This window comes from Mytilus galloprovincialis, chromosome 9 (genome assembly GCF_965363235.1).
Source record: "Mytilus galloprovincialis chromosome 9, xbMytGall1.hap1.1, whole genome shotgun sequence".
Lineage (NCBI taxonomy): Eukaryota > Metazoa > Mollusca > Bivalvia > Mytilida > Mytilidae > Mytilus > Mytilus galloprovincialis.
Window position 1 is genome coordinate 50,126,286 of NC_134846.1, and position 72,089 is coordinate 50,198,374.

Here is a 72,089-nt window from a genome sequence, read left to right on the forward strand (position 1 = left end):
CTAGTCTGTTATAGCAGCAATTACAGAAGAGGGCTGTACCATAGTTTAAGGACCAAATTGCAGTGGCCAAAATATATATGATTTAATATCCAGTAATAAACAGCAGATTGAATATATTTATACGATACCAATAGCAACAATAGAAAGACAATCATACTGCATACTAATATATAAACATGCTATTTTTGTATATAAAATAAAAAAATATATTTTTCAATGTGTCAAATTTTATTGCTCTACCTAAATATCTAATATTTCATTTGAAACATGACCTTAGGGAAAATAATGAAAGCATGAATTATTAGCTTATGAGCCAATAACATTAAAACTTACATTTTATGCAGGTCTAGATTGATTGATCAGTGTTCAATGCTCCTCTCAGCAGTTTTGTGGTATTTCGTAACAGTTAGTTTTTATTGGTGGAAGAAAGCCAGAGAGCCTAGAGAACCATATACCATTAGTAGGAAAACATACAACTCCCAAGTCATTTAAGATTGGAGTCGTGCGGAAGTCGGTTAGTGTCAGGGTGGAGTTTTATATTTAAGTCGTTATAACGACTTCACTAACTTGCTATAACGACTTAGCTAAGTTGTTTAACAACTTAGCATATATAACAACTTATCATATTTATCTTTTTTTCAAATGAAAATATATCAATTATAAACACAGGGATACATACTTCTGCATGTAAGGAACTGCAGGTTGTATAAATATTCTTCTTTCACAAGTCTACAGGGTTGATTGGAGTATAAAAATACAATCACCTCCAAGAGGCGGGTTATTGGGATTATGAGACCGGGATTCGGGCCTCCCTTGTGGAGCTTTTTATGTGTGGTTAATGCACATACTTTTCATGTTGCACTCTTACTAAGGGACCTCCTCTTTCAAAATACTGACTTTGCACGTGTCTGCCTATCAGTTTTGCCTATGGTGGGGTTTGTAAATATACGCCATCACGTAACTTTAATTTTGATTCCTCTTACTTGGAGCGGGCATCATATTTTTTTATGAAGAGAAAACTATCTGCATAGGCGGATTTAGGGGAGGGGGGGGGGCAGGCCCCCCCCCCTTTTTGGGAAAAAAATTGGTTGCTTATATAGGGAATCACTGAAGCGTGACGGGAGCGGGCCCCCTCTTAGGTCAGTCAGTGGGCCCCACTTATGAAAATTTCTGGATCCGCCACTGATCTGTTTTTATCTTGAATAGACATAAAATGTATTGCAATAGGACGTGAAGCAAGCAAAAGAGTCGGTCAAACTCACTGATTTGCTCTACAACATCACATTTCAACTTTTTCGTGACCTGCGCTGGATATTGACTGTATATTTGGGTCCTGTTTTGTAATAGAACTCTTCTCTGACTTGTTGTTGAACGAAACATATTTGGCTTTGGGCGTTTCCGAAGGTAATCATAGAAAAACGCTTCGGACACATACAATTAATACAGTGTAGTCTTTATTCATTTCCACTAAATACGATTTTTTAAAATACTAGTTCACGTGATAACAGTTTACAGGTACGTAATGTTCTACCCGAGTTTTTTAGTCGAGCCTGCTACTTTTGTCGCAGAAAGCTGGACTTCGGAGTAATGATCAGGTGGTGGGTGTGTCGGTGGCAACTAACTTACTTCTTAAAAGCTTAATATATTAGAAGATACAAGACGGATGCTTCATACTTTGTATATTGTATGTAATGTTATTAAGTTTCCATATGTCACATTTTCATTGTCCTTGGCCTCATTTTCATAATTCAGTAACAGCTACTACTTGAAAAGTGCAGATTTTTTAAAATGTTTATTTCTCTACAATTATGAATAATATGATATATAAAAAAGAAGATGTGGTATGATTGCCAATGAGACAACTGTCCACAAGAGACCAAAATGACCCATACATTAACAACTATAGGTCACCGTACGGCCTTCAACAATGAACAAAGCCCATACCACTTTGATAACTGTATTAAATTTTGGTACATTTGTATGTGCGTACTTTGCAAGGTCCTCGTGTCTGTCAGACAGTTTTCACTTGACCTCGACCTAATATCACGGATCAGTGTACAAGATAAAGTTTTTATGCTCCAGTCCGTATCTAAGATACTATATGCAACATGTCTACTATATTAGGTATATTGAATGATTGTACGTTGTACATGTCCAAATGGTAGATGTCATCTGACAGTGGTGTATTTTCCTTGTTCTGTGGTTAAAATAAGTTTTCTTTTTTGGTTTTTCTAATACTTATATGCAACAGGTCAATACGGAAATAATTCTGTACATTAACAATTGTAAATACATACACGATTTCTGTATATTATATGTTATTCAGGTCTCAGACAGGGTATATACTGTGACATTCCCGGCTTAGAGTTTATATCCCCTGAGCCGAAGGCGAAGGGGATATAAGCCCTAAGCCGGGAATGTCACAGTATATACCCTTTCTGAGACCTGAATTACACATATATTACGGATTACCCCTGACTTAATGTTATTTTCCAGTGCAGGTATTTGTTGACAACACATATATATTGAAAAACCCAACCTGATATGTTCGGCATACGTGAAGGATTTTCTAATTTGCTGTGAACATAATTTTATCGGGTATGTAATAATTTATAATAACACTTTTAACATTAAATTTAAGTATTAAAAGTGTAAAATGCGTGATTTTGTATCAAAAATGTATCATTGACTGAAGCACGTCATTATTTTCCCTCTGTGAGCCTCTGACAGTCTGATAGCTTTTGACTACGTCACATAGTAACCGGTGTTATGATGACGTTTTTGAGGTTCCAATTGGGGATAAAAAACGTCGTATATACCCCGGCAGTTTCCTGAATATATACTGACATCTCTGTGTTGTTATCCAATCACAAACCTCGACACATTTGTAATCCGTAATATAACATTATACGTTATGAAATAGACCCTAAGACAGACATATGTTTTTACACTGATACTGCCCTATATTTATTTCTAAAGTGTCGGACAAATGGGTTGTCGGATTAATGGGCTGTCGGACTTTTGGGTTGTCGGAGCAATGGGCTGTCAGAACAATGGGTTGTCGGATTAATGAGGTGTCGGACTAATGGGCTGTCGGAATAATGGCGTACTGTAACCAAAGTCTTTTGTATCAAATAAACTTAACATTACCACACTCGAGAAAATGAGGTCAAGGTCAAATTAACACTACCAAAGAGACTACAATGCATACAACAAACATACTCACTTTTAGTACAGGAAAACAGGAATCTGATGTTCAGTAGTTGTTGTTTCGAAAAAGCGAGACATAGCGATCCTACATTCCGTCGGCGTCGGCGTCGGCGTCGTCGTCGTCGGCGTCCACAAATATTCACTCTGTGGTTAAAGTTTTTGAAATTTTAATAACTTTCTTAAACTATCCTTGAATTGTACGAAACTTGGACAGAAGCTTGTTTATGTTCATAAGATAGTATCCAGAAGTAAATTTTGTAAAACTAAAATTCCACTTTTTCTGTATTTTACTTATAAATGGACTTAGTTTTTTTCTGCCAGGAAACATTACATTCACTCTGTGGTTAAAGTTTTTAAAATTTTAATAACTTTCTTAAACTATCCTGGAAATGTACAAAACTTGGCCAGAAGCTTGTTTATGATCAGGAGATAGTATTCAGAAGTAAATTTTGTAAAAATAAAATTCCATTTTTTCCGTATTTTACTTATAAACAGTGGCGGATCTAGAAATTTTCATAAGAGGGGGCCCACTGACTGCATAAGGGGGGCCCGATTCCGTCACGCTTCAGTGATTCCCTATATAACCAACCAAAATTTTTCTGAAAAAGGGGGGGACCCGGGCGCCCTGGGCCCCCCCTAAATCCGCCTCTGATAAATGGACTTAGTTTTTTCTGCCAGGAAACATTACATTCACTCTGTGGTTAAAGTTTTTTAAATTTTAATAACTTTCTTAAACTATCCTGGAATTGTAAGAAACTTGGCCAGAAGCTTCTTTATGATCAGAAGATAGTATCCAGAAGTAAATTTTGTAAAAATAAAATTCCATTTTTCCCGTATTTTACTTATAAATGGACTTAGTTTTTCTTCCAGTTAACATTACATACAGTCTACAGTTAAAGTATTTAAAACATTTTTAAGATTCTTAAACTAGCCTGGATTTTTACCAAACTTGGACAGAAGCTTCTGACAATCAAAAGATAGTATCGAGAGGAATAATTTTATTGATTTTTTTCATCATTTTTGATGAGTGTGTGATTAAGAGCAAAAGTAGGCGAGACACTGGGTTCTGCGGAACCCTTACAAATTTTTTTAATATAGATAAGACTGTTGGTTTTCCCGTTTGGTTTTTCATTAATAATTTTTTTGGGCCCTTTATAACTTGCTGTTCTGTGTGAGCCAAGCTCTGTGTTGAAGACCGTACCTTGAATTATAATGGTTTCCTTTTATGAATTGTGACTTGGATGTAGAATTGTCTCATTGGCACTCATACCACATCTTCCTACATCTACTAACCACTGAAAATAACACTTTACTTGATCAATAAACATGAAGACAACAAATCCATTGAATTGAGTCATTCAAAACACCAACTTCAGTTAATCCATAATTGGTTATAGCTACCATATAAAAAGGTTTTTGAAGAATGTCAGTTTAAAAAACAACCAAAAAAATATCTAATAAAATTAATAATAATAACTTTGTTGTTTATTACAGATTTGAAACCTATATAATACAGGAATGAGTTCCGAATCAGATTGACAAACACTTACTGATTACGAATTCATTACAATCAATATGCAATGTTTAGAAGACTCAATGAAAAAATGTGATTATTATTACAAATCTTAAACAAAAAAATCAAAAATAAAATTACAGCTACAATCAATTCTAATAAGGATTAAGAGAAGTTTTAGTAACAAAATTGAAACGTTCAAAAAGCAATGACAAAGCCTACAATCTGCTTCGGGATATCCCCAAATCTAATGATAGTACAATCTTAAAAGTTGACACCTTTGTCTTATATGACCAAGATTCTGAGAAAGTTTTGTTAAGTCTGATAAAGGATTAGGAAGAGTTGCCATAGTGCGTGTAATAATTGTCATGTGATTCAGTAACAGTTACAGGTACAAAAGGAAGAGGTCAGAAAGAATCAAAGAAGAAAAAAGTAAGATCACAAAAATACTGAACTTAAAGGAAAATCAATTCGGAAAGTCCATAATCACATGGCAAAATCAAATAACAAAACGCATCAAAAATGAATGGACAAGAACTGCTGTCATATTCCTGACTTGGTACAGGCATTTTCAAATGTAGAAAATGGTGGATTAAACCTGGTTTTATAGCGCTAACCCTCTCACTTTCATGACAGTCTCATCAAATTCCGTTATATTTACATTGATGCGTAATCTAAACAGACACAATAAATAAAACAGTCAAAATATGGGTACATCAGTCATCATCGTATAACAATTTTAAAATTGATGGAATCCACTATTACTATATACTAGGGATGTCAACGAGTACTCAAGTATTGCTCAGTAGTACGGAGTTTAAAATACCAAAATGATACGACTAAGTATTTCTCTGTTAGAATGTTGTTGCTTTCTCAAGCTTAAACTCCAATGTATTTTTATTGAGAGCGCCTTCTGGGAAAATAAATATTTATCAAATTTAATACAAAACTAAAATATGACTCTAATGTTTGCATTTAACTGTCATTTAAAATTCCTCCAAACAGAGCTCCAGATAGGCTATGAACAAGAGCACTTTTACTAGGCTTACATTTTCAGTTAACGTTAGTCATTCCCCCACTTCTGTTCTGCAAGACCATATATTTTCATCAGAAGAACTGTTAGTTACCTAACAAAGTTCAGAAATCACCTCGTCCTAGAAAAGTTGACAAGATATTTTTTTTAAATAATACCAAATTCATTTCACCCTGTGTCAACTCTTAGAAAATGATTAAAGGCTTAATAAGTTATAATCATCACCTCTTTGTTGATTATTTAATGTGTTTTTACGGTTCCCAAATACATGTACTGTTGTTTGAGTTATCATTTTTCTACTGATATTAATTAATTACTGGATTTGATTATCGTCAGTTTGCATATTTAGTAAATGTATTAAATGAGCTATTAATTATGGTACAAAATTCCTTAATCTATTATCAAGTCCTATGCAATAATATTGAGGGTTTTACATTCATATAAAGACAACAACCCACAATACATAAAATGGGTGTTAGTGTTTCCATTTTATAAACATTTTACTGAGCGAGTACTCTGGTATCACTTGGTAAATCCAACGAGTACTTGATTAGTAGATCTTTATCGAGTTGACATCCCTACTATATAACACCCATACACGCTTCTGAACTCAAGGAGTATAATGAGTAAAACCAAACAAATTAATCAAAATTCATTTTTTATTTTTTGTATTCATTTTACTTTATAATTTTATTTTATCAGATTTCATTTACGGAATATCCAATGTTTTATTCTAATATTCGTCACACAGCTTTCAACACTTCTGATAAATTTCCTAGTCTTTTAGAAATATGTTTAGATTTCTTTTTAGTGTCTGCTTCTTTTTTCCTTGAATATTCAATGTCCTCTTTAAATATCTCAGTCAATGGCTCAATCATGTCATTCAATACTTCACCATCATTTATTTTAACCTGAAAATAGTAAAATATTATAAACATACATATCGTTATTGAATTAATGTGGTTCTGTTAATTGATACATGGTCAGATGATTCAATTTGATTTTTGGTGTTTTAACGCCACTTTTAAGCACCTGTTTTGGGCTATTATCGGGGCAGCCACTTTTTATTGGTGGAGGAAGCCAGAGAGGCTGGAGTAAACCACTGACTTAAGATAGAAAAGCTGACAATCCTAGTCAATTAAGATTGGAGTTCAGTGCACCCACACGAGCAGGGTTTGAACTTACAACTTCAGTGTTGACTGGCTAGTAATTACAGTAGTAACTACATAAAAAGATTAGCCATCGAGGCTCCAGCATGGTCAGATGAAGTTTTTAGGTTTTAGACAAATCTCTGTAACATTATTAAAGATACATTATATGTGAACATATATTTTACATCCATATGCCTATTGCATTTTGTAATATTCTACATGGTGAAACTATTAAAACACCTTTAAGTTTCATCAAATATGATGACATAAATACTGAATTAAGATAAGTGAATATGTGTATCCAATTATTTGTTTTCATTACAAATTTATATATAGATTCTTACATTGATACCAGTGGAATATCAAGATTCAACATTCTGTTCTCATCTTATAATGAGGTCAACTTTTGGTGGTTTAATATGATAATCTCCTAATTTATAGTAATTTTTTATACTGCTTTACCTTCATAAAGTCATATGCCAACCCAAACTTCTTATGGAACTCTTTGTGTTCAACTAGTGGTATTCTTTTGTATCTCTGACTAAAATGGGTCAACATCTGAAACTTTGCTTGCATTTGAGTCCCAACCTCTATTGCTTGTTTGACAGTGCTAAATAAACAATAATTATATTAAAGATTAATAGTTCAACATGGCAAGTAGAATCTTAAACACTGGAAGGAAATGAAGATAATATTTACAGTAGTCCCCTCTAGATCTTTTTAGGTTCCTATCAAAAAGGTTATCTATAATGATTATACATACAAACATTTTCTTGGTTAAATAATTTTAAAACTGACGAGCAAATTAAAGACAATCCATACTATGCACTCTGTTTCCTTTACAAAGGGAACAGTCATGGCTTTCTCCACCAATTCATTCTTTAATATAAATAAGGCCGTTAGTTTTCTTGTTTGAATTGTTTTACATTGCCTTATCTGGGCCTTTTATAGGTGACTATGCAGTATGGGCTTTGCTCATTGTTGAAGGCTGTACAGTGACCTATAGTTGTTAATGTCTGTGTCATTTTGGTCTCTTGTGGACAGTTGTCTCATTGGCAATCATACCACATCTTCTTTTTTATAGTCAAGATGATTAAAAAAAACACAGCTAGTAAGGAGCTCAATATTTTCTTAAAAGGGCTCTACCTGACAAAGTTAGGGTTACAGCAAAATTTTCATTCTTTTCATGGGATTTTCCAAAAATCTTGAGTAATATTGGTATCACAATCCAAAATTCCTATAGATTGTTCTCATTATTGAAGGCTATACAGTGACTTATAGCTGACAGACAACTATCGACATTAACAGGCTGTCAACGTCTATATCATTTGAGGCCAAAAAAAAATATATGTCTGTTTCCTGTTTCCCGACCGACCCTGACTCAAACCCCCAGACCCTAGATCTTTTTATTCAAATCCGGAAAAAAATCGTTTCCGGTCCAGAAAAATTCATTTCCAGTCCGATCCAGATCCATATTTTACTATGCCCAAACAATCAAAATGGCTGCTCCCAGCACAAATGTGCTACAATTAAGGTTTAAAAAATGTCAGCACTGGGAGGATTATTCAATTAAAGCTTCTTTAAAGGGATTAAATCATTTTGGGGTACAGGACCCTAACCAAACATGACATTTAACCGACTGCAAATCTGACAGGGAGTGCAAAAAAAAAAAAAAACAAAAAAAAAAAAAAAACAATCCCGACCTACCGACCCTGATTTATTTGCCTTGGAAGCAGGAAACAGACATATATTTTTTTTGGCCTGATCTCTGGTGGAGAGTTGTTTCATTAGCAATCATAACACATCCTCTTATTTTTATACATACTATGTACCACATAATTACCTATGTCGTTTTTTTGCAGCATCAGCCACCATATCAGACTGTAGGGTAGCTTCATGGATTAATAAATCACAATCTTTACCTAAAAAAGTTGTTTTACGGTTTAAAGTTTATATAATGAATATGGTTTTCCATAAAAAATAACAATACAACCTGTCATTTTTAAATGTAACTTATAACAACAGTGATACAAATGAACTCTATAGTTATTATGAAAGAACATGACATTAATGTATTATCACAAAGTTTATAATTGTGAACTGATTTGTAGTCATTCATCATTGTTCAATGTTCTGTGTAATACAAGCTGAATAGTACTTTAAACTAACCTGTTTCAATAAGAGCTTTACATGGCATGGTATCACCAGAGTAAACAATCTTCCAGCCTGACTTATGTGTGATGACTAGTCCACAAGCATGCTTACTATGTAGAACAGGCACTGGTAAGAACTAAAAAAATGACACAATATTGGATATTGTTTATTAAGCATGATATCATGTAATATTTTCAATGAGAATAACCGGATGAAATAAATAGAGAGTGATCTTGATCTGTGATTGGTGGTAATAAGAATTGTTTAAAATATCCCAATATTTGGTTGAAGCAAAATAAAGCAAGATTGCAACAACTGCCAATTTGACAATTTTTCTATCTATAAAGGGACCTATCTGGAGAACAGTGAAAGTGACACTACTCAAATTCAAACTTGATTTATATTTCATGATATTAAGTATTGTGTACCGTATACATTTCATTATTTTGGTTGAAGTAAACTAAATTTACAGAATGGAAAATAGTTTAAGGATGTATGGACAGACAAACTTACATATGAATTGATGGACAGACATGAAAGGGTAGAACTTAATGATTCCTCCCCTGCTACAAGGGAATAAAAAAGTGAGTTTCCAAGAACAAATTGATAGAAATTCAGGGTTTTCATAAGTGAAACCAACTCAATGTCATTCACAAGAAAACATTATATTATTATTTCATAAACACATTTTGTATATATTGTCTATATTGTGACATCCAGTTTTAGGTGAACTAACTAGAGTGCTAGGAGAGAACCACAGATCTTCACCAGGAAAAAGGGACTAGTATTCTAGTCAATTTAGATAAGGGTTGAAAGCACCTGCTAAAACCTGAATTCAAACTGAAAACATCAGTGTTGACAGTTTATTAATACAGTAATTACACCCCTATGTCACCAAGGCCCTGGATTCTTTTAAACATTTCCATTTGTAAAAGTTAAGCAAATTTACCATTGCATTATCATTACAGATTAATGTACCAGTATGTGTCTCTTTATAGTTTTTAAAACCACCTAGAATACAATACTATTAATTAAATAATCAAATTTCTTATTTGCCGTGTATAACCTGTTCTACGTGTATACATACTTGGCAATTGAACCACATCTCTCCTTTTGTTTTACATGTATTGTTGTCTCAGTGAATACCATACCCCATATCCTTAGTTGTGTACTATTTCCTGTATAACAAACTTACATCTGTACAATTCAATTTAGATTTTACTACTTCCAGCAAAGATGGGTCCTTTTCATTCTTAATAGGAACAGTGTATGGTTCTCTCATCAAATTCTGACTATATACTAATCTGAAAAATACAACATAAGTAAAATTATCAAATGGTATAAAACTGCTGAATAACTTGTTTTGAGGAAGTTCTGATGAAATTATTGGATGTTCTGCAAAAAGAGGTATGTATTCAAAAGGAGTAGGTCCAGTAAGACCCCTTTTTGGCCCCAAAATACAAAATGTATAGCAATTTTACAAAATTGTTAAAATGTAAATTTTTAGTTATTTATTGGAAAGTGGAATGCTTCTGCTACATAAATATGGGCTGTTTTTGACAATACAGTGCACAGATATTTGGTACTAGCATCATTAAGTCATGCTAAATTACTGAAATCACAATATTAGCATTTTAGTTAAATTTTAGACCGTCTTTAATGAACGTGGCCGCATTCATGTTCATTCTTAATATCGAAATATAAGTTATATTTGATGATAATACATTACATATATAAATGTTGAGGATGAACACGGATGCGGCCACTCTGCTTGAATCAGAGCGTTTTTATGACTAAATCAGTTACAATCTTTCACATTAACTAATTAAATCGACTGAAATAGACACTAGAGTATTTAAAAAGTTTTCCAAATCTTTCGTTAGATGAACCTGAAATTTGAGGCCAAAATCGGCCTTACCGGACCTACTCCTTTGACAAATTGATCAAAAATTCAGAGGACAGAAATGAATAAGACAAAAGAAGGAACATGACTAAGGATTTGATTCCCATTTTGTGTGTTTTAACGCCTCTTTTAAGCAATGCTTTTGGGCTATTTCATGGTGGACAGTTTATATTGGTGGAGCAACCACCGACCTTCAATAGGAAAACTGACAATTTAGATTGGAGTTCATGACTTAGATAAATGATTTATTATTGTACATACTTATCTAAATAAACATAGTTATACATACAATGTCTTCCATAGACTTCTTGGACATATCAAAGCAACAACAGCCAAATGCAAATTTTCCTTAACTTTTATTTACAGATCAAACCAGAAAAGAGGAACCTTTTGTTAACATAAATATAAATTGAATATAAAAATAATATCTGATAATGAAATTCCAATTAAATTTTACAGCAGTTTTAATATATAACATACATAAAGAATACAACTCTGAAATCAAGAGCCAAAAAAATTGTATTATATATATACAAAGAAATTAAAACTAAAGAAATCTTTTATCATAGTGTATATATAACTAACTGTACATAAGTCGAATGTATTCTGATCATATAACTTACTGCAGAACTTCTTTGAGACTATTTACACGGAACTGTTCCTCATTAGTTCTAAGCCAGCTAATGATCTGTACTGGAGCTATCAGGAGGATTGGAGTTATTTCCATTCCAGCTCGGGCTAATGCTGCTTTCCTTTCAAAAACTAAACCTGACATACCCTACAAACATGACAAAAGTAAGTATTTAGTAACTTGTAAAAATTTATTCATGGTTGCATATTTTTTCTTGTCATTCTGTAATTATCTAAACCTCTATAAATGCTTTAAATACTCAAAATTTTGTTGATGTATAAATAAATATGAGACAATTTAAATTTGTGAAACTGCTCATTTTATTGACTGGATTCATATAAATAATCTATTCAAAATAGCATTTGACCTTAGACATGTTAGAAAAAATGCAACAGAATTTTTCTTTTCCCCATCCTTTAGCTTAGGGAAATGACATAAATTGAACATACCAAAAGTCTACAAAAATTAACCCATGGGAAAACCCATTTTAATGAAATACAAGAGTGCACACGCTGAAATGTCTCGCCTTCTATACTAATCATTGATATTATGTTGATAGTCCTAAGTATAAACTGTCACAAAAACTTAACATTAACCAAGATAACTAAACAAAGACCAAAAAACCTTGAAAATGAGGTCAAGGTCAGAGAACCATGCCAGGCAGACATGTACAGCTAACAATGCTTCTATACAACATATATAGTTGACTCATTACTTATAGTTAAAGAAAAATAGACCAAAACACAAAAACTTAACACTGTGCAATGAACCGTGAAAATGAGGTCACGGTCAAATAAAACCTGCGCGACTGACATAAAGATTATAAAATATTTCCATACACCAAATATAGTTGACCTATGGCATATAGTATTAGATAAAAAGACCAAAACTCAAAAACTTAACTTTGACCACTGAACCATAAAAATGAGGTCAAGGTCACATGACATCTGCGCGCTAGACATGTACACCTTACAATCATTCCATACAACAAATATAGTAGACCTATTGCATATAGTATGAGAAAAACAGACCAAAACACAAAAATTTAACTATAACCACTGAACCATGAAAATGAGGTCAAGGTCAGATGACACCTGCCAGTTGGACATGTACACCTTACAGTCCTTCCATACACTGAATATACTAGCCCTATTGCTTATAATATCTGAGATATGGACTTGACCACCAAAACTTAACCTTGTTCACTGATCCATGAAATGAGGTCGAGGTCAAGTGAAAACTGTCTGACAGACATGAGGACCTTGCAAGGTACGCACATATCAAATATAGTTATTCTATTACTTATAATAAGAGAGAATTCAACATTACAAAAAAATTGAACTTTTTTTTCAAGTGGTCACTGAACCATGAAAATGAGGTCAAGGACATTGGACATGTGACTGACGGAAACTTCGTAACATGAAGCATCTATATACAAAGTATGAAGCATCCAGGTCTTCCACCCTCTAAAATATAAAGTTTTTAAGAAGTGAGCTAACGCCGCCGCCGCCGTAGCCGCCGCCAGATCACTATCCCTATGTCGAGCTTTCTGCAACAAAAGTTGCAGGCTCGACAAAAACCATGCAATTTTCACAGATTTTTACGTTACAGATGGGATGCCATACACAGAAGATTTATTAAAGGGATACATACAATATAAGTTCATTCATGCTATATGCATTCAAATATAAGAATAAATAGATAATGTAATTTTATGAATTTGTTGAGTATCTATGACATTAAATTGAGAATGAAAATGGGGAATGCCTCAAAGAGACAACAACCCGACCATAGAAGAACAGACAACAGCAGAAGGTCACCAACAGGTCTTCAATGCAGTGAAAAATTCCGGCACCCGGAGGCGTCCTTCAGCTGGCCCCTTAACAATATATATGTAACACTCAGAAACGTGTCCTTCCCCTCAAACGTGTCCGATTCCCCCAAACGTGTCCATATCGACGTCACTGAAGTGCAAAACATGTTTAGTTATAAAACAGCACCAAAGCTTGTCACGTGTCCATTTTTAAAAAACACTCAAACGTGTCCAATCCCCAAAATGTGTCCATAGTTTTTTTTACTGGAATTATCATTCATGTCAATATCATAAATACGTGAAGATATTAAATCAGACACATCGTGTAATGAAAATGTCCCATTCTCTGATCGTTTCTTACTGGTCATAAAAAAATCGGTTTTTACTAATTTTTTTAGATAAAAATCCAAACTAGTGTTAAATCCAAATAACCGTTATAATTTAGGTCCAATCTTGAATTCCCGGTATGATAAAATAACCTATCTACAGTATAAATAAGATGTGGTATGATTGCAAATGACACAGAAATTACAGCTACTAGTATAGGTCACTGTATGGCAATCAACAATGAGCAATTTATGAGTATTTATTGCTAACTAGATATCTTTCAAATAATGCATTAAATATTTGGCACTGGACGTTATGTCTCTTGTTCTTGTGTCTTTAGTGATGTTCGAAACTTAAAAGTTATTGAAAACCAGTTTATGATTTTAAGAGCTTTTAAAATATCAGAACTGTTGGAAGAAAGGAAGTCAATTCTGCTAGTGAAAAAGTGCACTATTTGGATTAATATAAAAGGCATCACCGGAGTTTACTAGTACAAAATGATTTACATATTAAACGATTAATTCGCCAGTACAAGAATTTTATGTATGTTCGCTCTAAATGAGCATGAAATACTTGCAACTGGACAATAATCAATTTCAGTGAAAAGTCAATTCATATATTACAGATCAAATTTGCAATATTTTTAATGTAATCATTAACAACTGGCATTGCACAAACTAATGCTTATAAATTACCACTTCATCAACTGTGTCCCCTATCACAGAATTGCCGTAAACGTTATTGATTTGGGACATTCGTGTATTAGCGCTAAAAGACGTGAGACGTTTGGCGTATAACAGTGGACATGTTTCGGTGAATAATAAAAAAATAATTAAATCGGACATGTTTGGGCAAAATTGAATATTGCGGACACATTTTGGGGGAATAGACACGTTTGGGGGAATCGGACACGCTTTGGAGGAAGGACACGTTTGGGAGTGTTACATATATACTAGTTCAGTGATAATGAACGCCATACTAAACTCCAAATTGTACACAAGAAACTAAAATTAAAAATAATACAAGACTAAAAAAGGCCAGAGGCTCCTGACTTGGGACAGGCACAAAAATGCGGCAGGGTTAAACATTTTTATGAGATCTCAATCCTCCCCCTATACCTCTAGCCAATTAAAAAGTAAACGCATAACAATACGCACATTAAAATTCAATTCAAGAGAAGTCTGAGTCTGATGTCAGAAGGTGTAACCAAAGAAAATTTAAACAAAATGACAATAATACATAAATAACAACAGACTACAATTAAACTGATTGAAAGATTATGTCTTCATCATATGAATATTAGGTACAATCCTTCCCGTTAGGGGTTTAGTATCATACCATCATAACATAAATGAGAAGAACATAACCCGTGTCATGCCAACAACTGGCAATGAATGTGTTTAGTTCCGATGCAGAGACCCTATAAGTGAATCAATATTAAAGCCAAAATATGAAATCTTAAATGACCTGCCAACAGTATCGTAACTATATCCCTTCTTAAGTCTATTTAAAGGTATTGTTAGCTTCTGAGGTGAATACTGACATTTTTGTGCTTTATAAAGAATATTTTCATAAAAAATTGGATGTGAAATACCTGAACGTATAAGAAGTCTGCATGTTGAGCTATATTTACGAATGATAGTCTTATACCGATGATAAAATTTAGTAAATGTCTTGACTAGTTTGTGATATCGAAAACCCTGGTGTAATAATTTTTCAGTAATACATAAATTTCTCTTGTTAAAATCAAAAACATTGTTACATACATGAGCGAATCGTACAAGTTGAGATATAAACACTGTAAGAAGGTGACAAGGGAACATCACCATCTAAGAATGGATAATTAACGATAGGAAATGAAAAATCATCTTTTTTATCATCAATTTTAGTATTAAGCTTTCCATTAATGATATAGATATCAAGATAGAGGAAAGGGCAGTGGTCATTGTTAGTATTAGCTTTATTTAAAGTAAGTTCAACAGGATAAATTTCTTTAGTATGAATACAATCTATTATATATATATATATATATATATATAATTTTTTTCTAAAGATAGTGAACAAAAGATCTCTAGTAGTTATTTTGTCGTCTGCTATGGCTGGAAAATATGATCATAGATACAAACAATTGGAGTTACTTCCTCTTTTTTGTACTTTTGGAAATACTTAAAATCAGCTCGAAAAAAGTTTGTACGCGTTATGACCTGAGATTTTATTCTTCAATGCTGGTCATGACTTGCATTTTCATTGTCACAGGTTGACAGGTATGCATAGGATGTGAAATTAATATCTATGGAACAATAGTCCATTTGCCAATTACCGATTTGATTCTGCTATTACACACCTTTTTAAGCACATTACTTCCCTTTGTCAATCGTAGACTGGTTCCATACCGTACAAAATTGGCTTTTGCCAATGCAAAGAATGATGAATTGAAAGTGATGTATCTGCGGTTTAACTGATTTTTCATGAAAAACAATTTCTAATGTCAAAAGAATTAAGCAAAACAACAAATTAATGTAATTAAAAGATTTTTAAACCTTATAGATTACTCACATTACGCTCAGGTAAATTTGCTCTTTCTGCTAGCTCTCCATTGTAAATAAAAGTTAATGTCCCTCATAAGGGAGACAACTAAACAGGGATCTCTAATTACAGGGTCAATTACGGGAATTGGCAAATAGCCTATTATATGAAACACTTCTGACTACATCCACTTGAATTTATTTTGAAAAATGAAATGACTATATGATAATTGTGTTACAAATATCATTTGGTTCAATAATTTAGTCTTGCTTTTATTCTACATAAGATCAGGGAACATTAAATGTTCTGCTTTTACCAAATAACCATTAACATTTTTAATTACTTCATGTACTTACGAGATGATGATCTGCATGTAAGTGAGATATAAATATAGCTTTTAGTTTGATTAAAACTTCGTCTGTTTTATCACCATACAACATTAACAGCTGACTTAAACTTCCTTCTCCACAGTCCATTAATAAATTGGTATCTTCACTGAAAAAAGAAACATGATTTTAGTATGACATATTGTGGATTTTTGGGGTACTATTTTTTCTTGAATTTCAAGGGTATAGGAAACCACTTATTCAAATGTTCTACTAAGTTTAATTTTTCATTAGGCTTGTATGGACTTTAAGAAAACCATACAATCAAATCAAACTAGATGTCCGTTGGAAGTTTTACTGTCGCAAATATCTGTTTACCTGTCTTTGTATGTGTCCCCAGGTAAATTCAATTTATGACAGTGTAACTACAGATGGATGTCTGCAAAATTTCAAATATTATACAGTTATCTCATAATTATCCATAGTATATAACAAGATTAAACTTACTCCATATGAAGTAGAATACTTGTACAATTTCTAAAGGCTCCTGGTACACTTGAAGCTGTACCTAAAAAAACAACCTCTGGGAAATCAGACCCTGAAAAAAATTAATCAAGAAATTTATTTTAAGAATTCCATTTATATCATTCTGGAAAAGGCTATCTGGGTCAGGATCCCTAATAGACCTTGAGATGAGGAACTCAGATGACGTAATTAAAAAAAATATTAGTCCGCCATACAATTGTGGATGCTGTGATTTTAAAAATGGACATAAATGAACAATAAGAACTGTTTTATAGAGCTGGTGTGATGAGAAAAGAAAGATGTAGATTTGACCTGAAATAAATTATTAGAAAGGACAATTTTTTTATTGAATTTTATGATCAGAATTTTGGGATTATTTCATGAGGAGAGTGACATTTTTCACCATCTTCCGGGGTCCATCAATTTGCGAAAAAAGTAATCTCACTTGCCACCCCGAAAATTTAACCAGACATGTATAAATGTATCAGCTTCGATATGAGCCATCATACATGTTCAAGTAAACGATATGGACTGAGCAACGGAGGAAAACGTTACCATTACGGCCTATGGAGAATTAATTGTAAATGTATACCCAAATTAGAAGCTTAATTCCAGAAGTTTTCAGGCTGATTTATGGATGATTTCACCTTGTACACCACCGAAAATGATGGTTAGTAGTTTTTTATTTATACATAGTTATTATAAATGGTTTAAGATAAATATTATTGATAAAGATCAGCAAAAACTCAATGAAACTTTGCTTTTAAAATGCATTACTGGCACGGGGCTGAACACTTTTTTTAGGCACAATCATAACTTTGTTTACTTCCGAGAGATCCGAAAGGAATTTGTTTACTATATTGAAAAAGGCAAGAAACAACTTTTAAATATTATTTAATTGTAAGTAAACATGACACAACATAGTCTTTGTTATGTAATTATCACTTCGGTCTACAGGAATACCTGATAATCAAGGGAGATAACACACTTCATACGAGTAAAGTGAGATACATCATCGCATGTGCTTTTATCCAATGATTTGACCCCTGGTCAGTAGATATCATATGCAAAAAAACAGAAAAAACATGTACATGTTTTAAGAAAATCATGAACTAATATTTTTAATGCACTTGAGCAAAACAATAGATATTGTCATTTCTCAGTGAAAAAGGGGGAGGGTCAAACCTTTTTGAAAACAATATTTCTGCACCTATTCAACTATTAAGCTAGTTAGCTACTACCCATTGCTTCTAAAATAAAAGGTTTAAATGAAGGTGACTAAGCCACAAGGGAGAAGCATTTGTCTTTCTTTGTGATTAAACTTTCAAGAATTAGATTTTTCTCTCTCAATAGTACTTCTGTATTTAAATCAAATGATAACACAGCCTGAGTATTTTTTTTGTCTTATTTCAGTTCCAGACATATCATTACTTTTTAACCTGAGATGGCAAACTAGAGGTTTTAAAAAGTCCTGAATAACTGGTAAGCATTTTGCTTTATTAGGCAAGCTCTAAATTGTTTATTTATGGTATTTATGCAATTGAAATTACAGTCGGTATGTTAAAAATATGCAAATATGAAAACTGTTGCTATGGTCTTGGTATTAAATGAAAAGGCTTAGTTACAGATCGTTTCGACTCAATATTTCGAGTTAAATCTTGCGGCAACTGTTTCTCACGTAACACTGCAAACTATATTTAGCTCTATTTTGATCTGTCGTTATTTAATGACGCCATAATACATGTGATGTCACAATGTTTCCTTTAAAACCTCATGTGGATTTCTCACTAATAAAAGGTTTTCACTGAAATACATGTTAAAAACATTTTTTCTCAAATAGAATTATGTGAAAGGACAAGTTTTGAAAATTTGCACTGTATTGCACTCTAATTATATGATAAGGATGACTTTCCAAGTAGTTAAGAGTGCTTTCCACAGTTTTAAATACCATATTTCCACTAGTAAGAATAATTATTTTGGTGTTGGTTTTTTTTTATAAAATCTTCATTTTTGCATAATTTCTCTGTCAAAATGCACTTTAAGGCACAAGAAAATTTTATAGAATGCTTTAACAGGGTCTGTGTATTGTAATTAAAGGTTATAATCAGAAGTTTTGTCCATGTTTTGACTAGTGAAGGTATTCTGGAAGAAATTAATTATACAAACACATTGTATTCAAAATAAATGAATATAGCGACGAAAGTGTCATTGCCGTATAGTGCTAAAACAACTTTATTTTTTTTCAGAAATGGACAAAAATACACAGATTTATTCAGAATGTTATACCGATGAAGATCACATAAAAATATTTGGAAAAATCAGAAGTATGAATTTCAATATGGGTCAGGATCCCTAATAGACCTTGAGATGAGGAACTCAGATGACGTAATTAAAAAAAATATTAGTCCGCCATACAATTGTGGATGCTGTGATTTTAAAAATGGACATAAATGAACAATAAGAACTGTTTTATAGAGCTGGTGTGATGAGAAAAGAAAGATGTAGATTTGACCTGAAATAAATTATTAGAAAGGACAATTTTTTTATTGAATTTTATGATCAGAATTTTGGGATTATTTCATGAGGAGAGTGACATTTTTCACCATCTTCCGGGGTCCATCAATTTGCGAAAAAAGTAATCTCACTTGCCACCCCGAAAATTTAACCAGACATGTATAAATGTATCAGCTTCGATATGCACCATCATACATGTTCAAGTAAACGATATGGACTGAGCAACGGAGGAAAACGTTACCATTACGGCCTATGGAGAATTAATTGTAAATGTATACCCATCTATTGTTTATAGTCAAATTATATTGTCAAGACAATAGGTGAAAGGTTATACATAAATACCTTGTCCACTCTTCCGATAAAATATTACTTATCTTCTACTTGTTATTAGCCATTAAATGTATAATTATAGGAGATTATATAGTATAACTGATCAACTGATGATAATCCTGTGTGAAAAGAATCTGCATATATAATACCTGTAGTTATACCCCAAAATATTATTAAATTTTTAAGCACATTTTAAAGAGAGAGAGAGAGAGAGAGTGTGTGTTACATTGTGCATTATGTATTCTGACATACATGTACATATGGTTCTTTACAAAATTATCAAATTATCGTAGTTGTTTTTTAAAAATGAGAATAAATAATGAATGGATTTTTACCGAAATGAATGCATGACAGTCCTTAGAATATCCTTGCACTTTTAATTTAAATTATGTGAATTTTTATCTTCTGCTTTTGTAATTTCAGTTGTTAAGTTGTAAGAGCAAAATATATCTTTTTTAACTTGAAACTTCTTAAAATGGTGCAAAATATTACCAAAACTAACCTTTATCTTTGGATGTGGACTGTTTGGATGAAATCAATTCTTTATAATCTGTTACAGTTTTCATAGTGTTACTGTCACTAGCAAACTGATCTCTTGTCTTGCATTCAAAATCTTCTGGTAAACAATCTTCACTACAAGATATAATTCACTTTCATTAAAATATACTGCAGATTCATTAATATTCATTGGATATCATTTTTCTTGGATTTTTGTGGGAACAGGGGAACCAATAACAATATTGTTCAACATATTACAAATTTTCTAAAGGAATGAATGGCAGACTTTGGCAATACCACGAAATTAAATATCAACAAATACAGGGATCTCCATGGATGAAAATTGAACGATGGAGGAACTTTCACCATCATAAACCATATTTTACGCCGTACAGTGTAGCGCGATAGAAAGTATTTCATCCCTCCACATAAGGATAGGTGAACATGCTAATTCAATGCTTATTTAAATTATATTTACATGTATTTGAATTTTCATTATAAATACTATATAGAAGTATATATATTTTCAATAATTGCCATTTGTAACCCTTCACAGGCCAAGCCCTCATGCCCCTCCATTTCCCTTAGTTGAGAATGACCAATAGCTATCACGAAGGTCCCCATGTAGTTTTCTTGCTATTTTTGGTAATTGTTATGGGGGTTAAAAATCTTGTGGAGCTTATTTTTCACGGACACTGTCAAATTTAGAAGTCATGAACCATTTACCGGTATGGCTGGTTTGCAGCAACGACAAAACGAGTCGAACGGGTTATGTAAAAGGTTAAAAAGATTTGTAAAGCAAGCGTTGTCAAATGAAAAGGTTTTTAATGACTTTATCTAGCAAATCGATGCAATGCAACATGCATCTTTCGAGTATGAATAGAAACCGGAAACGCGGATGTATCAATTTGATTGTAAACTACGAAATAAATTCGGAACTACGATACGATTTTTCTTTACAGGAAATATTAAAAGTTTTTACTTTTTAACTTTTAAGGTAATTCTATATTATCGTTACAATACAGCAGTACTCGAGTTATTTGCGACGAAATAATAATTACTGTTTTACGTCTTCTGTTGTACTTATTAAAAAGGGGGATGCTGATTGCGTAAGTCATAATAAAAGCATGTGTTCGACTTTTTAAACTTTGTAACTGGATTATTAATTTATTTATTTAATCTGAATTATCATAAGCATTTGCGGACACTGAGTTAAATAATTCGACAAATGAATCGTCTATCTTCAGATAATATTCTCCTGTCTGGTTTGTTGATCTACCTGTACAAGCTCAGGTACAATTGATTAGCGATCTTAATCCGGATATCCCTCAGGCGTTATAACTGTATTGGATTATACTTTAAAAAAAGCCTGAGGGTTATGCAATTACATGCATTTAATTATAATTGCTAAAAAAAATGGTGTCAGGTTATAAAAACGATCACAGTTTTGAACAATGGCGGAAGACAATTGAACGATGGCGCGAGTCATTTGACCATGGCCGAAGACATTTGAACGATGGCAGGGCGCCATCGTTAAACAGGCCATGGAGATCCCTGAAATATGCAAGTTTTCCTCAAACTATGAAAATTGGTCCATGTATCCACGAAAAGAAATGAATCCACAGCAATTGTGACAACATCAAATATAGTTGACCTTTTACTTATAGGCCTAATATTGACCACTGAAACATGATAGTGAGGTCAAGGGCAGATGAACCCTGTCCCTAAACATTACAATTATTCTGTACACAGAATTAACTTGACCTATTGTTTCAATTATCTGAGAAACACACCTAAACAGGAAAACTTAAATTTGAGCATAAACCATGAAAATAGGGTAAGGCCTGGTTTATTCTAACTTAAAAGACATGGTTGCCTTGCAATGATTCAATGTATCAAATATAGCTATTCTTAAACTCATAATAACCAATCAAGTCATATTTTAAAAGCACAGTGTAGTTTTTTAGTGGTCATTGAAGCATGATAGCAACTTCAAACATTAATGCATTTGTAAACAAATATGAATTATTCAGCATCTACCAACTGAAATATAAACTTTGAAGGCTTTCACAAAAAGCTTACACACATTTGTCTTGCATTCTGGAACATGTGTAGCAGATGAGAAAAAATAATCTGTGATAAAAATTGATATTCTTGGTGATTCATTCCATAAGAATACTTTTAGCGTTCAGACATGTTGACATATCAATGTTTACACTAGAGTCCTAAAAAGAACTCTCAAGTTAAAAAAACTGGTGTTAGATGTTGTTGGCAAGAGACAGCCATCTATTTAACAAACTTAAGAAAGGGAATGACTATTGAAATGACTGTATATGGTACTTACTGGGTGTAGAAAAAAAACATCTCAAAAATATGAAAGAAATTTCAATTCTGAAAGAGGACACCAAAGGGATGATTTTTGCCAACCTTAGTTTGAACTGATCCAAAGAATGAGATTTTAAACTGAATAATTGATGAACGTCATATATCAAATTCAATGGATACTTACAATGATACTATTTTTTTCGGTCTATAAGAATATTTCATAAAAGGTTTGGCTAGTATATGATTTTCACTTTTATAATCTTCAATCTGTTGTTTTGGCATATGTAATTGTGGAAATATTGTTGAATTCAGCATATTCAGGCTGCTTTGAAGTTCTAACACTGAAGGTAATGATAACGTACTGGTCTTCTCATGTAGGAACATATGTCGGGTTGAACTGGAAAATCTGAAATGTTTTAATTGTTTATTAATATAAAGAGAGATATCATTACTGTTAACAAAATAGTATGTAGCTACTGTCTTAATATATTTGTCTTAAAACTCAGTTACTTTTAAATGTAAGGGGACAGATTGCACTCAACTTTACTCATTATATTATGTGAAAGGTATGGGCATCTCATAACACTTCAAATTAGCTGATAAATATATTATTATTTGCCTCTCTCAATAATTTCTTTTGTGATGATCTAGGTGTCAATTTTAGTTTTGTACCAGTGCCACTGAGTGTTTTGTCAGGTAACTATAAATAACAGCATTTGCAATTTTTTTCCTGGTTGTTAATGCACTTATCAACAACTCCTGCACAGTATAAAACCTGTTAATACAGAGTCCATGTAATGTAAATCAAAAACTTAACAGTAGTTGACATCACTTATTCCAGAAAAACATCTGCAAGCAACTGTCAAGATGAAGAACAGCAATGTCAACAGTTTTCTTTATATTCACACTAAGTTACCTCTGTATAAACTGTTTATATATTGCAATTGATTAAGTTACCTTTGTATAAATTGTTGGTATTGTGGATTATTGACCATGTTATATGAGGACATGTGTACTACTAATTCAGCTGAGTTGTCGTTGTCACCTTGACATTCTGATAACTTCTCTGATCTTAATAAACTGTACAAATAGTCTTCACTTGGACATTCAACAACTGTAAACAAATACACAGAAGGTTTATCATTATGCCTCACATGTTTTCAAATACTGATAACAAAACAATTCTTATGGTTAGGTTTTTTCCTTTTGAGTCGTATCTAGTTGATTTAGCAGCTGCCATTAACATTTTAGCTTTTCTTCCTTTGATGATGTATTCATATTAATTTGACAGTTGTGTCAAAATATATTCACATTACTTTTCTTATTGCATAAGTCATACATTTACTCCAGAGCAATTTGATCTGTTTAAAGGTCTATTGGCTTTTTAAACTTAAATATCTAGGAATTCAGTCTTGACCTCGAATAAGTTGATTTGTTTTTGGCATTTTTCCATGTGTGTTGTCAGTCATTTAAGGAAATATCTATGTTACAATTCTGATACAACTAACACTTCCAAAGGCAATGTTAAAACTGATGATGATTTTATCAAACATTGCTGAGATCAAAAGAGTCTGACTCCAATACTCCCTTGATTCCAGTGATATATTATGTCTGGACTTAGTGATACGATCCTGATGTAAAATAAAATTTTATACTTTAACATTTCAAAGAAAGATAATCTTTTCAATACATCACAATTTGATTCATTGCAATTTTCTCTTTTGTTTCCAGTTAAATGTCAAACCTGAAACGCCACCAAAATGAAACAGACTCACAATATTTGGTTTCGACAGGTTTCACTCTATATGGTTAACATTTCACAGAACAAATTGCATTCTAAAATTAACGCACAAACACAGATCAAGAAGCTTCAATTAGCAAAGAATTGTATGTGCCAGGAAGGCAATAAAACTACATTATTGATTAAAACAAGAGTGCACACACTGAAATGTCTCGCCTTCTTTACTAATCACTGATATTATGTTGATACTCCTAAATATAAAGCTTTATTACGACTGTCACATAAACTTAACATTAACCAAGAAAACTAAAAATTGATCAATGAACCATGAAAATGAGGTCAAGGTCAGATGAACCATATGCCAGGCAGACATGTACAGCTAACAATGCTTCAATACAACAAATATAGTTGACCTATTGCTTATAGTTTAAGAAAATAGACCAAACACAAAAACTTAATACTGAGCAATGAACCGTAAAAACCAGGTCAAGATCAAATAAAACCTGCACAACTGACATATAGATCATAAAATATTTCCATACACCAAATATGGTTGACCTATGACATATAGTATTAGATAAAAAGACCAAAACTCAAAAACTTAACTTTGATCACTGAACCATGAAAATGAGGTCAAGGTCAGATGACATCTGCCCACTAGACATGTACACCTTACAATCATTCCATACAACAAATATAGTAAACCTATTGCATAAAGTATGAGAAAAACAGACCAAAAACACAAAAACTTAACTATAACCACTGAACCATGAAAATGAGGTCAAGGTCAGATGACACCTGCCAGTTGGACATGTACACCTTACAGTCCTTCCATACACCGAATATACTAGACCTATTGCTTATAGTATCTGAGATATGGACTTGACCACCAAAACTTAACCTTGTTCACTGATCCATGAAATGAGGTCGAGGTCAAGTGAAAACTGTCTGACAGGCATGAGGACCTTGCAAGGTACGCACATACCAAATATAGTTATCCTATAACTTATAGTAAGAGAGAATTTAACATTACAAAAAATCTGAACTTTTTTTTCAAGTGGTCACTGAACCATGAAAATGAGGTCAAGGACAATGGACATGTGACTGACGGAAACTTCGTAACATGAGGCATCTATATACAAAATATGAAGCATCCAGGTCTTCCACCTTCTAAAATATATAGCTTTTAAGAAGTGAGCTAACACCGCCGCAGCCGCCGCCAGATCACTATCCCTATGTTGAGCTTTCTGCAACAAAAGTTGCAGGCTCGACAAAAACCTAAAGTTCTCTTTGACTTTGTTGGTAGGGGACTAATAAATCACATGCTTCCTCACTTACCTAGAATAGGTTTTGGGTTTTCTTTTGGCATCAACACTTGGTCTGGATGAATCTGAAAAAGATCTATTAATGTATTATCTTATATTTGTTCATCCTCACTTTTATATAGTCATAAAATGATAACAGCTATGGATAAGTTTAATGTATATATGGTAAGTTTTACTTGTAATGAAAAAGAAAGTAAATATGGCAATTAATAACATCAATCATAATAGCAATCAGTATATAAATATAAGTTATAACTTCCTACAAGGTCATTTGTGGTGGTTGGGGGTGTTTAATTTCCTACAAAATTTTCAATTAATTATGTCTTTCACCTTTAACAAAGTAATATATTTCAAAAATTATATTTACTTATGATGAGTCCATTGTTAATAATAATAAAAACAATATGTCTAGTGACAGAGTGTTGAAGATCTTACCACTGTTTCATCTGGTAGGGTCACACTTTCTTCATTTTTTAACTTTCCAATTAGAGGACCACTAAAAATTAAACAAACAACAGACAAATCAAAATCCATGTATATTTAACACGTACTATTCATTTTATTCATTTGCTGCTATAAAATAATGAGTAACATATTTCTGTGATTGTCACATAAAGTATCTTCTGAGTATCAACACTTTGAACTTTTTGTTTTCAATGTTCCTTATATTAATCAAACTAAACAATTTCAATTAATATATTATAGTGTGTCTTTCTCATGTTTCTATGGTGTGATGTTACACTGTTGTTGCAGGTAGGGGTGAAGGTTGGTACCTATTAAAATGTTTAAAGCTGCTGCATTTGTTTGCACCTGTCTTAATTCAGGAACCTGATGATCAGTAATTGTTGTTTGTTGATGTGCTTAGGTGTTTCTCCTTTCTTATTTTTTATATACAGACTGTTGGTTTTCCAGTTTGAATGATTTTACACATCATTTTGGGGCCCTTTATAGCTTGATGTTTGGTGCTAGCCAAGGCTCCTTGCTGAAGACCTTACCATGGCCTATAATCATGATAATTATTTACTTTTACAAATTGTGAGTTGGATGGAGAGTTGCCTCATTGGCACTTATACCACATCTTATCATACAAAAAATTCCAATATTATTTTGGAAATTTTTAGTAAATTTTTAGATATAAATATACTTACGGTTTTAATCCTAAACTTTGACATCTACTTAAATCAACACTTCTTGGACGTGGATGTGGCTGAAAAACAGAATATACTGAGTTATCTCTGTATGACATTATTTTATTTACTTTTTAATTTCAGAAAACAGTACTACACAACCTATCATATGATAATTTTTTAAATTTGAATCAGTCAGGCGAAAACACAGAAAAAAACCAGTGCAACATATCAATAAGCCTCTGTAAATTAAAAGACACTCAACTTTTGAAATGTAAAGTTTTATTTATAATGTTTTTTTTTTTTATTTGCATGAGTTGAAAAAAATTCTAATGTAAAAATTAGTGTATTATAGTTTATGAGGGGATGATATTATTTTGAAAAAGATGCTTCTCAGGTAACAAGCTAAAGAAATATGTTCAGATTTTATAAAGATCTAATAAATTTACAAAAAGTTACAATTAAATGTACTCATGATCAAACTTGACAAATTTTGAATGATTTTGTTTGGTATTGGTTGTATAAAAGCAAAGTCACAGTTGTAATAATCTTCTGAGTTTTGAGTGACTTTGTTTTTGTTGAACCGAATCTTAAGCTATCCTGAGACATTCTTGCGCAGGAGACTGGACATCAGTGTCCTATATTAGAGACTTCTTGAATAGCCAATTACTGTGGATTCATTTATTTTCATGGGTATCAATTTTCATGGATAGAGAAAAAAAGATGTTTTGTGGTATACGTAAATTCGTGGATCACTGATTACAACAACAAAAAATTAGATACGTAATTCGTGGATTTTTTTTGATTTAGGAGAACATATAACCTCCTTGGTTTGATCAATAATAAAACAAAACAAAAAAGAAGGAATTCATTGAAAAAGTTTTGAATTGTCAAAATCCTTGCTTGGTCATTCTAGGTTAAAGTGTTCATTGATAACTTCGATTACAATAATGGACAGAGACAACTAATTATTTGTTTGTTTTACAATTTATAAATTCTTGTCTGAATTCTATAAGGCATTTAAAACTTTATGATTGAAAGCTCATTTCCCTAATCACGATATAATAAACAGTGATATAAGTAAAAGGTATGAAAATAAATGTTCCTGTCATAAACAATATTACCTATGGGCAATATCCCCGTACTTAATCCTATTGATTTTTAATCACTGATAAACCAAACTATGACACTGTAATTAACAACTTGCAGTTATTTTCCATGAACAGTTTTAATCAATTTTAAAAAGTAAATTATCACTGATATTCGATATATTTATTATAGATTTAATCAAAATACTTGTATCTTCTTTCAATAAAAAACATGTGTTATGTTACAATGTTTATCGCTAGTCAGCACTATACTAGAACTGCATAACATAACCGGAAATAAACATCCGACTCCATACACATTTCTCTGGATTATTCTTCGTTGAATTCTTAAATTTCTGGTTCACTGTGACCCACAAAAATTGGTATACCACGAATAAAAATGAATCCACAGTAACGAACATTTTATGATTTTGAGACAAATTCAGAGGCAGATTTAGAGGGTTTTACAGGGAAAATATTTGGTTGATTATATAGCTGGAATCATTGAAGCATGACTGGAGTGGACCCCTTCTTAGGCAGTCAGTGGGCCCCCTCTTATGAAAATTTCTGGATCTGCCACTGAAATTGATATTTCTCTGGTCCAAGGTCGACAATTTACATGATGTAAAAGTCATGTAACATATTACAAATGCATTTTTAGGTTAAATATCACTTATGTGTGATATAGTTTATATAGGTAAGTAATGTTGCTTCACCATGTTCACTTTCTAAGAAATATCTAGTAAGACATTTATAATTGAGAATAATTACCACAATAAAACAAACAAATTCTATCACTGTTCAACCTTACTCTCATTTACCTTAATAATGTATGCATAAGTACAATCTGGATCTGTTAATGGCATATACACTGATAATTTCTTCTTTTTGGTTGGTGGACTGGATGGTTCTGAAATTATTCAACATTTTAGCAATTAAGTAAATTAAAATATATCTTTTAACTTTAAATAAAGCTATGCAATTACTTTCTACTGGCCTGTTTGAAAATTAAGATATTTATGTTTATATTGTAATGAATTGGCAGAACAACCAAAATATATTTTATTTTTCATTTCAATACCGTCAAGTTGTATTTATCTGATTTTGGTAATCGATTTGAGTTGGGTTTCTCTCTCGTTAAAGTCCATTTTTAATCTCCTATATTCATGTTAATTTTACTAGTTGTCATTAGATCTTTTCTAATATATAAAGCATTATCATTGTTTTCTGCAAGTTATGGTTTTTGTGTCCATGAAGTTTAAATATAATATACCCAGTATGTAGTTAAAAATTAAGGTTGTATTCTCCTTCAGATTTTACATTTTTTTAAACAATCAATCTAGAGGCGCCAGACTCCAAAATGTCTATGGTTATTAAAGCACAGAATGTCCACATTTAATACATGTACTGCTTACTCAATCAGGAAAATAATTAACCTTTTGTAATACTTATAATTAAGGCAAAGTGTACGTAATTAAACTACACAATTATAAAAAAATTTTACATGTAGATTCTGCTTGTAAAAATAAATCAGAAAATAAAATAAAAAAAGGGGGTAACCGTTTTCGTTTTTGAGATACGAGCTGTTGAAGTTAACAGCATCATACACCAAAATTACAAAGGATATATAGGGAAAATAGTGAAATTCGGCAGGAATTGTTACATTTCCAAGATTTTCTATTATATTAGACAATCGATTTTTTTAAAAATTTATTAGATGATTCTAAAATGTCTGAGGAATCGATTGGTGCAAAGAAAGTCCTTAGCAACCGTGCTACTTTTCAAGCTATACCCTGTTAAAGTTGAATCTTGAGTGTAAAAAAAACAAAAAAACAACGACAACGTTATTGACGTTGCTGCAACAGTTACGACGTTTCATATAGTCCTATACTTATATGAAATATATACCGTTTTGTTAGAGTTCGTGTTGCTCGGTCTTTAGTTCTTTATGTTACATTTTGTGTACTATTGTATTGTATTTGTCTATTACATTCGGGTGTGTTCGGAGATCGCCAAGCTAGAAAACGGTTGACATTTTCTTCATAATGAACTGGAACTATTTTCGACCTTTGTGCTTTATTTTTTGTTAAAATCTAAACACTGCGACGCGTTTCCAAAATCTTTGTTCCCATAAAACTTCATTTCATCAAGGTCTCTTCTCAGAATATCAGCCATCTGTCTGGCACAGGATAACAAATCAATATTTAAGTAAATTTAAGTTGTGTGGTAATTCTTAGTTCATTTGGGTAAATTAATCTTATCTTTGTGCCGCATAAGCATCTCTATAATTCAACACATCCCTGAGCCACAACATTATATATTTTATGCATTGCATGCGCTTCTTTTTATCACAATCCAGATCGGCTAGTAACCGTTGTATAACTTTACACGTCTGAAGACGAATATTTGCGTGAAACATTTTTGTATGATTTTTATTTCTGGAAATCAATCTGAAATCTACAACAGTCCATTTCCGAAAGTCGGGCGGGACCTTTACTATTATGTGCATTCGGGATTTACACAAATTGTAACCCGAATAATTCAGTCATAATATTCAGCTGATGTATGAATGCTACATTTCTCGTGTGGGAGAAAATGGGACATGGAAAGGGCTTGAATTATTCGAGTTACTCAAATTGGAACTCAGGAATATATTTCTAGCTGTTCGGAATTCGCGGAAACAAATGATTGTTTTTCGGCATTACGGTATTGAATCAATAGAGATACAAATCATTTCTTTTAACAAATTCGAATACCAGTCAGTTTAAAGGACTTCAGTTTGAAATAGGGGCAGCAATCCATTCATTTTATCCAATCAATTGGAAAGGGGGGGGGTCAACATTGATAGTCAAAAAGCCTTTTAATTCAGTGGTTGTCGTTTGTTTATGTGTTACATATTTGTTTTTCGTTCATTTTTTTACATAAATAAGGCCGTTAGTTTTCTCGTTTGAATTGTTTTACATTGTCTTATGGGGGCCTTTTATAGCTCACTATGCGGTATGGGCTTTGCTCATTGTTGAAGGCTGTACAGTGACCTATAATTGTTAATGTCTGTGTCATTTTGGTCTTTTGTGGATAGTTGTCTCATTTGGCAATCATACCACATCTTCTTTTTTATATTGAAATATTCGATAATAAACGTTGAATGTAAATTATATGAACTCCAAAGTCTCATATTATGAGACTAGTAAACCACAGGCTTCTTAATTATTGTATGATCATGAACTAGGTGAAAACCTAGAGCTGACCGAGTGCGAGATCCTCATGGATAATCATCGAGGTCGTTAAACACCCCTTGCAGTAAACTTTGATTAAATTTAAAAAAAAATCGAAATGTTATAGTCTGAACACATTTCACCTCTCATTCCACTAAATATCAAATTGCAGTTACAAGTATCACAAAACTTCCATGACCTCTTTTCTTTAACCATAATAGAGGGAGGAGGGAAGGAGGGATCCAGATCCCGAAATCTCGGGCTTAAAAACACGAAATCTGGCGAGGTCCCGAATTAAAAAAAAATTAAATCCCGACTACCCGAAATTCGGAAATAAAATTCCCGGATCCCGAAATCCCGAGCTTAAAAAACAGCCTATCCCGTAGTTCCGATAAAGGTCCTACCCCTCCCCAAACGATGCACACAGGCACAATAAAATTTAAGATAAATGTTAGAGTGAGACAATTTTTAAGTTACTGAGTAATTTTTGGGGCATAATTTGTTTATTTTTTGTTTGTTTTCCGTCTTTGTTCTTCCGACTGGTAAGTTTTGCACTAGTGGTCAAATTATTCTCTTGCTATCGTCGGATTTCTTATATGAATATAAATCATGTCCTTAAATTTTCAATTGCACAAAATACGAACATTTCAACGTCTTTTTAATTAAACAATTAAATTCACACGTCTTTCATTAATTATTTGTAACCTATTATAAAACTTTACTTTGAGTACTGTGTTTTTCGTTCAAGACTACGGCTTTTTAAAACGATATTGTCGGGTCAATTCAGGTTTCATTTTAATTAATTTGATATCAATACAAGAAAAATTGTTACATGTTTATTTGTTTATTTGTTTATAATTTGGTTGTGAGGCGTTTTTTCTTTCTGTTGATATCCGAACACGAAATGCCTTCTCCTACGCGTCTAAAACAAAAAAAAACAGTGTTTTTTAAGTCAGGCTGCACCCAGAACAACGTACAGAATGCTGTAATTTCTAATTGGAGTTATTTAGATAATTTCTATGAGGTTTAAGACAGAACAGGCGTGCTTGTTGGTTCATTATAGACCACAGAAAGTAGTTTCTCTTTCGTGTGTCCTTTCTTGGAGTGTGGGAGATAACTTGCGTAACTAACGACGAACGTTTTAATCCCGTATTCCGCTAGAGGCGTGCAATTACGTACACTTCGCCTTAAGAAATTAATAATATGATTTAATTAATGCCAAAAAGTTACTGTATCATGTTCACAAGAATAAAATTTTGCATTTTAATTTAAGTAATGATTTTCCTTTAGAATATTTTCAATTTCTGATCATCCATAAAAAAATAACAGAGTTCTTCATTGAATTGCAAAGTGCTCCTGGAGTCTTCATTACTCACCTGTAGATGGTATTGATGTTCCCTCTGATGTTATTGAACCATCTTGACAGACTGTGTTTGAGGTAGATATATCTTTAGAAGGATTATGAAATTGTTCTTTCTCCTTAGGTAACAGAGGCACATATGTAACATTGACATTGTCATCACTGTAGGTTGTCATCCATGGCTGTTGCCTTCCTGTTATAGAAATATAAATTATAATTCAATTTAATATATCAATCAGAAAGAGCAACATCTTATAAAATGCAGAGGAAAAATAATCTTCTTGTATAAATGGCTGTTACATATATTCAGGATGAGATTATTATAAACCCTGTTTATAAACAGTTTGAGACATTAACAACCAACCAATTAAATGTACATTTCAAGGTCTCTCAAACAACTCATTGAAGGGATAACCTGTCATATTTCATTAATAGCTACTGCAAACATCCTCATCTTTCATAAAGTAGCAGCCAGTAAATAAATGCTTAATATTTACCAATTATAATTCTGCAACCTTCTGCAAAAAAGATGGCATCCCTTGTCACAGTTTCCTACAAAGAAATAAAACAGTGATACATAATACACTGAACATTGATTCATACAAACCTATGCTTCATTAATTGTACACACATATATATATATTTCTCTAATTCTTCGTCAATTTATCCCTTTCTGCACCCATTGTATAAAAATATTTAATCAAGTGTGGTTCGTTTGATCTCAGTTCTTCATTGGTTAAAATCTGATTATGACGTCGAATTGTCTTGTTTTCCTCTGAATTTCCTATTGTGACGGTGTCATATGGTATTTTGAACCCCATGGTAAATTGACCCCGGGGTCAAAATACCGCTATGGTAAATTGAACCCCCCCCCCCTGTATGGAAAATTGAACCCCCATGGTAAATTGAACCCCCCTGTTTTTTTCATCCTAGATGAATATTAGAACATTTTACATTATTCTAAAGCTTATCATAGATTAAAAAATCATTCATACAAGAAGGGGAGGTACATTTTCCATGCTTAATTAAAAGAAATATCTTTGCTTGGTATAGGTGCTCTGAAGTCTTTACCAACAAAATGTCATTCAAAATACTTATTGACACATTATAACTAGACCATATGTAGCTTGAATGCTTTAATTATTTGTAATTATAACATATGTATATATATATATATATATAAGGGTAGTTTTGATTTTCCATGGTAAAAAAAGGGGGAGGGAGTCAAAATACCATGGCAAAGTAAAATTTTAAAAATATCTTTTCCAGCAAGTTACATACATACAAACTACTTATTGGTGAATTCTAACTACATAAAAGAGTTAGAATTGCCAGATTTTTGGAAATTAAAGGCCTGGAGTAGGGGGTTCAGTATACCGCAGGGGGTCAAAATACCATGGCAAAGTAAAATTTTCAAAATATCTTTTCCAGCAAGTTAAATACATACAAACTACTTATTTGTGTATTTTAACTACATAAAAGAGTTAGAATTGCCATAATTTCTGAAATTCAAGGCCTAGAGTAGGGGGTTCAATATACTGCAGGGGGGTCAAAATACCAAGGCAAAGTAAAAGCTATTCTAACTCCTTAACATAGTTATAATACTCCAATAAGTAGTTGGTATGTATTTAATATACTGGAAAAGATATTTTGAAAATTTTACTTAGCCATGGTATTTTGACCCCCCTGCGGTATATTGAACCCCCTACTATAGACCTTGAATTTCAAAAATTCAAGCTATTCTAAATCCTTAACATAGTTATATTACTCCAATAAGTAGTTTATATGTATTTAATATACTGGAAAAGATATTTTGAAAATTTTACTTAGCCATGGTATTTTGAGCCCCCGGCGGTATATTGAACCCCCTACTATAGACCTTGACTTTCAAAAATTCAAGCTATTCTAACTCCTTAACATAGTTATAATACTCCAATAAGTGGTTTGTATGTGTTAAACATGCTGGAAAAGATATTTTGAAAATTTTACTTAGCCATGGTATTTTGAACCCCCTGCGGTATATTGAACCCCCTACTATAGACCTTGAATTTCAAAAATTCAAGCTATTCTAAATCCTTAACATAGTTATATTTCTCCAATAAGTAGTTTATATGTATTTAATATACTGAAAAAGATATTTTGAAAATTTTACTTAGCCATGGTATTTTGACCCCCCTGCGGTATATTGAACCCCCTACTATAGACCTTGTATTTCAAAATTTCAAGCTATTCTAACTCCTTAACATAGTTATAATACTCCAATAAGTGGTTTGTATGTGTTAAACATGCTTGAAAAGATATTTTGAAAATTTTGCTTAGCCATGGTATTTTGACCCCCCTGCGGTATATTGAACCCCCTACTTAAAACCACAAATTAAAAAAAATGATAGCCAATAAATTGTTAATTAGATTACTGCAATACTATTTATCAGAAACAGGGGGGTTCAATATACCGCAGGGGGGTTCAAAATACCATATGTGAAAAATGACCCCGGGTTCATTTTTTAGGGGGTTCAAAATACCATATGACACCGGCATGAAAAAAGGCGACCATGCCTGATGACGTCACATAGAAAAATTTTTGCAGATCAGTCGCAAAGAAGGAATAAGTTTGCCTTCGTATTGTTTGAAAATCATTAGAGAAACAGATTCTATCACCAAATCTCGTGTAATACGATATTTATCCAGTTAAATTTTAAATATTTAAAACACGCGGCAAGCCTTGTGTTTTAAATTTGAAAATTTAACTGTCTCGAGTGGATAAATATCGTATCACACTCAATGCAGTGGTAGAATCTCTCTCTCTCTCTCTCTATATATATATATATATATAATCAGAGCATGTCTTTAGTTTCAGCCTATCTTTATGTAACTGTCCTCAATGGAAAACCAGATCAGCTGCTGACAATATTTTTGTTTGTGTCCATTCACTTCTGTTTTAAGATTTGGAGAGAATAATCACACAATTTATTATTACACATGCATGGAGAATGTCTAACAAGACTGTAAATGGTCTCCTTTTGGTGGATTGGATTGGTTTGATGCCTCATTGACCTTTTACACAATACCTATTTTCCTCAACTGATAAAATACAAGTTTTCAAGTCTTGAATTTCAAAGTACTGCTCAATATGTTTTTCTTCTCATTATTGATTCATTTTATAATGTTGACTCACTCATTATCTTATTTTTTCTTATACATGAGGGGGATAGGACCTTTATCCGGACTCTTGGATCTGGTGTTTTTAAGGGGATTTCAGGATTGATTGTTTCGAATCTGGGAATTCTTTTTCCGAATTTCGAGATGTCAGGATTTAAATTTATTTTAATTCAGGACCTCTGGATTTCGTGTTTTTAAGCCCGGGATTTCGGGATCAGAACCCCTCCTAACCCCCCCCCCCCTCATATAAGTACATACTATTCCTGTTGGACCATGCAATGTTACTTTAGGTACACCTGCTGCCTCTAAAGATAATGCCATTCCTGTAAAAAAAAAAAACACTGATAAATAAACTTATAAACTTCTTGTTTAAATTGTTTTACACATGTACCTTACTATGCAGTATGGGTTTGGTTATCGATGAAGGCTGTAACAGTGACTGAATCCTATAGTTGGTTACTTCTACACCAGTTGCTGTCTGGTTGAGAGTTGTCTCTTTTGCAATCATATGACATCTTCTTATTTTTATATTTATCCATGATCCTGATATTTAAAGATATCAAAAAATAATTTAACGAAAAAAGACTTTAGCATTGTTTTGCATTATATATAGAAGAAAGTTGATGGCTTCTGAATTATCATACTTTTTCAATAGTTATTGTTGTTGTCTGAAACACTTCTAGCTTAATTATTGTTAAACAAAAAAACTTCCAGCTTAAATAAGAAAAGTAAAATCTTTAATACATACCATGTAATCCTCCAATGTTGTCCCAAGATTTGTGTGTGATGAAAATGTTTTCTGTTTTGGAAAATTTATCAAGTCTGAAATAGAAAATTGCAAAATATTAATCATGTGGTAATAGTATTCACTAGATTTATACATATTTCTGTTCCTAATGTGTTTTTATGCCCCGTTTATCATGTTTATGGGCACTATGTTTTCTGGTCTGTGTGTCTGTTCGTTTGTCCATCCCTTTGTCCGTTTGTTTGTTCATTCGTTCGTCTGTCCTGCTTCAGGTTAAAGTTTTTGGTGGAGGTAGTTTTTGATGAAGTTGAAGTTAAATCAACTTGAAACTTAGTATACATGTTCCATATGATATGATCTTTCTAATTTTAATGCCAAATTAGAGATTTTACCCCATTTTCATGGACTACTGAACATAGAAAATGATTTATACATATTTCTGTTCATATATATATTGTGTTTTTATGCCCCATTTATTGGCATTATATTTTCTGGTCTGTGCGTCTGTTCGTTCATCCATCTGTTTCTCTGTTTGTTCGTTCGTCTATCCCACTTCAGGTTAAAGTTTTTTGTCGAGGTAGTTTTTGATGAAGTTGAAGTCCAATCAACTTGAAACTTAGTAAACATGTTCCATATGATATGATCTTTCTAATTTTAATGCCAAATTAGAAATTTGACCCCATTTTCACGGCCTTCTGAACATAGAAAATGATAATGTGGATGGGGCATCTGTGTACTTGGGACACATTCTTGTTTTTTAAAAGTTTCTATCAAACTATTATGTAGTTGATAGTTACAAGAGTTTGCTAAATGCAGAATAAATTACATGATCAGATGATGATAAAATCTGACATTAAACTGTACAAAGATATATATATAATTACATGCAGTTTTAGAATTATGAATTATAAAGCCCAAGTTATAAGAGTGTGAAGAATTTAACTTTTGGTTGCTGTCTCAATCATGTCAACGCATGTACCCACATACGGTTTTTGTTTGAATAAAGTGGGCATAACTGGACATCATCATGCTGATGCAGAGTACAATAATATGAAATAAAATCCTGAAGCACATGAAGCAGAACATAGTAACAGTGCCCGAAAAAAAAATTTGGGGCAAGTAAAATTTCAGGATTACTGGCCCAAATGATATAGTGCAAGCCCAAATATTTTTGACAAATTTTTATAGTAAAAAGTAAAGAAAAAACACAAAGAAGGACCAATAATTTATTATTTGAATTTTCTATTCCTCAGTTAGTCCTTCCCTGCACATTGCCCTGAAGACACCTGATTCTGTCTGAATCTTCACACCCTAATATAATATGCTGAGGCTCTGGCTCGAATTCTTCAGTTAGATTTGGGTCCTGAACTTCAGCTAAATGTTCATCAATTGCTGCTGTTGTTACCTTGGTGACCTTAACTGTTGCCTCTTTTATTTTGTCTTTCTGTGTCACATCCTTGAAATTAGGGTCTTCTTATGACACCACTGTTCCAAAGGAGAATGGCTGGTTTAGGATCAAACCTCCTCCACTTCTTTTCACAAGAGTGCACACACTGAAATGTCTCGCCTATTACTAATCATTGATATTATGTTGATACTCCTACATATAAAGCTTTATTACGACTGTCACATAAACTTAACATGAACCATGAAAATGAGGTCAAGGTCAGTTGAACCATATGTCAGGCAGACATGTACAGCTAACAATGCTTCCATACAACAAATATAGTTGACCTATTGCTTATAGTTTAAGAAAGTAGACCAAAACACAAAAACTTAACACTGAGCAATGAACTGTGAAAACCAGGTCAAGGTCAAATAAAACCTGCACGACTGACATATAGATCATAAAATATTTCCATACACAAAATATAGTTGACCTATGACATATAGTATAAGATAAAAAGACCAAAACTCAAAAACTTAACTTTGACCACTGAACCATGAAAATGAGGTCAAAGTCAGATGACATCTGCCCGCTAGAGCTAGAGCGGCTAGACATGTACACCTTACAATCATTCCATACAACAAATATAGTAAACCTATTGCATAAAGTATGAGAAAAACAGACCAAAACACAAATACTTAACTGTAACCACTGAACCATGAAAATGAGGTCAAGGTCAGATGACATCTGCCCGCTAGACATGTACACCTTACAATCATTCCATACAACAAATATAGTAGACCTATTGCATAAAGTATGAGGAAAACAGACCAAAACACAAAAACTTAACTATAACCACTGAACCATGAAAATGAGGTCAAGGTCAGATGACACCTGCCAGTTGGACATGTACACCTTACAGTCCTTCCATACACTGAATATACTAGACCTATTGCTTATAGTATCTGAGATATGGACTTGACCACCAAAACTTAACCTTGTTCACTGATCCATGAAATGAGGTTGAGGTCAAGTGAAAACTGTCTGACGGGCATGAGGACCTTGCAAGGTATGCACATACTAAATATAGTTATCCTATTACTTACAGTAAGAGAGAATTTAACATTACAAAAAATCTGAACTTTTTTTTCAAGTGGTCACTGAACCATGAAAATGAGGTCAAGGACAATGGACATGTGACTGACAGAAACTTCGTAACATGAGGCATCTATATACAAAATATGAAGCATCCAGGTCTTCCACCTTCTAAAATATATAGCTTTTAAGAAGTGAGCTAACACCGCCGCCGCCGCCAGATCACTATCCCTATGTCGAGCTTTCTGCAACAAAAGTTGCAGGCTCGACAAAAAACGACCAGCTGAATTCAGCTTAGCCATATTTATTTTAGTTGAAGATGAGCTTCATTTTTTATTAGAATGTCCTCTTTATGATATTCAAAGGGACGTTTTTTTCAAGATATTTCTAACAATTGTTATAATTTTATAAATTTAAATAAATCTTCTAAATTTTTATGGCTCTTGACCCAAGAAAATGTTACTCTTATGGAAAACCTGGGCTGTTATCATGGTTATATTTGTGACTGTTTTGAATTAAGGAGATCAGATACATGTATGAACACTAACACTAAGTCAAGTAAATAATTTGAGAATAAATACATATATAATGTTATTCTATTATTCTTTTATTCACAATAAATATGTGGTTTTTAGCTTGATTCTGACCAATGCTTATATTCCAAATATATATATGTATATCATGTATATTCCTCTATTATTGTTGTTGTTACCAATTATGTAAATCAATTGTATCTGATTTTATGCCCTTTATGGGCCCTGTAATTGGGGAAATAAAAATATTCTATTCTATTCTATTCTACTCTACTTGTGCCGTATTACGACCCCTGCTATATTTACCAACTTTGTTATCATTGGTCGCGTATATTCATTTTGACCAATCACTACTTCTGTTACAAATACGTTTCGGTAAAGTATTAGACAACTTGCCACGGAACAACACGGACAGGATTATAGGACGATAACAAGCCAAGTAGTCATAATTTACTGTCCGGGACCGAGTTTCCCGTGGGCAGACTTGTCATTAATGTCTAGTTAATCAAGAGTTGTCTTCCATTGTTTTTTTTACGGGAGAGCAGCTCAGGAAACCCTCCAATTCTTTACATGATTAAATATTATTATTTTAAATTACGATGATTTGAATTTTAGCAGGAGTGTAGAGCAGTCGCCCAGACGTTTTATTTTGGGCCAGTAATTACTTGTCTTTTAAGAACTTCTGATCGCCCTGACATAATAGTGGTCGCCTCAGGCGAGTGGGCAACCGGCCATTTCAGGCACTGGGGTCACAACAATTAACAAGTAAATCCTTGCCTCGGCAAAATATTTTCCACAAACGATGTCAGTGGACTACAGAACCACTGACCAACCAAAAAATACATTTTAAGTGTTAAACTAATTAAATTAACATGTGTGTGTAATTTATACATTACCTGCTGCTACAGCTTATTCTATATGTGTTCTCACCACAATTAAACAGGTAGCTGAAATGACAAATATATAATCAGTATAATAACAGTTGCAAAACATACATTTGACATGTATATTATTTTTATAGTTTATTCTAATGTTGAACTGTTACACCCCTGTCCCATGTCAGTCTGCACCAAAAACTTTTTCAACTACTAGTCCGAAGACCAATATTCTGACATTTTTCTTATTGGTTCAAACAAAGTTTTGCAAAACTTACTAGTCTGAAAGAAATTTTACTGGTCTGGGGCATCGGACTAGTGGCTAACCGTGCATACTGCCATGTTAAGGGATTGTTATGATCCTGCTAACAAGTTTAACCCCACAACATTCTGTAAGTATGTGCCTGTCCCAAATCAGGATCCTGTAATTCAAGTGTTGTAGTTTGTTGCTGTGTTGCATATTTGTTGCTGTGTTGCATATTTGTGTTTTGTTATTTTTTTGGGGTACATATGCATTAATTAGGCCGCTAGTTTTCTCATTTGAATTGTTTTAATTTATGATTTCAGGGCCTTTTATAGCTGACTATGCGGTATGGGTGTTGCTAATTATTGAAGGCTGTAGACTAACCAACCAGCTCTCCTTCCAGTGCGCACATGTCAGCAATCGGATCCTGCACTGTCATGACTGTGTAACATACAGATACAGATAGATACAGAAAGCAAAAATTTAGAATAGCCTTCCTAGACATCATAATTATTTGGACTATTACCTACAAAAATACCCTCTATTTTCCCCAGCAGGTTAGCATAAACACATGACATGTACTATTTTTTTGGCCAAATAATTTTTGGGATCATTTAACCATATGAAAGTAGAAATAGGGGTATTCGCAGGGGTATCAGGTCCGTTCGCACTCAATACACTTTCGCTGATCATTTAACCATATGAAAGTAGAAATAGGGGTATTCGCAGGGGTATCAGGTCCGTTCGCACCCAATACACTTTTACATCCTACACGTTCGCACCTAAAGTCCATTCGCACCCAATTTTAAATAAAATTCAAGTTGAATAATTAGAAAATCAAGAAAGTGAAAGGGGACGAATGTGATAGGGTGCGAACGTAAATGGGTGCGAACAGACCCGGATTCATTCACAGGTTAACAACAAAGATCATTCTCATTATTTCTCATGTATTAATATACATGTACATTTCATTTGTAAACATACAAACCTTTCATTTGTTGTATTCAGGAGGACAGATTTAGGAGTACCCCGACCTCCACTGGATATGACTCGAAGATCAATGGTTCCTGGAGGTGGAAGGCTGTCTTTTTTATCTTTGTACTTGACTCTTCGTACCAGGTCAACGCCATTCACTACCTGTCGTAAGGTTTTCTTAGATTCAGAAGTTTTATCCATATTTCTGTGGCTAAATTTATTTTCTTTTACTCGTCTTTTTATTTCGAGTCTAAAATTGTCAGATATATGTCTCTTGCTTATTGGTGACACTTTAAAAGCTTTTAGTGTTAATTGAATTTTTAGCAAACTTTTATATAGAACTTTTCTGTAAAACATCTGACGAAACTGCATGTAAAAAATAAAAACACGCCAATTTGTGTACAAATTTATTTATTTTCTTTGAGAAGATTCTTTACAAAGGGAGATAACAGACCTGTATTTCTAAATGTTTTGCGCGGGAAAATATAAAATTTCAGAGAAATAGCACTCGTGGATAGACAACCGTTCTTAAATTTGGATTCTACAGATGTGGTAACAGGTAACCGGTGTGATTCCCGGTATTTCCATTTTCTACAAAAAGCAGTGCAGTCACATTTGATGATCTATGACGGCAATTGGCATTTGTTTCAGTGAAATAATCAAGCCGATAGATATATCGTCAGGTTATCGGAATTTCAATGGGGACTAACTGTGCACCACTTATTGCGGACCTGTTTTTGTATTGCTATGAGCAGAGACATATATATATACATGTATATATGTCTCTGCTATAACGGTTACAATTCATGACAAAAATCAGCAAAGACCCATCGAAACAACATCTGATACACAAATTTAATAATACTTTTAGATATTTGGATGATATTTTAGCTCTCAATAATGACGACTTCAGTATGTATACTAAAGAAATTTATCCTGTTGAACTTACTTTAAATAAAGCTAATACTAACAATGACCACTACCCTTTCCTCGATCTTGATATATATATATATATGTCATTAACGGAAAGCTTAATACTAAAATTTATGATAAAAGAGATGATTTCTCATTTCCTATCGTTCATTATCCATTTTTAGATGGTGACGTTCCCTTGTCACCATCTTACGGTGTTTATATATCTCAACTTGTACGATTCGCTCGTGTATGTAACAATGTTTTAGATTTTAACGAGAGAAATTTATGTATTACTGAAAAATTATTATACCAGGGTTTTCGATATCACAAACTAGTCAAAACATTTACTAAATTTTATCATCGGTATAAGGACATCATTCGTAAATATAGCTCAACATGCAGACTTCTTATACGTTCAGGTATTTCACATCCAATATTTTATGGAAATAGTCTTTATAAAGCACAAAAATGTCCGTATTCACCTCAGAAGCTAACAAAACCTTTAAATAGACTTATTAAGAAGGGATATAGTTACGATACTGTTGTCAGGTCATTAAAGATTGCATATTTTGGCGTTAATATTGATTCACTTATAGGGTCTTTGCATCGGAACTAAACACATTTATTATTAATAAACCAGTTGTTGGCATGACACGGGTTATGTTCTTCTCATATTTGTTATGATGGTATGATACTAAACCCCTCCTGGGGAGGATAGTGCCTGATATTCATATGATGAAGACATAATTTTTCAATCAGTTTAATTGAAGTCCGGAGCTGGCATGTCAGTTAACTGCTAGTAGTCTGATGTTATTTGTGTATTATTGTCATTTTGTTTATTTTCTTTGGTTACATCTTCTGACATCAGACTCGATCGGACTTCTCTTGAACTGAATTTTAATGTGCGTATTGTTATGCGTTTACTTTTCTGCATTTGCTAGAGGTATAGGGAGAGGGTTGAGATCTCACAAACATGTTTAACCCCGCCGCATTTTTGCGCCTGTCCCAAGTCAGGAGCCTCTGGCCTTTGTTAGTCTTGTATTATTTGAACTTTAAGTTTCTTGTGTACAATTTGGAGTTTAGTATGGGGTTCATTATCACTGAACCAGTATATATTTGTTTAGGGGCCAACTGAAGGACGCCTCCGGTGCGAGAATTTCTCGTTGCATTGAAGACCTGTTGGTGACCTTCTGCTGTTGTCTGCTCTATGGTCGGGTTGTTGTCTCTTTGGCACATTCCCTTTTTCCATTCTCAATTTTACTGATCAGGAATACTATCAGGATCATCAGGAGCATATTTATTGAGGTTAGATATGCTGTTCCCAGATACTATGACTATTTTTCAGAGATCAGTTCCTGTGAGTTCGGATTATCCACAAAAAAAATCACAAGGAGGATAAGCATACGTACTTGAACAGAAACTATTCTTTCAAATACCAAAACTTAGCTGAAATACCTGCTGTAAGAGCTACAAAGTATAGCTTGAAATCTTTCATATATTCTGCTGCCAAAATATGGAATGAGTTGCCAAACCACTTTAGAACTGAAACATCTTTTACCCCGCAATTCAAGAGTCTAATAAACTCATGGAATGGCAACTCATGTCATTATAATGCAAGTTCTTGGTATTTATTTTTTTTATGCCGGTTTTATGTTACAGCTTTGAAACATAACATGGTGCTGCTTTTGTGTGTTTGTTTGCTTAGCTTTTTATATTTTGTGATTGCTGTGTTTTTATGAGTTTTTATGTTGATTTTAGCTTAGTGCTCATGCATGTTTATAATATATAGTATATTTAAAATTATTAGTTCAGCCTAAATGTGTTTGAAATGTATGTTCTAACTTCTATGTCTTTTATGTTTTGAAATTAGTATTGTGTATGATTATTATGAAAATGGATGTATTTATCGGTTATAAAAGCCCCAAAAGCTTAGTTTATTTGTTATGTGACATGCCGACTATATTGAAGTAAAGCTTTGAATTGAATTGAGAACTGTTTTTTACGTCCTCATTTCAGTTTTTCATCTATTCAGCTGAGAGTCAGACTATATAACACATATGTTGTTATAGTTGTCTCAGTACTCAGATTTTGTTTCCGATTTTTTTTTTATTTCGATTATTTTGCGTTTTTTCAGTGTTAAGGGAGAAGGTTTGGTACCATTAAAACGTTTAATCCCGCTGCAAATGTTTGTCCCAAGTCAGGAATCTGATGTACATGTAGTTGTCGTCTGTTTGTGTAACTCATACGTGTTTCTCCGACGTTTCTATTTTTTATATAGATTAGACCAGCCGTTGGTTTACCCGTTTGAATGATTTTACACTAGTAATATTTGGGGCCTTTTATAGCTTGCTGTTCGGTGTGAGCCAAGGCCCCGTGTTGAAGGCCGTACTTTGACCTATAAAGGTTTACTTTAATAAATTTTTACTTGGATGGAGAATTGTCTCATTGACACTCATACCACATCTTCCTATATCTATTATATCAGGAACATATTCAACATAAAAAGACTTTGTTGCTAATGAGACAAATATTTACAAAAGTCTAAAATGACGAGGATTTAAGCAGCAGTAGGTCACCATAGTACGGTCTTTAGCAATTTAAGTCCTATATAAAGGTCTTGTGAAAAGATTCAAACAAATAAACACATTATTTTCGCACAAGGTTCGACCACTTGCGGCAAATGAGAGCCGTGGTGTAGTGCACGTGGTTAGTGCTCATATGAGAGCCGTGGTGCAGTGGTTAGTGCATCGGACTACTAACACAAAGGTTCCTAGTTCGAGATGAAAATTTCAGGGACTGAATTTTCGGCTCTCCCTTGACACCATTTGCGAGTATGGTCTTGAGGAAACGATGATAGTCCGTCGGAAGGGGGCGATAAATGACTGACCCGTGTTAAGAGAGAACCATGTCTATTGCGCGTTTAAAGGCACCCGTGTATATTTCGAAAAAGAGCAGGCTAACGGCACTACTAGCAGTGGCATAGCTAGGTCATTTTCAAGTGTACGCCAGAACCTCGGTCAGGGCCTAAAGGCCCTATTGGATCCAGGCCAATGAACCAGCTGGTTGTAGATGAGCGGGTGCTAAGCCTTGGGAAGTTTTAAAGTTATTGAGAATGACATACCATTCCTGTTATTGAAAACTCATATCAATAACAACATTCTTTAGATTCAAAATGGTTATTTTTTATGTTTAATCTATTCATTGTTTATTTAAAATCGTAAATGAACATGAAATGATCAATTTTATGAGTTGTTCAGGTGCAATATTAAAATGTGTAGATTGAAACACAGGTTCTCGCCTGAAATTTCTCCCCGCGAAAAGTTTATTCATTTATCAGTCCATTACAGGATTTAAACAAATCAAATATTTTCATTTAATTTCTGCACAAGTTTCATGACAAAATATGGAGGTTTATAAATTTATCATGTAAATTAACTCAACATCATAATTACCAGGATGGAAATTTATTCTTGCGCTATACGCGTTTTCCTCCAAGAAAGTTTCATTAACTTTGACCACGGTTTTACAAATAACTTATATGCACCAAATTTTAACCTCAGAATGTAAATATTTCAAGAAATTCCTTTTAAACATCCATAAATTACGGGAAAATTCATCATATATAATTTCGTCATGATGCGCTGGATACTCTTTTGACCATTAACAGTTTTTGTCCAGCTATCGTAAAATCATACGATAGTTTAACAAAGTTATTATTGATATATTAAAACTTTAACCACATACTGAACCTACATCTACACAGTTATAATAAAAAAAATGCAAACCACATTTCGAATCTAAGTACATATAAGGAATTGCTTTAAAAAAGGAAAGCGAGTATAGAAATCACGGTAGATTTAGACTTTGACAGAAAAAGAACAAATATATAAATATGACAACAATTTTGTCATTTTCATTCGAAATTACAAGCAATTGAAGAAAAACTGACGTAAATTTTAACGTAGCTACGCGCATGACTAGGCAGCACTCGCACCCGCAAAGAGGAAAGGGATTAATTTAATATAAGTTGTTTCCCAATCCACCATAAATAAATATATGTTTAAACTTGCGGCAAACAATTAATCATTATGAATATAAAAGCACCTAAAAAAATGAATATGAATCATCATCAATGTGAATTAATAAAACATTATTTCATTCTTTAAGTAGAATAATTATTGAAATTTGAGAGAAAATACTTGAACATTTTCAGCTTTGAAATCGACATTTACTTGATAGTATTTTAATATTTGTGTCAAAGTACAATTGATTTCCAGTGTCATTGGATTTATAGTGCATTTAAGTCATCATTTAATATGGACTAAAGTTTGAAATTTAAGATTTTACTTGTAGATTCAAAATTTAAATCCCAGGTTTATTGAATTTTATAAAAGATATTGAAATATACAAATCGAATGCTGTTTGTTTTTAATTAATTTGAAATAAAAGCAAGTGATGAATAACATCATTTAAAAAAAAGCTTCCACGCTCTCGTTTACTATGTGATTCGTTACTAAGTGTTGCTTTCATTTTTATTTTGTTCCAAATATTTATTTTCAATTCTAATATATGTTTGTGTGTGACAACACAAACATGTGTTCATGAGTACCCATACGTTCTTAAAAAAATATGAAATAGCTTGATATTATGCTGAGCTTCAAAACACAGTAACAAATGTGAACAAGTTGTGAATAAACAACAAGTGGCTAATGTCTTATGTTCGTTCCTATTGTTATTCATTTCTATTTGTCATGAATCTGGATTACGACATTGTCCGGTTGTGAATCAATTTCATAACAAATTACTTTGCTTTCCGTCTAGGATTTTTGTGATTGTCAATATTTGTCCAAGAAAGATATCAAGAAAGGCTATTATGATCTAATCCTCACGGAAACAGTTGGATATTGCTTTGACAGATAGTCAAGTTGAAAAATGAAGATTTGTTTCCGTAGTGGAGACATGATAACAGATACATCTACTGTTTGAATATGAATTGATGTTTATCTTAAATAATCATTTTGTGAAGTTAATCATTAAAATGTATGTTCCGCGAACTCTGGTCGCAATTTGTTTTTGAGAACCGCTACATTCTCCCTTATCCTCAATAAAGGCAACAGTAGTATACCGCTGTTCAAAAGTCATCAATGGAATGAGAGAAAACACATCTTGGTTAAAAACTAAAACCGAGTGATACACATCAACTATAAGAGGAAAACAACGAAAAAAACCCACCATGGAGTGAAACAAAAACAAAGAACAAGGTAAAACACGCAGAAACGAAAAATTGGCACAGGATATTTAAGAGAAAATGATGGGTTGAACTTAGCTTTGTTGCTAGCTAATCATCGCGCTTTTATGGCAATGCTAAATATACCATTAAAATTACAACATTGCATGACAGGAATACAGTTCAAATAAATGCATGAAAATTCAGGACAGAGAAATACACAAATAAACAAAACAATAGTATATTTCGACATGCTAACCACAGAAACAAAACAACGAAACGTAAAGCAATCTAGGACAGCACAACAGAACATCGAACTGTCCGTCACATGACCGCATCAACGCCACAAAAGAGCCTGAAAGTTATATGATACTTCAAAGTAAGAAAACCCATAGTTGATGATAGTGTATATAATTAAACTTTTACCATAAAACACTTGTACATAGACTTTTTAAAACAACATTTGTCTTATTAAAAACTTACGAAAAGTGCTGCTATTGAATTATTGTCTTCCCGTACTCTAATTAATTCAACCCTAGGTTTTCCTTATTCATAAGACCTCTTGTTAGTACTTCGGCAACATCGCGCAAGTGCGAGGGAGAAACCATGATGAAAGAAAAGGTAAACAAACGTGGAATTTGCTAGTGTAATTGATTCAGAAAGATGAATTTAATACACCAAATGATTTAACAAATATTAACACATGAAAAACATCTCCCCCCTCCCCCCCAAAAAAAAAGGTCAAAAGAAAACATAGAGTGAACAGCGCTCTGTTATATATGTCTTTCAACTCACGTATTTTTTCACGTGGTCCATGATTCTGTGTTGATTGTTTATGAAGGTCGCGTTTAGTAATTTCTGCAATAAAACACAAAATTTGATAAGCAGGCATTGTTTTCATTTAACAAAATATTTGTTGTCGCTAATATGCTACTAGTGTGGATCTAGCCGTCGATAGCAGCCGGCGTTAATATTCATGAGGCCAGCCTTCAATAATATTCATGAGCCGGCAATAATATTCATGAGATGACTTGCGTTCGAAGAAGTGTTGTTAGAAACTATGAACGATAACTATGATTAAATAACGTTCCTATTTATATGTGATATTACTTCAAACAGGCATGTCAATGGGTGTCTTCTTCGAGGTCCGCGTTTACTAAATTAACTTTTGGTCTTCTTCAAGGACTTCTAGGTCTGCGTCTTTAAATAACATTGTAAATGTAATAAAAACAATGCAAATGCTTCCATAAATATAAAACAAAGTAATGGTCTTTTAACATTCTGTGATAAGAGAAATAATGTAAACTGAAGCAATAACAAGTTGAAATAAATATAATTAAATATAGAAATTTAATGGGACATTACAACAAACAAATAAAGTAAAGAACAGTTCTTATTAAAATTTTGTGATTATTGAATTAATGTAAGCTACAATAAATAAAAAAAAATGATTGAATACTAGTATAGAAATTTAGGAATTACAGAGAATTGATGGTCATATGGGCATTCCATAATTTGTTTGTTGTTCGTTGTCTACAAATATAGTCCAATCATGAAACTAAAACATACAATACAGACAGTATTTTCTATTTAAACAGATCAGAAAAAATAGAAACATAGTTAATTGCAGAAATAAAAACAACAGAAAAATAAAAACTGTCAAGTACTATTTCAATGACATATAATTCTTCAAAATTACGGAGACCAATCTCAGTCATTAATCTTAACATTAACAATTTATATCATTGCCTTTAAAATGGCCCATAGCAGTTATGCCCTAAACCCGTACGAGTTAGTCAGGAAAGGATAATGGGGGGGGGGGGGGGGTACCCTGGTATATCACAAATTCGAAAATGAACTATTGCCGGCTGGCAAAACGAAGAGATTCTCCACGTGGTCAATAATACCAAAGGAAGAGGTACTTATTGCCTTTAAAATGGCTCTTAACACTTGTACCCTAGACCCGTACGAGTTTGTCAGTAGAGGGTTAAAAGGGGGATATGGTATTCCGGTTTACAACGAATTCGAACTGAACTATTGCCGGCTGGCCAAACTAAGAGATTCTCCACATCGACCATCATACCAGAGGTAGAGGTTGTTATTGCCTATAAAATGGCCCAGAGCACTTATGCTCTAGACCCGTACGATTTAGTCTGGAAAGGATAAGGGGGTACCCTGGTATATCACAAATTCTAAAATGAACTATTGCCGGCTGGCCAAATAAAGAGATTCTCCACGTGGGCAATGATACCAGAGGAAGAAGTACTTATTGCCTTTAAAATGGCCCATAGCACTTGTACCCTAGACCCGTACGAGTTTGTCAGTAGAGGGTTAAAAGGGGGGATATGGTATTCCGGTTTACAACGAATTCGAACTGAACTATTGCCGGCTGGCCAAACTAAGAGATTCTCCACATCGACCACCATACCAGAGGTAGAGGTTGGTATTGCCTATAAAATGGCCCAGAGCACTTATGCCCTAGACCCGTACGTATTAGTCTGGAAAGGATAAGGGGGGTACCCTGGTATATCACAAATTCTAGAATGAACTATTGCCGGCTTGCCAAACGAAGAGATTCTCCACGTGGGCAATGATACCAGAGGAACAGGTACTTATTGCCTTTAAAATGGCCTATAGCACTTGTACCCTAGACCCGTACGAGTTTGTCAGTAGAGGGTTAAAAGGGGGGATATGGTATTCTGGTTTACAACGAATTCGAACTGAACTATTGCCGGCTGGCCAAACTAAGAGATTCTCCACATCAACCATCATACCAGAGGTAGAGGTTTGTATTGCCTATAAAATGGCCGATAGCACTTATGCCCTAGACCCGTACGAGTTAGTCAGGAAAGGATAAGGGGGGTACCCTGGTATATCACAAATTCGAAAATGAACTATTGCCGGCTGGCCAAACAAAGAGATTCTCCACGTGGGCAGTTATACCAGAGGAAGAGGTACTTATTGCCTTTAAAATGGCCCATAGCACTTGTACCCTAGACCCGTACGAGTTTGTCAGTAGAAGGTTAAAAGGGGGGGATATGGTATTCCGGTTTGCAACGAATTCGAACTGAACTATTGCCGGCTGGCCAAACTAAGAGATTCTCCACATCGAACATCATACCAGAGGTAGAGGTTGGTATGGCCTATAAAATGGCCCATAGCACTTATGCCCTAGACCCGTACGAGTTAGTCTTGAAAGGATAAGGGGGTACCCTGGTATATCACAAATTATAAAATGAACTATTGCCGGCTTGCCAAACGAAGAGATTCTCCACGTGGGCAATGATACCAGAGGAAGAGGTACTTATTGCCTTTAAAATGGCCTATAGCACTTGTACCCTAGACCCATACGAGTTTGTCAGTAGAGGGTTAAAAGGGGGGATATGGTATTCCGGTTTACAACGAATTCGAACTGAACTATTGCCGGCTGGCCAAACTAAGAAATTCTCCACATCGACCATCATACCAGAGGTAGAGGTTGGTATTGCCTATAAAATGGCCCAGAGCACTTATGCCCTAGACCCATACGAGTTAGTCTGGGAAGGATAAGGGGGGTACCCTGGTATATCACAAATTCTAAAATGAACTCTTGCCGGCTGGCCAAACGAAGAGATTCTCCACGTGGGCAATGATACCAGAGGAAGAGGTACTTATTGCCTTTAAAATGGCCCATAGCACTTGTACCCCAGACCCGTACGAGTTTGTCAGTAGAGGGTTAAAAGGGGGGATATGGTATTCTGGTTTACAACGAATTCGTACTGAACTATTGCCGGCTGGCCAAACTAAGAGATTCTCCACATCAACCATCATACCAGAGGTAGAGGTTGGTATTGCCTATAAAATGGCTCAGAGCACTTATCCCCTAGACCCGTACGAGTTAGTCAGGAAAGGATGAGGGGGGTACATTGGTGTATCACAAATTCAAAAATGAACTATTGCCGGCTGGCCAAACGAAGAGATTCTCCACGTGGGCAATGATACCAGAGGAAGAAGTACTTATTGCCTTTAAAATGGCACATAGCACTTGTACCCTAGACCCGTACGAGTTTGTCAGTAGAAGGTTAAAAGGGGGGATATGGTATTCTGGTTTACAACGAATTCGAACTGAACTTTTGCCGGCTGGCCAAACTAAGAGATTCTCCACATCGACCATCATACCAGAGGTAGAGGTTGGTATTTCCTATAAAATGGCCTAGAGCACTTATGCCCTAGACCCGTACGAACTAGTCTTGAAAGGATAAGGGGGGTACCCTGGTATATCACAAATTCTAAAATGAACTATTGCCGGCTGGCCAAACGAAGAGATTCTCCACGTGGGCAATGATACCAGAGGAAGAGGTACTTATTGCCTTTAAAATGGCCTATAGCACTTGTACCCTAGACCCGTACGAGTTTGTCAGTAGAGGGTTAAAAGGGGGGATATAGTATTCCGGTTTACAACGAATTCGTACTAAACTATTGCCGGCTGGCCAAGCTAAGAGATTCTTCACATCAACCATCATACCAGAGGTAGAGGTTGGTATTGCCTATAAAATGGCCCATAGCACTTATGCCCTAGACCCGTACGAGTTAGTCAGGAAAGGATAAGGGGGGTACCCTGGTATATCACAAATTCTAAAATGAACTATTGCCGGCTGGCCAAACGAAGAGATTCTCCACGTGAGCAATGATATCAGAGAAAGAAGTACTTATTGCCTTTAAAATGGCACATAGCACTTGTACCCTCGACCTGTACGAGTTTGTAAGTAGAAGGTTGAAAGGGGGGATATGGTATTCTGGTTTACAACGAATTCGAACTGAACTATTGCCGGCTGGCCAAACTAAGAGATTCTTCACATTGACCATCATACCAGAGGTAGAGGTTGGTATTGCCTATAAAATGGCCCAGAGCACTTATGCCCTAGACCCGTACAAGTAAGTCTGGAAAGGATAAGGGGGGTACCCTGGTATATCACAAATTCTAAAATAAACTATTGCCGGCTGGCCAAACGAATAGATTCTCCACGTGGGCAATGATACCAGAGGAAGAGGTACTTATTGCCTTTAAAATGGCCCATAGCACTTGTACCCTAGACCCGTACGAGTTTGTCAGTAGAGGGTTAAAAGGGGGGGTATGGTATTCCGGTTTACAACGAATTCGAACTGAACTATTGCCGGCTGGCCAAACTAAGAGATTCTCCACATCAAACATCATACCAGAGGTAGAGGTTGGTATTGCCTATAAAATGGCTCAGAGCACTTATGCCCTAGACCCGTACGAGTTAGTCTTGAAAGGATAAGGGGGGTACCCTGGTATATCACAAATTCGAAAATGAACTATTGCCGGCTGACCAAACGAAGAGATTCTCCACGTGGGCAATGATACCACAGGAAGAGGTACTTATTGCCTTTAAAATGGCTCTGAGCACTTGTAACCTAGACCCGTACGAGTTTGTCAGTAGAGGGTTAAAAGGGGGGATATGGTATTCCGGTTTACAACGAATTCGAACTGAATTATTGCCGGCTGGCCAAACTAAGAGATTCTCCACATCAACCATCATACCAGAGGTAGAGGTTGGTATTGGCTATAAAATGGCCTAGAGCACTTATGCCCTAGACCCGTACGAGTTAGTCTGGAAAGGATAAGGGGGGGGGGACCCTGGTATATCACAAATTTTGAAATGAACTATTGCCGGCTGGCCAAACGAAGAGATTCTCCACGTGGAAAATGATACCAGAGGAAGAGGTACTTATTGCCTTCAAAATGGCCCATAGCACTTGTACCCTAGACCCGTACGAGTTTGTCAGTAGAGGGTTAAAAGGGGGGATATGGTATTCCGGTTTACAACGAATTCGAACTAAACTATTGCCGGCTGGCCAAACTTAGAGATTCTCCACATCAACCATCATACCAGAGGTAGAGGTTGGTATTGCCTAAAAAATGGCTCATAGCACTTATGCCCTAGACCCGTACGAGTTAGTCAGGAAAGGATAAGGGGGGTACCCTGGTATATCACAAATTCGAAAATGAACTATTGCCGGCTGGCCAAACGAAGAGATTCTCCACGTGGGCAATGATACCAGAGGAAGAGGTACTTATTGCTTTTAAAATGGCCCATAGCACTTGTACCCTAGACCTGTACGAGTTTGTCAGTAGAAGGTTAAAAGGGGGGATATGGTATTCTGGTTTACAACGAATTCGAACTGAACTATTGCCGGCTGGCCAAACTAAGAGATTCTCCACATTGACCATCATACCAGAGGTAGAGGTTGGTATTGCCTATAAAATGGCCCAGAGCACTTATGCCCTAGACCCGTACGAGTAAGTCTGGAAAGAATAAGGGGCGTACCCTGGTATATCTCAAATTCTAAAATGAACTATTGCCGGCTGACCAAACTAAGAGATTCTCCACATCGACCATTATACCAGAGGTAGAGGTTGGTATTGCCTATAAAATGGCCCAGAGCACTTATGCCCTAGACCCGTACGAGTTAGTCTGGAAAGGATAAGTGGGGTACCCTGGTATATCACAAATTCTAAAATGAACTATTGCCGGCTGTCCAAACGAAGAGATTCTTTACGTGGGCAATCATACCAGAGAAAGAGGTACTTATTGCCTTTAAAATGGCCCATAGCACTTGTACCCTAGACCCGTACGAGTTTGTCAGTAGAGGGTTAAAAGGGGGGATATGGTATTCCGGTTTACAACGAATTCGAACTGAACTATTGCCGACTGGCCAAACTAAGAGATTCTCCACATCAACCATCATACCAGAGGTAGAGGTTGGTATTGCCTATAAACTGGCTCAGAGCACTTATGCCCTAGACCCGTACGAGTTAGTCAGGAAAGGATAAGGGGGGTACCCTGGTATATCACAAATTCAAAAATGAACTATTGCCGGCTGGCCAAACTAAGAGATTCTCCACATTGACCATCATACCAGAGGTAGAGGTTGGTATTGCCTATAAAATGGCCCAGAGCACTTATGCCCTAGACCCGTACGAGTAAGTCTGGAAAGAATAAGGGGCGTACCCTGGTATATCTCAAATTCTAAAATGAACTATTGCCGGCTGACCAAACTAAGATATTCTCCACATCGACCATCATACCAGAGGTAGAGGTTGGTATTGCCTATAAAATGGCTCAGAGCACTTATGCCCTAGACCCGTACGAGTTAGTCAGGAAAGGATAAGGGGGGTACCTTGGTATATCACAAATTCGAAAATGAACTATTGCCGGCTTGCCAAACGAAGAGATTCTCCACGTGGGCAATGATACCAGAGGAAGAGGTACTTATTGCCTTTAAAATGGCCAATAGCACTTGTACCCTCAACCCGTACGAGTTTGTCAGTAGAGGGTTAAAAGGGGGGATATGGTATTCCGGTTTACAACAAATTCAAACTGAACTATTGCCGGCTGGCCAAACTAAGAGATTCTCCACATCGACCATCATACCAGAGGTAGAAGTTGGTATTGGCTATAAAATGGCTCAGAGCACTTATGCCCTAGACCCGTACGAGTTAGTCAGGAAAGGATAAGGGAGGTACCCTGGTATATCACAAATTCGAAAATGAACTATTGCCGGCTGGCCAAACGAAGAGATTCTCCCCGTGGGCAATGATACCAGAGGAAGAAGTACTTATTGCCTTTAAAATGGCACAGAGCACTTGTACCCTAGACCCGTACGAGTTTGTCAGTAGAGGGTTAAAAGGGGGGATATGGTATTCCGGTTTACAACGAATTCGAACTGAACTATTGCCGACTGGCCAAACTAAGAGATTCTCCACATCAACCATCATACCAGAGGTAGAGGTTGGTATTGCCTATAAAATGGCACATAGCACTTATGCCCTAGACCTGTACGAGTTAGTCTTGAAAGGATAAGGTGGGTACCCTGTTATATCACAAATTCGAAAATGAACTATTGCCGGCTGGCCAAACGAAGAGATTCTCCACGTGGGCAATTATACCAGAGGAAGAGGTACTTATTGCCTTTAAAATGGCTTATAGCACTTGTACCCTAGACACGTACGAGTTTGTCAGTAGAAGGTTAAAACGGGGGATATGGTATTCCGGTTTACAACGAATTCGAACTGAACTATTGCCGGCTGGCCAAACTAAGAGATTCTCCACATCGACCATCATACCAGAGGTAGAGGTTGGTATGGCCTATAAAATGGCACATAGCACTTATGCCCTAGACCCGTACGAGTTAGTCTTGAAAGGATAAGGGGGGTACCCTGGTATATCACAAATTCGAAAATGAACTATTGTCGGCTGGCCAAACGAAGAGATTCTCCACGTGGGCAATGATACCAGAGGAAGAAGTACTTATTGCCTTTAAAATGGCCCATAGCACTTGTACCCTAGACCCGTACGAGTTTGTCAGTAGAGGGTTAAAAGGGGGGATATGGTATTCCGGTTTACAACGAATTCGAACTGAACTAGTGCCGGCTGGCCAAACTAAGAGATTCTTCACATCGACCATCATACCAGAGGTAGAGGTTGGTATTGCCTATAAAATGGCTCAGAGCACTTATGCCCTAGACCCGTACGAGTTAGTCTGGAAAGGATAAGTGGGGTACCCTGGTATATCACAAATTCTAAAATGAACTATTGCCGGCTGTCCAAACGAAGAGATTCTTTACGTGGGCAATCATACCAGAGAAAGAGGTACTTATTGCCTTTAAAATGGCCCATAGCACTTGTACCCTAGACCCGTACGAGTTTGTCAGTAGAGGGTTAAAAGGGGGGATATGGTATTCCGGTTTACAACGAATTCGAACTGAACTATTGCCGACTGGCCAAACTAAGAGATTCTCCACATCAACCATCATACCAGAGGTAGAGGTTGGTATTGCCTATAAACTGACTCAGAGCACTTATGCCCTAGACCCGTACGAGTTAGTCAGGAAAGGATAAGGGGGGTACCCTGGTATATCACAAATTCAAAAATGAACTATTGCCGGCTGGCCAAACTAAGAGATTCTCCACATTGACCATCATACCAGAGGTAGAGGTTGGTATTGCCTATAAAATGGCCCAGAGCACTTATGCCCTAGACCCGTACGAGTAAGTCTGGAAAGAATAAGGGGCGTACCCTGGTATATCTCAAATTCTAAAATGAACTATTGCCGGCTGACCAAACTAAGATATTCTCCACATCGACCATCATACCAGAGGTAGAGGTTGGTATTGCCTATAAAATGGCTCAGAGCACTTATGCCCTAGACCCGTACGAGTTAGTCAGGAAAGGATAAGGGGGGTACCTTGGTATATCACAAATTCGAAAATGAACTATTGCCGGCTTGCCAAACGAAGAGATTCTCCACGTGGGCAATGATACCAGAGGAAGAGGTACTTATTGCCTTTAAAATGGCCAATAGCACTTGTACCCTCAACCCGTACGAGTTTGTCAGTAGAGGGTTAAAAGGGGGGATATGGTATTCCGGTTTACAACGAATTCAAACTGAACTATTGCCGGCTGGCCAAACTAAGAGATTCTCCACATCGACCATCATACCAGAGGTAGAAGTTGGTATTGGCTATAAAATGGCTCAGAGCACTTATGCCCTAGACCCGTACGAGTTAGTCAGGAAAGGATAAGGGAGGTACCCTGGTATATCACAAATTCGAAAATGAACTATTGCCGGCTGGCCAAACGAAGAGATTCTCCCCGTGGGCAATGATACCAGAGGAAGAAGTACTTATTGCCTTTAAAATGGCACAGAGCACTTGTACCCTAGACCCGTACGAGTTTGTCAGTAGAGGGTTAAAAGGGGGGATATGGTATTCCGGTTTACAACGAATTCGAACTGAACTATTGCCGACTGGCCAAACTAAGAGATTCTCCACATCAACCATCATACCAGAGGTAGAGGTTGGTATTGCCTATAAAATGGCACATAGCACTTATGCCCTAGACCTGTACGAGTTAGTCTTGAAAGGATAAGGTGGGTACCCTGTTATATCACAAATTCGAAAATGAACTATTGCCGGCTGGCCAAACGAAGAGATTCTCCACGTGGGCAATTATACCAGAGGAAGAGGTACTTATTGCCTTTAAAATGGCTTATAGCACTTGTACCCTAGACACGTACGAGTTTGTCAGTAGAAGGTTAAAACGGGGGATATGGTATTCCGGTTTACAACGAATTCGAACTGAACTATTGCCGGCTGGCCAAACTAAGAGATTCTCCACATCGACCATCATACCAGAGGTAGAGGTTGGTATGGCCTATAAAATGGCACATAGCACTTATGCCCTAGACCCGTACGAGTTAGTCTTGAAAGGATAAGGGGGGTACCCTGGTATATCACAAATTCGAAAATGAACTATTGTCGGCTGGCCAAACGAAGAGATTCTCCACGTGGGCAATGATACCAGAGGAAGAAGTACTTATTGCCTTTAAAATGGCCCATAGCACTTGTACCCTAGACCCGTACGAGTTTGTCAGTAGAGGGTTAAAAGGGGGGATATGGTATTCCGGTTTACAACGAATTCGAACTGAACTAGTGCCGGCTGGCCAAACTAAGAGATTCTTCACATCGACCATCATACCAGAGGTAGAGGTTGGTATTGCCTATAAAATGGCTCAGAGCACTTATGCCCTAGACCCGTACGAGTTAGTCTGGAAAGGATAAGTGGGGTACCCTGGTATATCACAAATTCTAAAATGAACTATTGCCGGCTGTCCAAACGAAGAGATTCTTTACGTGGGCAATCATACCAGAGAAAGAGGTACTTATTGCCTTTAAAATGGCCCATAGCACTTGTACCCTAGACCCGTACGAGTTTGTCAGTAGAGGGTTAAAAGGGGGGATATGGTATTCCGGTTTACAACGAATTCGAACTGAACTATTGCCGACTGGCCAAACTAAGAGATTCTCCACATCAACCATCATACCAGAGGTAGAGGTTGGTATTGCCTATAAACTGGCTCAGAGCACTTATGCCCTAGACCCGTACGAGTTAGTTAGGAAAGGATAAGGGAGGTACCCTGGTATATCACAAATTCAAAAATGAACTATTGCCGGCTGGCCAAACGAAGAGATTCTCCACGTGGGCAATGATACCAGAGGAAGAGGTACTTATTGCCTTTAAAATGGCTCATAGCACTTGAACCCTAGACCCGTACGAGTTTGTCAGTAGAAGGTTAAAAGTGGGGATATGGTATTCTTGTTTACAACGAATTCGAACTGAACTATTGCCGGCTGGCCAAACTAAGAGATTCTCCACATCGACCATCATACCAGAGGTAGAGGTTGGTATTGCCTATAAAATGGCCCAGAGCACTTATGCCCTAGACCCGTACGAACTAGTCTTGAAAGGATAAGGGGGGGTACCCTTGTATATCACAAATTCTAAAATGAACTATTGCCGGCTGGCCAAACGAAGAGATTCTCCACGTGGGCAAGATACCAGAGGAAGAGGTACTTATTGTCTTTAAAATGGCCGAGAGCACTTGTACCCTAGACCCGTACGAGTTTGTCGGTAGAGGGTTAAAAGGGGGGATATCGTATTCTGGTTTACAACGAATTCGTACTGAACTATTGCCGGCTGGCCAAGCTAAGAGATTCTCCACATCAACCATCATACCAGAGGTAGAGGTTGGTATTGCCTATCAAATGGCCCATAGCACTTATGCCCTAGACCCGTACGAGTTAGTCAGGAAAGGATAAGGGGGGTACCCTGGTATATCACAAATTCGAAAATGAACTATTGCCGGCTGGCCAAACAAAGAGATTCTCCACGTGAGCCATGATACCAGAGGAAGAAGTACTTATTGCCTTTAAAATGGCCCATATCACTTGTACCCTCGACCTGTACGAGTTTGTTAGTAGAAGGTTAAAAGGGGGGATATGGTATTCTGGTTTACAACGAATTCGAACTGAACTATTGCCGGCTGGCCAAACTAAGAGATTCTCCATATTGACCATCATACCAGAGGTAGAGGTTGGTATTGCCTATAAAATGGCCCAGAGCACTTATGCCCTAGACCCGTACGAGTAAGTCTGGAAAGGATAAGGGGGGTACCCTGGTATATCACAAATTCTAAAATGAGCTATTGCCGGCTGGCCAAACGAAGAGATTCTCCAAGTGGGCAATGATACCAGAGGAAGAGGTACTTATTGCCTTTAAAATGGCCCATAGCACTTGTACCTTAGACCCGTACGAGTTTGTCAGTAGAGGGTTAAAAGGGGGGATATGGTATTCTGGTTTACAACGAATTCGAACTGAACTATTGCCGACTGGCCAAACTAAGAGATTCTCCACATCAAACATCATACCAGAGGTAGAGGTTGGTATTGCCTATAAAATGGCACATAGCACTTATGCCCTAGACCCGTACGAGTTAGTCTTGAAAGGATAAGGGGGTACCCTGGTATATCACAAATTTGAAAATGAACTATTGCCGGCTGGCCAAACGAAGAGATTCTCCACGTGGGCAATGATACCACAGGAAGAGGTACTTATTGCCTTTAAAATGGCTCTGAGCACTTGTACCCTAGACCCGTACGAGTTTGTCAGTAGAGGGTTAAAAGGGGGGATATGGTCTTCCGGTTTACAACGAATTCGAATTGAACTATTGCCGGCTGGCCAAACTAAGAGATTCTCCACATCAACCGTCTTACCAGAGGTAGAGGTTGGTATTGCCTATAAAATGGCCCAGAGCACTTATGCCCTAGACCCGTACGAGTTAGTCTGGAAAGGATAAGGGGGGGACCCTGGTATATCACAAATTCTAAAATGAACTGTTGCCGGCTGGCCAAACTAAGAGATATTCTACGTGGGCAATGATACCAGAGGAAGAGGTACTTATTGCCTTTAAAATGGCCCAGAGCACTTGTACCCTAGACCCGTACGAGTTTGTCAGTAGAGGGTTAAAAGGGGGGATATGGTATTCCGGTTTACAACGAATTCGAACTGAACTATTGTCGGCTGGCCAAACTTAGAGATTCTCCACATCAACCATCATACCAGAGGTAGAGGTTGGTATTGCCTAAAAAATGGCTCATAGCACTTATGCCCTAGACCCGTACGAGTTAGTCAGGAAAGGATAAGGGGGGTACTGGTATATCACAAATTCTAAAATGAACTATTGCTGGCTGGCCAAACGAAGAGATTATCCACGTGGGCAATGATACCAGAGGAAGAGGTACTTATTGCCTTTAAAATGGTCCATAGCACTTATACCCTAGACCTGTACGAGTTTGTCAGTAGAAGATTAAAAGGGGGGATATGGTATTCTGGTTTACAACGAATTCGAACTGAACTATTGCCGGCTGGCCAAACTAAGAGATTCTCCACATTGACCATCATACCAGAGGTAGAGGTTGGTATTGCCTATAAAATGGCTCAGAGCACTTATGCCCTAGACCCGTACGAGTTAGTCAGGAAAGGATAAGGGGGGTACCCATATATATCACAAATTAGAAAATGAACTATTGCCGGCTGGCCAAACTTAGAGATTCTCCACGTGGGCAATGATACCAGAGGAAGAGGTACTTATTGCCTTTAAAATGGCCAATAGCACTTGTACCCTAAACCCGTACGAGTTTGTCAGTAGAGGGTTAAAAGGGGGGATATGGTATTCCGGTTTACAGCGAATTCGAACTGAACTATTGCCGGCTGGCCAAACTAAGAGATTCTCCACATCAAACATCATACCAGAGGTAGAGATTGGTATTGCCTATAAAATGGCTCAGAGCACTTATGCCCTAGACCCGTACGAGTTAGTCAGGAAAGGATAAGGGGGTACCCTGGTATATCACAAATTCGAAATGAATTATTGCCGGCTGGCCAAACAAAGAGATTGTCCCCGTAGGCAATGATACCAGAGGAAGAGGTACTTATTGACTTTAAAATGACCCATAGCACTTGAACCCTAGACCCGTACGAGTAAGTAAGTAGAGGGTTAAAAGTGGGTATATGGGATACCGGTTTACAACAAATTCGAACTGAACTATTGCCGGCTGGCCAAACGAAGAGATTCTCCACGAGGGCAATGATACCAGAGGAAGAGGTACTTATTGCCTTTAAAATGGCCCATAGCACTTGTACCCTAGACCCGTACGAGTTTGTCAGTAGAGGGTTAAAAGGGGGGATATGGTATTCCGGTTTACAACGAATTCGAACTGAACTATTGCCGGCTGGCCAAACTAAGAGATTCTCCACATCGACCATCATACCAGAGGTAGAAGTTGGTATTGCCTATAAAATGGCTCATAGCACTTATGCCCTAGACCCGTACGAGTTAGTCAGGAAAGGATAAGGGGGGTACCCTGGTATATCACAAATTAGAAAATGAACTATTGCCGGCTGGCCAAACGAAGAGATTCTCCACGTGGGCAATGATACCAGAGGAAGAGGTACTTATTGCCTTTAAAATGGCCCATAGCACTTGTACCTTAGACCCGTACGAGTTTGTTAGTAGAAGGTTAAAAGGGGGGATATGGTATTCCGGTTAACAACGAATTCGAACTTAACTATTGCCGGCTGGCCAAACTAAAAGATTCTCCACATCGACCATTATACCAGATGTAGAGGTTGGTACTGCCTCAAAAATGGTCGATATTACTTATGCCCTAGACCCGTACGAGTTAGTCAGGAAAGGATAAGGAGGGGGTACCCAAGTATATCACAAATTCGAAATGAATTATTGCCGGCTGGCCAAACGAAGAGATTGTCCCCGTAGGCAATGATACCAGAGGAAGAGGTACTTATTGACTTTAAAATGACCCATAGCACTTATACCCTAGACCCGTATGAGTACGTAAGTAGAGGGTTAAAAGTGGGGATATGGGATACCGGTTTACAACAAATTCGAACTGAACTATTGCCGGCTGGCCAAGCTAAGAAATTCTCCACATCGACAATTATACCAGAGGTAGAAGTTGATATTGACTCTAAAATGACCCATAACACTTATGCCCTAGACCCGTACGAGTCAGTCAGCAAAGGGAATGGGGTTTATTGAACTGTTGCCGACTCGCAAAACTAAAAGATTCTCCACTAGGGCCACGATAACAGGGACAAAGGTAGTTATTACCTTTAAAAATGGATAAAAGCACTGATGCCTTAGACCCGTAAGATTTTTCAGAAGAGGGTTAAAAATGGAAATTAACTATTGTTGACTGGCCAAACTAAGAGATTCTCCACGTTAGCCATTATTGGTTAACCTATCGCGGGAGCATAACGTCCGATTTATTGTACTTGTCCATTGTCGACGTCGTACTGTCAGTGACTTCGCCTTGGAATACGAATATGTATATTTAATGTACTGGCTGAACAGTTGTTGTAGTACATATTGCCTTAACTATCATCTTTATTTATGATACCGTGACCCGGATCTCGAAAAAATGAAATCAGTCAGATCGTAGAACAGAAGACAGAAGCGCTGTTACCAGACTATTCCGAAACAGAATTACCGGAGAAATAATATCTCGGAAATACGTTGTGTGTCGCTTTCTCAAAGTCGCTTGCTACAGTAATCCTTAGAGTTTTCCGAAACGTGTTTATCCCAATTCAATCCACTTTTCCATAGATCCTGTATGAGCTTCTTTGTTCGTATTGTGACCGGGCTAAGTATTCTAAGTGGATCGTATTTTTTCGAAGAATTTTCAAAATCTCACTTTTTGTTACAATGTCTAGTATTGGAATATCACATTTAGTCCGGCGGCCACAAGTATATTTCAGACGAGTTGTGCACATCCTGATATAAGCATGAACATTGGCATAGACCTTCCTGAAATATTACTATTTTATTTCAGATAAGAAGGCATTTGAAAAAAATGTCTCACTGCCGGTTAAATAAAAAATAACGGACATCATACTTTAATCGGCCCACTATAGAAGGCTAGTACTGTGGATTCATTTATTTTCGTGAGTACCAATTTTCGTGGATTCAGGGAAACTTACATATTCGTGGATATTTAACTTCGTGGTTTTAACGAAGTCTGCATACTAGTACAAGCCTTTGTAAAATTTGTCATTCGTTGAACATCAAATTTCGTGGTTTGCCTGTACCAACGAAATCCACGAAAAATTGGTATCCCACGAATAATAATGAATCCACAGTGTGTGAAAAGGATCTATCAGCATGCTGCTATAACAATATTTGGTACAAACCTTTGTTATGTAATACTTTTGGATATATTATATAGATAAAATGTCTCTAAAAACCCTACTTTCGGTAGAATCCAATATGGCGGACATTGACTAAAATAAGCTTATTTTTAGGGAGGGGGATTGAAATGTGTTTTAACGTATTGTTACTATCATTAAATTGTACAGGAACATTTCTTTGATGCTTCCAAGGGATACAATGTATAAGATATATGTCTTAAAAATCCTTTCTTCCGGTAATATTCAAAATGGAGGACATAAATATGTCATTTTTTTATTTTGATATTTATCTTTTTTTTCAAAATGTGAAGAAAGTGGGGTTTTTTGTGGTGGTCATCAACTTTAGGCTTTAATTTATCCTCTAAACCACTTATCATATTCTGTAGTTAATATTTAAATACAAAGTTAACACTTCCGGTAAAAAAAACCCAATATGGCGTAAATGTCAAAAATGAGTCCTTACTCCATATGTTCGATGTAGAGCTTTGGATAGATTGATTTAATCAAAATAAAATCACTTAAGTACTAAACCTTTTAAAAATTACCACTATTTGGCAAAAAAAACTTGTAAATTCCCAGTTACCACCCCATGCACACGACGCAGGGCACGGGAGACTTGATTTTCCTCATAAAAACAACCGCGACAACCTTTCTTACATCCACAATGTGCAAGCTTCTGACAACATGATGAGCCCTCAGAAAGAGTTTTTTTAAAAGTGATCCTCTTTGTCCCGTCGTCATCCATTAGCGCCTGGACTTGGTAGCATACGAGCCAATTTCAGGCTCGTCCCCTAAACACGTGTCTTAGGATATTGTACATTTTGCATGCTGGAAAAGACTAGACTAAGTTGATAACCTCAATTAACCTACCCTTTTGCGTAAATAGATATTTCTTGCTTTGTTAACCATGCTAACCCCATATGATTATTTTTTGCTATCTTACAGTAAACACCGGTGATTTAGGCGGATCAATTATCATTCTTTAAGTTAAAGTCACATCTTCAAATGCTATCAATGTCTCCCAAACAGTCTTTTTCCCCCTTTTCAAGAAAACAGAGAACCGTATCACAACCGGAAAATGGATCACAATATTTGTGTGTGATCCCTAATCGCGAGTGCATTTGGAAGGTCATTTATATATATTTATCCAAAGCTTTTCCTCCTCTTAAACACAATCCATAGTTCGTCTACCCCTATGTCACGGAATAGCGAAACAGTAATGACAGCATCATCAGTAACGACTGTTCGAATAATGACTTGTTTAATTTCGTGTTTCACTGCATCAGACACATGCACCATGATTCTAGTGTCAGCCTTTTAATACATATGTATTAATATGGTGTTTAACTTGAAACGCATCACGGCGGTAAAGATAGAATATCCTGTACATGTGTTGCTACAACTGTCATATGCATCCAAGACTTTATCATAATAGTTTCATGCTTTTTAAGATAAGGGCATAATACCCTATCAGCATACTCGTTATGAAACAACTTGAAACTGTAACAGTGGATGAATGCATATATAGACAATACCGGTAGTTTGAATGCTGCCACAAGAAAAAAGAAATACACTTAGGGGTAAGAAAATACAAAGACGAATCCAGAGTCGAAACAAATCTCAAAATTGGTAAAGTTTTCTGAGAGATGACGACATTAAGAAAGAACTTTTTAGTTTTTATTCACAGGCGCTTGATCAATAGATTTTGAGGAAGAGTTAGTTGTAGCAACAAATGCTCAGGATGTTTTGTGTTATTCACCACATGATGGTGTTTCAAGTTTAGCCCCATGTTAAAATGAATAGGCTTATACTATAGAATCAATATACAAAAAAAACATGTGTCTGATGCAGTGATTCACAGACTTAACTGACTCATGACTTGAACAGTCGATACTGATGCTGCTGTCATTGCTGTCATTATTCCGTGACATGGGGGCAGATGAACATTGGCTTGTATTTGGAAGTGGAAAAAGCCTTAGATATAATCTATCCGTGACCTTTCAAGTGCACGTTTACTTGAAAGGGAACTTCGTTGTTGACATGGATGGCGTTTGAAGATGTGACTTAATGATTCAGAATGATGATTGATCAGCCAACATCACCAGATATGGATTTGATAATGCCATTGATAAAACGATACGTGGTTTTGTAGTAAGATCGAACAAACTTATCAGATGGGGTTTACGAAGCAAGAAAACATGTTTTTGAAAGTGGAAAGACTTATTGATGATATTTGAACGACTCGGTCTAATGTTTTTCATCATGTAAAACGTGCAATATACCATGGCGGGTGTGGATGAGTAACAAGCTTGAGATTTGGTTTCTATGCTTACTATTCCAGACGCTTATAATGGCGGGGAAAATATGAAACATTGGAACCCCTTTGGACAACTCTTTGTGAGGCCTCTTCACCTTATCAGGAGCTTGTACATTATTGATATAAAAAAAACCAATACCGCCGCTGTCTTAGTAAATGAGGAAAATCAGCTTTCCCATTGTGAATATTTGCGGCCATAAATGATCTGTACTTTTAAAGATGTTTTAGTACTACAGTGATTTTATCTTATTTTCATCAATCTATCCAAATAAAACCTCTATTTCGAAGATATGGACTGAGGACTCATCTTTGAAATTTACTCCAAATTGGTTTTATATACCGGAAGTGTTAGCTTTGTATTTAATCATTATCTATAGAATACAATAGGTGGTTTAGAAGATAACTTAAAGCCAAAACCAAATGGTAACTGACCAGCACAAAAAAAAACCAGTTTCTTTACATTTTGAAATAAAGTTGAATATTAAAGTAAAATAATGATGTTTCATGTCCGCCAGTTTGACTATAACCGGAAGTAATGCTTTTAAAGACATATGTCTTATGTATTGTATCCATTAGCAGCATCAAAGAAAGGTTCCTGAACAATTTAATGATAGTAGCAATACCCTCATTTAAAAATAATTTTATTTTAGTACAATATCCGCCATGTCGGATTTTACCGAAAGTAGGGTTTTAAAAGACATCTAATCTATATAAAATATCCAAAAGTAGTACATAACAAAGGTTTGTTCCAAATATTATTATATCAGCATGATAAAAACCGCTTTTCACACACTTACACTAGCCTCTGATATTTGGATGATTTAAGTATGATGTCGGCCATTTAAGATTTTTACCGGATGTGAGACATTTTTTCAAATGCCTCCTTATCTTGAATAAAAGAGTAACAGCTGAGCTGAGTCTATGCCAAATTTTATTCCTGTAGCATGATTTGCACAATTTTTCACAAAGCGGCCGTATTAATTTCTGGTACATCAGCTATTCCATAACATACCAAGTACTTTTGTGTTTTGTCCGCATATAGTAGTACTTTTTCCGTTTTAGCTAGCTTTCGTATATCCACACGGTTTGACGTCCAGGATCGTAGATAGAATCCAGTTTCCTCCATCATTGATCTCCCTTCCTTATAGTCAGCCCACCCTCGTTCTGTAAACTTAACAGAATGTTGTCCACATACAAATCAGTCATTCAAACTTTGCGAATTATGCGATGTCGACAAATGCAGTCGTAAACAATTTTGATAGGCATAGTGCTTGCTTCCTTCTGTACAGGATGATAAGGAATGTAGTGATACTTTTCTTAAGTTCATCTGTTTCATCTACCTTCTCTATGAATCCTCTTCGTTCCTGTTCTTGTATAATGTTCCCGTACTTCTTTAACGTATCTGAGTTTTGAGTAAGTCTTTGAAGGACGTTTTCTGTCCTTCTGTTCGTGACTGCTTAATTTATAGGCAATTCATCACGTTTTCAAGGTAACATAGCGGAATATTTGTTTTCTCAGAACTCAATTGATCTGTCCTGATAGACTTAAATATATGCATTGTCGTCTTCGTCTACCTCCCTACTATTTATTCCTATTGAATCTAAATTCCAAAATCTCTCCAGATTGAATTCTGTAACTTTGTGTGATACTAGAACATTACACATACTAGTCTTCGACGTGTTTGTTTTCTTACCGTATGTAAGTACCGAAAGCATTTATCCGATATTGGATTTCACGGTGGTCGGATCGTTTACACGGACTATATAATCTTTAACAACGTCCCCGTAGTGATATGCGCCTACCAGCAACGATATCTCGAATGAATCGTGCTTTGTCACCGTGTGCGCTATCTTTAAACCACGCAAATAACCGTTCTGTGTATCAATATTACGTATGTGATTCTGTATAGGCATGCCGATCATCTGTACTATCAGTACTTTGATTGACAATACGTGTCCTACATCGGTTTTCAGATAGATTGTTGACTTTTCTATGTGTCTCACGTTTTTCTCTGCACCTCCAAATGCCGATTAATATATTATTTATGTTCCCGCTATCTGTAAATTTAGTTAAGTTTTGCGTTTCAAAAGATGTTTGCCCTCCTTCGTCAAAAAGAATATCCGTATCGATAAAGAACTGATTTGAGCCTACTTGTGCCACGGCAGTTTTCAAAAGTACATTCGATTGCAATTCTGTCCGTTGAGAATACAAAATAGTAGTATTATGTTCCGTATCATCAATGTCATTCACGAGTTGAACGTTGGGCGAATTCGAAGATAGTGGGTTTAACGTGCATTACATTAGTTTGTGTGGTTTTTCTCATTACAATGTGCGTTTAGATTTACATTCGTTTAGTCTGTGTATACCAAGGTAGTTAAAGATAACAAATTTGTTCATACGGCATTATGTGTCGGCTGCTTTTTAACTTAGCCGTATTTGGCACAATTTTTTTGAATTTTGGATCCTCAATGCTCTTCAACTTTGTACTTGTTTGGCTTTATAAATATTTTGATATGAGCGTCACTGATGAGTCTTATGTAGAAGAAACGCGCGTCTGGCATACAAAATTATAATCCTGGTACCTTTGATAACTATTTACTGCAATGAGTTGGTGGATGTATTTCGTGACATTAAACGCTAGGTCTAGTCTCAATATTCTCAAGATTTAGATTTCACCAATTTCGGATGTCGACTCTTTTGTCCTGTGTCCGGTATAACGATATCGTCTAATATGCTTTCAGGGAGGTCCGTTATACCAACGTTTTTGTTCTATGTCCTCGCGCGAGATATTTTCTGACTTCAACGGGTAATTTGTTGACAATAATGGGAAGAAGTAGTGTGCCGTATGTTTCATGTGTCTTACCCAAAGTTTCTAGACCTTGACGCTACCTCCAATTTGATCGTAAAAAACTTCGTAAGCTTGTTTACTGATTTATAGGCGAAGGAATTTCTAAATCTAGTGCTTCGTGTTCTACTTCATGAGCTTTCACGCAGTTACACTTTTGTATATTTGTAAGTAACTAGTTAAGATGTACGGACGACTCACATGAGTCCCAGAAGGTTTTCCATTCTGAAATCGTGCCTTCGAAAGTTGGAAGCGTAAGTTTTGGTACGTTACTCTGATTAAAAGTTGCAGGAAATGTACTTTATTGCGTGTTGATTGTGAGAATGGCTTGGGCAAACTGGTTTTCAAACGACAGTGCGTTGTGTAGGTTTGCTATGTTTTGCGTTGAAACAAACGGTATAGTTTTTGGATTTAAAGTGTGCGTTCTAGTACTTTAGTATTTGATTCAATGTGACGGGACTGCAGGATTTTGGACATTTGTATGAACTTACGTACGTGTCAAATCAAGGTTATCATATTAACCGAAAATTCATCTGAATGAAATAATCTAATTTACCACATCTTCCGGTTCCGTTAACTTTAGAATTTGTTCATTCAAGTCCTAAAACAATGTTTGTGTTTGCACAAGTTTTCCTAGTGTTGTAATGACTTCTACTTGATCGAATTTTGTATTCTCCTTTGTTTCATCTAATCTTCGGTATACCTTGAACTACACGTATTTTGCGACTGACTATCTGAACAACGGAACCGAAATTACGTTAGTGATTGCGAAAAGCAGATTAGCGCAAGTGAAAACCCTTACATAACCGCAACTAGAACTTATGGCCGCAGTTATTGGAACTAGACTAGCTTTTCATGTAAAATCGACCTTCTAATGTAAAAACGTGGCTTTCTGGTCGGATAGTTGTATAGTATTGCACTGGTTAAATCATCGAAACTGTTTAAACGATTTATTGTGAATCGAGCGCGAGGAATAACAAAATCTACAAAATCAACATTAATGGAGATATTGCCCAAAAGAATGCAACCCAACCAATCTCTTAACACGAGGAATTGACGTTGATCAATACATCGATAGTGTCCTTTAAAAAAAGACAGAATTAGTTAACGGCATTGACAATTACAGAAAAAAACAAAGACGAGGAATTTCTAAACAATGAAGTTCATACTGATCACTATGATATCAGTAACGTTATAGACAATTGGAAATATTGAAATTTTCAGGAAAGTGATTTGAGTAACTGCTTACGTTCAGCGGTTCATATTTAACTACCAATATACCGATATACCAAACATCTGAGATAAAAACACAAGGCAATATCCTAGCACTAGACAATTGTGACTCTTCATAGATGACGGTAGCTTTTTGAGATGCAATGGAAGGATTCACAGCGGAATCATTTTAGAGAATACCAAATTTCCGTATTTATTACCTGCGAATCATTTACTTACCAAACTGATAGTGACAGACGCACACGAGCGTTCACTTAATTCGGACTCAATGCTACGCTTACTTACGTATTACAATCGTATTGGGTACCAATACTTAGACAATATGTTAAGGAGTAATTGATCAAGTTTTCGCTGTTGTTAATCATTGTAATGTTACGTAAGTGTCACGTGTTGACATTAGAGTCAAAATAGATATACATACATTCTATTCGCTTTTGTTATTGTTAGCTATATAGTTGTCCGATGTAACCTCTTAACGATATTGGTGTCAAGTGACCAGGATGAATTTACAGCTGAAATCGATACTAGCAGGACATAGTAGTGCCGTCTCCGGAATATTCCAGAAATTCAACGAAAAATGGGGAGAGCGGCACAAAACTTGTTGATTCCAATAACCTTCGAAACAGAAATCGTTAACTCTGATGATTATTTATTTAATTTAGAAAAAAAATACAGCCAATAGCAAAATTTATCTAAGTACAAATATCAACGCTTAACACAAATGCCACAAGTTCGCAACATCACGCAAACGTACATGAATACATAATTTTACATACCTTCATACAAGAGCTTACGTTATTTTTTACGACAAAATTGAAACATATGTACGTGGTTTAGAATCCCTTGGTCAGACAGAGAATACATATGACCCATTATTGGTCCCTATCATATTGAAAAAGTTACCGGGGACGTACGCATAAATCTTACAAGACACCATGAATCAAATAGTTGGCAATTAGATGAACGACTACATATACTATCTCAAGAACTCAACATTATGGAGAGAGGCAATTCCTCTGATCATACGGAAACTTAAACCACTACAGCAGCATTTCACACCAATGCAAAGGTACGTACAAAATAAATCAACACAAATAAACGTAAAATCATGTGTACTTTTGTAACGAATCACATGTTCCCGTTAATTGCACTAAGATAATTGATCAAACAGCAAATATTTCTGTTGTTAAACAGCATCGTTTATGTTTTAACTGTCTTTGACCCCCAATATAGCTGATTGCAAATCACACAAAAGTTGCAGGAAATGTAAAATAAAGCAGCATACTAGTTTATGCAAAGACGAGGTTAAAAAGATGAAAAACAGAGTAACACTAATGAATATATTACTAGTAACACAATTCAGTAAACACAACACAACGCGAAGAAAACGGGTACAGTTCTTCACTCACAGACACAGACTAAAAATTGTCGTAGCGCAAGTAAGTTCGGGCATTCAATGTACTTACACAAACACATTATTTGACAAGGGCGCACAGATGCCCTCATCACAGAAAAATAAGCTACAGAGCTTGATTTGACAATTACCAGACAGAAGACCATAAACTTGTCAGGATTTTGTGACACAAGTGATGGCACAGACAACGGCAAATTACCTATCAACGTTTTGATTGTACCAGAAATAGCTGTACCAATGAAGACTTATGTACGTAATATAACAAATTTAAAGTATTTGTTTGGCTTGAAATTAGACCATCCGGTCTCACATGACCCAATGGTTGAAGATTCTCTATTGAATTATATCTAATTCGATTATTACTGGTCAATTGTCGATGA

General features: G+C 35.5%; 1 protein-coding gene and 1 long non-coding RNA gene across 3 annotated transcripts; one reads left to right on the plus strand and one right to left on the minus strand.

The window, feature by feature from the left end:
- Nucleotides 1–6,401: 6,401 nt before the first annotated feature.
- On the minus strand, nucleotides 6,402–42,063 carry LOC143045203 (zinc phosphodiesterase ELAC protein 2-like). The gene is made up of 21 exons (XM_076217551.1): nucleotides 41,662–42,063; nucleotides 40,451–40,501; nucleotides 36,543–36,616; nucleotides 36,053–36,117; nucleotides 33,133–33,187; nucleotides 32,652–32,828; nucleotides 28,882–28,970; nucleotides 26,994–27,052; nucleotides 26,281–26,341; nucleotides 25,859–25,910; nucleotides 23,737–23,893; nucleotides 22,964–23,185; nucleotides 20,459–20,589; nucleotides 17,095–17,185; nucleotides 16,618–16,756; nucleotides 11,588–11,742; nucleotides 10,257–10,365; nucleotides 9,077–9,197; nucleotides 8,751–8,829; nucleotides 7,370–7,517; nucleotides 6,402–6,667 (listed from the first exon to the last, which is right to left on the minus strand). Exons 1-21 carry the CDS (start codon nucleotides 42,018–42,020, stop codon nucleotides 6,500–6,502), a joined length of 2,562 nt encoding a protein of 853 aa, XP_076073666.1. The 5' UTR covers nucleotides 42,021–42,063; the 3' UTR covers nucleotides 6,402–6,499.
- On the plus strand, nucleotides 17,613–19,644 carry LOC143045202 (uncharacterized). Of its 2 annotated transcripts, none has more exons than XR_012968906.1 (3): nucleotides 17,613–17,782; nucleotides 18,526–18,594; nucleotides 19,359–19,644. It is a non-coding gene; the product is annotated as an uncharacterized LOC143045202 (long non-coding RNA). The 2 variants fall into 2 exon arrangements; XR_012968905.1 differs by lacking the exon at nucleotides 17,613–17,782 and adding an exon at nucleotides 17,925–18,012.
- Nucleotides 42,064–72,089: the final 30,026 nt, after the last annotated feature.

What these genes read in the sequence shown, in the direction of transcription:
- LOC143045203 (XM_076217551.1), bottom strand. Translation starts at nt 42,020, where the DNA reads ATGCAGTTTCGTCAGATGTTTTACAGAAAAGTTCTATATAAAAGTTTG. An exon ending in AGTCTCAAAGAAGTTCTGCA is followed by an intron (nt 10,366 to 11,587) that starts GTAAGTTATATG and finishes TGTATTTTTCAG; the next exon opens with ATTAGTATATAGTCAGAATT. An exon ending in GCTGCAAAAAAACGACATAG is followed by an intron (nt 7,518 to 8,750) that starts GTAATTATGTGG and finishes TTGTTTATTTAG; the next exon opens with CACTGTCAAACAAGCAATAG.